Below are 72,089 nucleotides of genomic sequence, written 5' to 3'. Positions count from 1 at the left end.
TCAGGAAACAGGAGGAGCATGATTGGCCATGAGGAGAAGCGATCATATTGGCTGTTACCGGCGGGCAGGGAGGATGTAAAGGGAGATCCGGTGTTCTAACGATTTGTGCCCTCTGCTGAAAAGTGCCCAGAACGGAAGGGCACCCCAGCTGAGTTGCCGATCAGCTGGAATGAAGTCGCCATAGGGCATGCGCACGTCGTAGGAGAGTTTTTTCGATGGGCGATACCATTTCACGGGCACAATTGAAAGCTATGCAAAGAGTGGAGGGACAATGTAGATGTCAGGTGGTGCCTCGCTGTAAACCCGCGGCGCAACTGCGAGACACAATATGACAAATACGGCGTCCCTCCGCTGTTTGCATCCCATTAAATAGTGCCCCAGAAATGGTATCTCCCATCGAAAAAAGGCTCCTGCAATGTGCGCATGCGCTATGGGACGCCACTCCATCTGATCGGCAACTCAGCTGGAGTGCCCATCCGTTCTGCGCATGCGCGGGCACTTTTCACCGGCAGGCACATATCGACAAAACAAAGAAAGCCAATCAGGAAGCGGGAGAAGTGCGATTGGCCGAGAGGAGAAGCAACCATATTGGCCGGTACCGGGGGGCAGGGAGGATATATCTGCCAAAAGGTTTCTGCTTCCTTCCATCCAGTTCTAAGATTTTTACAGCTTTGCGGCAGAACACAGCTATGTCTAGAAAAGGGCTGTGGAGGGCATTAAGGAGGTAGTTAAAATGTTAATTGTTTAAAGTCATTGGGTAAAGCCAACGCGTTTCGGAGGAAATATGCCTCCCCCTTTCTCTGGGCTGCAGCAATAGACGTCGTGAGGCTAGTGCTTTATACAGGAAACCTTGTCAGGGCTGGGCTCAGCCCTTCCTTCTTTTAACTGGCTGCTCAGCTGTCGGCTAATTGCCAGCTCCTATCTCTGCACAGTTATTCAGCTGTTGATGATATCCTGCTCGTCAGTCCTGCCTACTTAAGCCGTCCAGCCCAGAGGATCTCTGCCTTTGCCTCAACATCACAGAGACATTCTCCTGTGTTCCTGTTAAAAGACTTGCTTGGCTGACATCCCTTCTGGCTCCAGATCCTGCTTGCTGTTTTACTGCGCTCATCTCCGGCTCCCTGACGTTTGGCTTGTCTGACTATCCGTCCCGGTTACTGAACTTTGGCTATGTTTTGACTACATTTGTTCTATTTACTTTTATTATTAAACAAGTGTGATTTAACTGTACTTCTGTCTCGGTCTGATTTCATTGTTTCTGACAAACCTATGATGAGCATAGGCATGAACATGGGGTATGCCGGATGTGCCTGGGCACACCCTAATCACCCTGTGCGCATTGGTGTAGCCTAGTGCTGACTCTCTCCCTTGATCTCCCGCCCCCCACCCACCGTGGGGAAAAGCAGCTGTGCTGTGGGCTGTCTTCTACCTCCAGCCGCTGGCACGGCTGTGCTTACGCTTTCTCTACACATCCCGCCACCCGATACAGAGAGAGTGCAGCAGCAAGGGGCAATGTGTCTGTGTGAGCCTCCCTCGAGCAGCCACCACTCAGCCAATCAGCAGCGGGAGGAGGACACAAGACTGCTGCAAGGGACACTAGGAGGTGTAGTTCATGCATAGGACCGAGAACCAGCATTGACCGTTCCCCCTCCCTCCACGGATGGAAGAGGAGAGAGAGCTGGTCCTGCTCCTTCTCCTTCCGCCCTCTCCTCCTGTCTCTAAAAATACAGGTCTTGTCCCTCCCCCAGCCTGTGATTGGATAGCGAAAAGAAGACTTATAGGCTTCCTTCTGTCACTCTGCTGTCTCCCCTTATCAGCATAATCCTTGTTAGCATTGCAGCACAACTGTTTGGCTTAGTGTGCTGTTTCTCCCTCTCCCAGTTTGAGCTCAGCTGTACAGTAGACTGCAAGAAGCTGATACAAATTCAAATTCAGATACTTACATCACTTGCATTTAAAAAAGAATACCATTACCGATTTAATAAAGTGATAATAAACCCTCAATTTTAAGTACGTTTAGCACCTACTGAGTAGGCAGCTTCTGTATCTTTTAATCCTTGTCTATATTCCAGTTTAGGCTGGTGCCATGATCACTGCCCCAGGTTTTCTGGTTCAGGGTGGCTCTTTTCTCTTGAAACATCTTATGGAGCCACCCTTGCACTCAGGAGTAGAGTTGTGTCTTCCTACACTGTGCGCATCAATAGAAACACACAGCCCCATAGCATAGGATGGCAAGGCATTCCCCCTGTTTCCATACCAAGGTCTCCCCCCCTCAGTTGTTGCTGGGAGTTGTGTTCTAACTATATAGGTCCTTTATAAGCACCCCATATATACATTGCCATGTGTTGCCATTACTGGCCTTTGTTTCTACTGGAAATGATTTGTAGAGTGCAGTACAGGCGCAGTGCCTAGCAGGACATAACTGGAGTAACAAACAATACAACCATTGTAATACATGTCGCTCTAATCTTCTCTAAGCCTCCTTGGCGTAGCGCTGTGAATGAGCCACTTGTAGAATGTAGACAATAGCGCTGCCGGGGAGCGGACACAACGACAGATACATGGGAGGGTCGTCCAGTGTGGGGAATCTACAAGATCCGAACATCTTCGCAGGTTTTCTAACTGCAGCCACCCGCTAAATTTTAGGGAGTCGTTTCCAACCCCGACCCAAGAGACCCCCAACACCGAGCAATACAGATTTGTTTTTCCTCAATTTCTGGTTGCAGGTTGCGGAGCTACTCATTTTATTTTTGGCTAGTGTGACCAGTGACGGTGCGTCCATAAGGGCGCACGTGCGCCGCCCCCTCTCTCCAGCCACCCCCTCTAGCATGCATTGCATGAATCTATCCATGGCCGCCGCTGCCACCCCTTATTCAGGCACCCGGCCCCTTTTCGGGTGATGGGCGCCTGAATTACAGCGGCAGGTTTTTTATTTCAAGCACCTGATTAGGACCATAGGCTCTAATAGGCGTCAGAAAAGGTGACCTGCGAACGCCATGCCGGGTGCTCGCAGGTCACTCAGCTGTGTTAGAAAAGAGAATGAATATTCACTTTCCTAACACTAAACCGCCTCTCTGCCAATCAGATGCTCGGATCTGTTACCCGTCACCTGATTGGCTGAAAAGACAGGCGCTGCGATTGGACGCCTATCAGGTGCCCAATCATAGCAGAGGACAGGGAGAGAGGACCGGAGAAGACATCAAGGAGTTGTCCCACCGAGACAGGGCAAATACAGACGGCAGGCAGGGGGCACACTGGCAGCATTTGATATTGCACAGTGAGGCTGTATTTGATGGGGCACAGTGGCTGCATAAGATGGGCACAGTGGCTGCATTTGATAGGCACACTGGCTGCATTTGATGGGGCACAGTGGCTGTATTTGATAGGCACACTGGCTGCATTTGATGGGGCACAGTGGCTGCATTTGATGGGCACAGTGGCTGCATTTGATGGGCACAGTGGCTGCATTTGATGGGCACAGTGGCTGCATTTGATGGGCACAGTGGCTGCATTTGATGGGGCACCGTGGCTGTATTTGATGGGGCACAGTGGCAGCATTTGATGGGCACAGTGGCTGCATTTGATAGGCACAGTGGCTGCATTTGATGGGGCACCGTGGCTGTATTTGATGGAGCACAGTGGCAGCATTTGATGTCACAGTGGGAGCATTTGATATGGCACAGCGGCTGCGTTTGATGGGTTTTTTTCAGAATTTTTTTGTTTGCGCCCCCCAAACATTTTGAGCACCAGCCACCACTACTAGTGACTATAGCTGCTGGCAGTGATGGCCCCTAATGCAGGGTGCACGGGTGCCGCCCCCCCATCCATGCGTCCAGCCCCCTAATCTACATGTGGGGCGCCGGACGCATGGATTCCAATCAGGTTTTTTTTTAACTACTTAAGGACCGGAAAATTTGCCCCCTCAATGACCAGGCCATTAACCCCTTCCCAACCAGCCGCCGCAGATCGGCTCCCATGCGTGAGCCGTCGTAGCTGTACGTCGGCTCTTCAAGACACTGTACCAGGCACGCGTGCCTGCAGTGTGTCTCCAGAGCCGATGTGCGTGCCCAGCGGGCATGATGACCACCGTGCACCTACGATCGCTCGTGACAGAGCGAGAATCAGGATTTGTGCGTGTAAACACACAAATCCCAGTTCTGTCAGGGGAGAGGAGACAGATCGTGTGTTCCTACCAAGCAGTCAGCCACATTCCCCCCACAGTTAGAACACACCTAGGGAACACATTTAACCCCTTGATCGTCCCCTAGTGTTAACCCCTTCCCTGCCAGTGACATTTATACAATAATCAGTGGCTATTTTTAGCTCTGATCGCTGTATAATTGTCACTGGTCTCACAAAAGTGTCAAAAGTGTCCGATTTGTCTGCCGCAATGTCTCAGTCCCGATAAAAATCGCAGATCGCCCCCATTACTAGTAAAAAATAAATAATAAAAATGCCATAAATCTATCCCCTATTTTGTAGACGCTATAACTTTTGCACAATCCAATCAATATACGTTTATTGTGATTTTTTTTTTTACCAAAAATATTTAAAGGAATATATATATATCGGCCTAAACTGATGAAGAAATTTGTTTTGTTTTTTTTTTTTAAATTGGGGGATATTTATTATAGCAAAAAGTACCGAATATTCTGTTTTTTTTCAAAATTGACCCTCTTTTTTTGTTTATAGCGCAAAAAATAAAAAACACAGGGGTGATCAAATACCACCAAAAGAAAGTTCTATTTTCGCAGAAAAAAGGACATACATTTTGTTTGGGTACAACATCGCACAACTGCGCAATTGTCAGTCAAAGCGACGCAGTGCTGTATTGCAAAAAATGGCCCGGTCATTAAGGGAGAAATCTTTCAGGGCTGAAATGGTTAAAATTCAAAAAATAATAAAAATAAAAATTTTTTTAAAAATGTATCATTCAAAAAATGTACGTCCTTTTTTTATTTAATTTTATTTAATTTTAATTTTTTTTTATTTGATCACCTATGCGTTTTTTATTTTTTGCACTATAAACAAAAAAAGACCAACAATTTTGAAAAAAAAAAAAAAAAAAAAGTTAGTTTGCTATAATGAATATCCAAAAAATATATATATTTTAGAAATTTCTTCATCAGTTTAGGCCAATATTTATTTTATTATTTTATTATTACTTATTATTACTTATATAGTACTGTCAATTTACGCAGCACTTTACATATACATTGTACATTCACATCAGTCCCTATCCTCAAGGAGCTTACAATCTAAGGACCCTAACTCACATTCATACATACTAGGGCCAATTTAGACAGGATCCAATTAACTACCAGCATGTCTGAAAAAGTTATAGCATCTACAAAATAGGGGACAGATTTATGGCATTTTTATTATTATTATTTTTTTACTGGTAATGGCAGTGATCTGCGATTTTTAGTGGGGACTGCGACATTGCGGCGGACAGATCGCACACTTTTGACACTTTTTTTGGGACCAGTGACATTTATACAGCGATCGGAGCTAAAAATAGCCACTGATTACTGTATAAATGTCGCTGGCAGGTAAGGGGTTAACACTAGGGGGCACTCAAGGGGTTAAATGTGTTCCCTATGTGTGCTCTAACTGTGGGGGGAATGTGGCTGACTAGAGGAGGAGACCGATCGTTGTTCCTACTTGGTAGGAACACACGATCGGTCTCCTCTCCCCTGAGAGAACCAGGATTTGTGGCGCTCAAAGGGCCGTTTTTAAGGCAGGGCAAAAAGGGCAGCTACCCTGGGCCCTGTCATTGTTGTGGGGCCCAAAGCAGCTGCCTCATACTTACCAACTATCCTGGATTAAATTCCCTCGTCCCTTGAGGTTTTAGTCCTGTGCTGTGTCCCAATATCTCAGTGTGAAGTGCTGTTACTAATGCCGCCCAGCTCTGCCCTATTGTTGTGTACAGATGACTCACCTGCAGACCCTGTGTTTACATGTAAATTATCGGCATTCATATGTAAATAGCGGCGGTCGGCGGCATTGATATGTATATCATGCCCCCCTGAGGTCATATCCACAGTAATCTCTAGCAACCAATTAATAAGCAGAAATCATGTGCTGTAACCTCTAGCAACTAATCAGTGAGCCGTAATGTGTGCTGTAACCTCAAGCAACCAGTCAGTGAGCGGTAATGATACACTGCAACCTCTGGCAACCAATCGCAATAGCTGCCTGATCTGATTCAGTAAACTAATTTTGAGTCTAGCTGCTATTTATTGTATGTCTCAGAGCAGGTGGAGAGCAAAACTGCATGGGGGGGGGGCCCAAGAAAAGTTTTGCCCAGGGTCCAATCAATATTAAAGACGGCCCTAGGGTTAAGTGTTCCCTGGAGGGGGTTTCTAACTGTGGGGGGAAGGGGACTGACTGGAAGTAGAGAGAGATCGCTGTTTCTGATCACTAGGAATAGCACATCTCTCTCTACTCCCCTGAGAGAACAGGGATCTGTCTGACAGATCCCCAATATGTCTCTTTCAGGAGCGATCGTGGGTCACCTGCTGACATCGCGGCCGCGGCCACACGCATCAGCTCAGACCTCAAGCGGCAGGCACGCACACGTCCCCTATACCCCTAAAAGCGGGTGCCGTACAGCTACGGCGATTCACGCAGGGGAGCTAACCTCCTGCTGTATAACGTCGGCGGCTGGTTGGCAAGTAGTTAAGCACGTGATTAGAGCCTGAGGCTCTAATCGGCTTCAAAAAAAGGGTGGGCTCAGGGCGCAGAGCACTGTGCCCCGGGCCCACCCAGTTGTGTGACAATAGCGAATTAATATTCGCTATTTTCTTCCTTATTCTCCTCCCGGCCAATCAGGGAGCGGGTCCTTAAGGGGGGGGGGGGGTTGGGGGTTTGTAATGTTGACTCAACCGACCGGGGGACTAGCTGTTTGCCACCCCCCCTAAAAAATGTACCAACAGCCGCCACTGGCTGCTCACAATAATCACGTGCTAGAAATCATGCAGGTTGTTCTCAAGATCAACTTGGGTACAATCAGCCTGCCCATACATGGATAAGCAAAAATAAAAAACCACGCTAAGTCAAAACGTAAACTAAGAAGTTACTTAACTGCCGGGACGCCGTCATATGATGTCCTCCCGTGCTCGAGCGGCCTGCGTGCCCCCTGTAGGGGGCGCACGGCGTGCTCTGTGATCAGCGGGTCTATGAGACTCGGGTGATCACAGATCAGTGAAAGGGGTCGATCCCGACCCCTTACCACATAATCAGCTGTCAGCCAATGACAGCTGGTTATGTGATGTAAACAGAGCCGGTATTCAGCTATTCTTTCTCCTCACGCTATCAGAAAACAAAGCCGATCACCGGCGGCTGTCAGGGGAACATCGGTCCCGATCGCAGAGAGCCGCCGCAGAGTCATCTGTGCCCACCTGTGCCACCTGCCAGTGCCACCTAACAGTGCACAACAGTGTTGCCTACCAGTGCCCACCAGTGCCACCTACCAGTGCCCACCAGCACCACCCATTATTGCCACCAATCAGTGCCTCATCACCAGTACTGCCTATCTGTGTTACCTATCAGTGCCACCTATCAGTGGCATTTATCAGTGCTACCTATCAGTGCCCTTCAGTGCTGCCCATCAGGGCCCATTAGTGCCGGCTTATCAGTGCCCAACATTTTTCATAGTTTGTTTTAAAATTTTGCAAACAGGTTATTTTTCTCCTTCATTGAAATGCGCTGATGAGGCTGCTCTGATTGGCACTGATAAGGTGGCACTGATGAGGCTGCACTGATAGGCTACTCTGATTGGCACTGATAAGATGGCACTGATGAGGCTGCACTGATTGGCAGTGATAAGCTACACTGATGGGCACTCAATGCAGCTTATCAGTGCCCATCAGTGCAGCTTATCAGTGCTAATCAGTGCAGCCTCATCAGTGCCATCTTATCAGTGCCAATCAGAGAAGCCTATCAGTGCAGCCTCATCAGTGCAGCCTCATCAGCGCATTTCAATGAAGGAGAAAAATTACCTGTTTGCTAAATTTTATAACAAACTATGAAAAACGTTTGTTTTATTTTTTCAAAATTTTCAATTTTTTTTGTTTGTTTAGCAAAAAATAAAAACCTCGGTAGTGATTAAATACCACCTAAAGAAAGCTCTATTTGTGTGAAAAAAAATATAAAAATTTAATTTGAGTACAGTGTAGCATGACCGCGCAATTGTCATTCAAAGTGTGAGAGTGTGAGAAAATTGGTCTGGGCAGGAGGGGGGTTTAAGTGCCCGGTAAGCATGTGGTTAAACAAGCATGATATCAGTTCAGATGACATATATACAAGATAAGCAGCGCTAAAGAATAAAATAAAATAAAGTGCCGTGTGCAATAAGAAATACATTTATGTTCACTAACTCTAGTGTTATAAAATAACAGATAATACTGTATATAATCAAAAAGTGTATAAGTGAAAATGTGAAATCAATCCATATAAAGTGCTATCAGTCCATTACATATAAATCACATCCAATATCCAAAAGTGCAGTGTGTAGCAAGTCCACCACCGTACAAAAACAACACTCGGCACACACCTCTTACCGAATATGTTGGACCATAAGTTATAATGGTCACATAGGCATATATATAGCGGAGAACAGGGAACCAGCATCAACATGGAGACAGGGGCGGATCCAGGGGGGGGGGGCAACGGGGCAATTGCCCCCTCCGAGAATGTGGAAGAGTGAGTGGGCGGGCAGGTGTCGCTGCGGATGAGAGAGCCGGCGGGCGGCTCCGTGGCTGAGAGCACAGGCGGCTCTGGTGGTGAGCAGCTGTGCGGCTCGGTGACAGTGTGAGAGCGGCTGCTGGCCAATCAGGGAGCCGGCGGGTGGGGTAGCAGAGAGATAACATCATCTCTCACCGCCCAGCGCCCGTCCTGCATCCCTGCAGTTCCCCCCTCACTGTGCAGTGTGCAGGCAGCTGCGGCAGCAGAGAGATTACATCATCTCTCTGCTGCTTGACTGGTAATGTGCTGCCTGACTCTGGGACACAGCAAGAGACAATTATAGCAGGCAAGTAACCATCTGCAACGTGTGGCATGGGATGTGGCAAGTGACAATCTGCAACGTGTGGCATGGGACGTGGCAAGTGACAATCTGCAACGTGTGGCATCGGACGTGGCAAGTGACAATCTGCAACGTGTGGCATGGGAGGTGGAAAGTGACAATCTGCAACGTGTGGCATGGGACGTGGCAAGTGACAATCTGCAACATTTGGCATCGGACGTGACAAGTGACAATCTGCAACGTGTGGCATCGGACGTGGCAAGTGACAATCTGCAACGTGTGGCATGGGAGGTGGAAAGTGACAATCTGCAACGTGTGGCATGGGATGTGGCAAGTGACAATCTGCATCTGGTGACAGGCGACTTGGCAAGTGACAATCCGCAACGTCTGCCATGGGACGTGGCAAGTGATGTGGCAAGTGACAATCTGCAACATGTGGCAAGTGACGTGGCAAGTGACAATCTGCATCTAGTGACAGGGGACGTGGCAAGTGACAATCCGCAATGTGTGGCAGGTGACAGTGGCAAGTGACACGCTCAGGGCTCCCAATGATTCTGCATTATGGTGAGTTGAACTATTTTATTTTTTACAACAATGTAATAATAGTAATAATGCGCTTCAATCATCCTGACACCATAACAACCATGGTGCCGTGATGATTGAAGCGCTAACACCAGCCATTTCCCCGTTAAATTTACTAAAAAGAAACGTATTTTCTGGCAGTGCCTCTCCCGAGACTAGGCTCTGGATCCGCCCCTGCATGGACATGGATGGCACTCAGCAGCGGGAGCAAATGAATGTCAGAGAGATGGAAGAGACTGACATAGTGTCACTTATATCGTAACAGAGTAAGGGATCCAGCAAACTGAAGGCTCATAAGAGATCAGAACAACGGAAAACAGGCATGCGTGATGTAGTTTTGGCCCATCCACAGAAGACATCATTGATGACAAAACACGTCGGGAGTGGCCTGTGGTGACGGGCCCGCTGGAACTGCGTTCCCCCGTGCTCCTGCTGAAAAAAGCCCTGATTATTATACAGGATTTATATAGGACCAACAGTTTGCGCTGTGCTTTACAACATGAGAACCATGTAGGCATTAAAGTGTAAGTTCAGAAAAAATGTAAATATGAACTAACACCATACACCCCCTCCTCACTGTACTTACCTCTGTGGGTGATGAGCTGTGAGTGCCCATACAGCTGCTGCAGTGGTCTGGGGATTTGAAGTCCCCGCTATTCTCCTCCTTCTTTCTACAGGGCTTTTGTGACGGATTAGAATAGAGTGATGCTCTATACTGGCACTGACCAATCAGAATCACCCTGATCCATCCTGGAAATCCTGCAGGAGGTAAGTACAGCGGAGACTGGTGGGGGGGGGGTGTTTAGGCTGTACAGTGTTAGCTCACCTTTTCATTTTCGATCCAATGCGGCCGTTAGTTGAGCATGGAGACAAGTGAGGCCAAGATGGCCGCCACTCATCTCTATGCCCTTGGAGGACTGGAGCGACGTCTGATGTCACTTCCGGCTCCCTGGCCATAGTAAACAATTCTTTTTTTTTTTTAAAGTAAAAGCCATAAAAAAATCTTTCTTTCTTTTGTTTTTAAAGGTAAATGTGAGATCTGAGGTCTTTTTGACCCCAGATTTCTCAATAAAGAGGACCTGTCATCCTTATTTCTATTACAAGGGAGTGTTTACATTCCTTGTAATAGGAATAAAAGTGATCAAGATAAATAAAAAAGGGACAGTGTAAAAAAAAAAAAAAAATGTAAAAAAAAATAAGTAAAGCGCCCACGTAAGTGGCACAAGCATATGTAAACGGTGTTCAAACCACACATGTAAGGTGTCTTCACGATCGTTAGAGCGAATAGAATAATTCTAGTGCTAGATCTCCTCTGTAACTCTAAACATGTAACCCATACCTCCCAACTTTTTGAGATGGGAATGAGGGACACCTATCAGCAAAAGTATGCAGGCATAGGACACACCCCTTGCCACACCCCCTTATAGGAGAATTGTACAAAAAAAAACAAGATTGATTAAACCCACAAGTGCTTTTTTTACCACGACTATTCCTTTATTTTGGACTTTTAAATTCACAAATGCAGGAATTTAGAAATCAGATGAAAGGTTTAGCACTGGAAAACACTTTTTGATAGATAAAAAGTGCATTTTACATACAGCTATATAGATCAGACCAAAATGAGGGACAATTGAGGAGCAATGGGGGCAGAGGGACATTATTCCAAATCAGGGACAGTCCCTCAAAATCAGGGACAGTTGGGAGCTATGTGTAACCTGTAAAAATGTTTAAAGCATTGCCTATGGAGATTTTTAGGTACCGTAGTGTGTCGCCATTCCACCAGCGTGCGCAATTTTAAAGCATGGCTAGATATCTATTTACTTGGCGTAACATCATCTTTCACATTATACAAAAAAATTGGGGTAAATATTGTGTTTTTGTTTTTTTTTTTAATTAAAGTGTATTTTTTTTTTTAAATGTGTTTAACCACTTGCCGCACGCCCACCATCAAATGATGGAGGGACTGGCAAAGTGTGTGGCGAGGAGAGCCGATCAGTGGCATCTCCTCGCAGGGGACAACAAGAGATGTAATCAGTGCCCTGGTTACAATTAAGTGCCAGAAGTGCCAGCAATCAGTGCCCACCAGTGCCAGCTCACTGTGATGCCAGTCAGTGCTGCCCATCAATGCCCATCAGTGCTGCCCATCAATGCCCATCAGTGCCACCCACCAGTGCCCATCAGTGCCACTTGTCAGTCCCCACCAATGACCGCTATCAGTGCCCATCAGTGCCCACCAGTGCCACCTATCATTGCCCACCAGTGCCACCCATCAGTGCTCATCAGTGCCACATATCATTGCCACCTATCAGTGCCCATAAGTGTGGCAAATTAGTGCCTCCTCATCAGTGCCACCTGATCAGTACCCATCAGTGCAGCCTATTGGTGCCCATCCATGCCACCTCATCAGTGCCCATCAGTGAAGGAGAATAATTACTTATTTACAAAATTTACTAACAGAATAAGGCCTGGTCTTCAAGTGGTTAAAGCCCACCTCTTTGCAACTGCATATATGCGTTTCCTGGGCGGCAGAAAGTTAAAGCACGTTCCACATTCCAAATTTTTTTTATTTATTCCTCAGCTAAGTTAAACCATGCTCTTGGGGGGCATTATAGGACCCCACAACCACTCCCCTTAAGCTGCAATGGCAGTAGAAGGGGGCGTTTAAATGTCGCAGCTGCAACTCTTTGTGCCTATCCAACTACCCAACATGCTGGATCCCTGCTGAACCCAACCATGCCGCCATGTGCATCCAGCCTTACATGTACAATTTACTGCTGAGCTGTAGATATATTCTTTTTTAGCAGGTATTCCCTGAGACAGGAAAGTTACTTTGAGGGTTCATCCATGTTGAGAAGGTTGAGAAGGTCTGCTCTAAATAAAGAAAAAAGGAAAGAGAGAATAAAAATACTATAGAGATCTTTATTTTATTTTTCTCAAAAAAGAAGATCAATGAGCAAAACTGAGTTTCTGCAAGTTTGGCTGACTGTGCGATCGACAATCATTTCCACCAAAATCCCTCCACTCATCCTTCCGCTCATCGTCTATCAAATCCTGGAAGCTCCACACTAGAAATGATTGCTGCAGATCGGGGGCGGGGCTCATTCCACTTCAAGGGTTCCTCCATCTTTACAACTTCTGAAGACGAGGGCTGCTGACCGCGCCTTTCCTGTTCTCACCAGAATATACTTCCACCTTTTCTATTGCAGAAACTCTCCGCTGCAGAAACTTGGAGGCCAGCCACCGCAACTCCCAAGGCCTGTGCTCGGCACCCAAGAATGTAAATATTTCATTACACCAGCAAGAGAAGGAAGCTCTACGTGAAATAGAAATACAGTCAGGGTTCTCTGTGATAAAAAAAAGTAAGTAACACTGCAAAGAATAAAACACAGAGAACACTTCAAAGCAATGTACAGATCCTTTTTATTTTCTACATTAGTCTCACCGCTCAACAGTGGAAAAGCAGTGGTTTTGTTTCCTTTCCGACTTGCTCTCTACAATCTCCCCGCTCTCTACAATCTCCGCGCTCTCTACAATCTCCCCGCTCTCTACAATCTCCCCGCTCTCTACAATCTCCCCGCTCTCTACAATCTCCGCGCTCTCTACAATCTCCCCGCTCTCTACAATCTCCCCGCTCTCTACAATCTCCCCACTCTCTACAACTTCCCCGCTCTCTACAACTTTCCCGCTCTTGACAACTTCCTCGCTCTTTACAATTTCCCCACTCTCTACAACTTCCCCGCTTCCAACAACTTCCCCATGCTCTGCAGTTTCTTCACTCTCTGCAACTTCTCACCAACTCCCCCAGTCTCTATAACTCCCCTGCTCTCTTCAACTTACCCGCACTTTACATCTTCCCCACTCTTTACAACTTCCGTACTCTCTACAACTTTCCCACTCTCTACAACTTCCCTGCTTCCAACAACTTTCCCATTCTATGCAGTTTCTTCACTCTCTGAAACCCCCCCCCCTCTACAATTTCCCCACTCTAGACAACTTCCCCGCTCTCTACACCTTCCCTGCTCTCTACAATTTCCCCACTCCCTGCAACCTCCCCACTCTCTTCAACATCCCCGCTCTTTGCAACTTCTCCACTCTCTACACTTTCCCCATTCTCTACAATTTCTCTCTGCAACTTCCCTACTTTTTACACCTTCCCCGCTCTGTACATTTTCCCCGCTCTCTATAATTTCCCCGCTCTGCAACTTCCCTTCTCTGTTCAACTTCCCTTCTCTGTTCAACTTCCCCAAGCTCAACAACTTCCCCGCTTCCAACAACTTCCCCATGCTCTGCAGTTTCTTCACTCTCTGCAACTTCCCACCAACTCCCCCAGTCTCTATAACTTACCTGCTCTATTCAACTCCCCTGCTGTCTTCAACTTCCCCGCACTTACATCTTCTGCACTCTTTGCAGCTTTCATACTCTCTTCAACTTCCCTGCTCTTGACAGCTTCCCCACTCTCTGCAATTTCCCCATTCCCTACAACTTTCCCACTCTCTGCAATTTCTTCACTCTCTGCAACTTCCTGCCAACTCCCTCGCTTTCTATAACTTACCTGCTCTCTTTAACTCACCCACTCTCTACAAATTCCCCGCTGTCTTCTACTCTCTTCAACTTTCCGACTCTCTACAACTTCCCTGCTCTCTACACTTTCCCCGCTCTCTACAACTTCCCCGCATTCTACAACTTCCCCACTCTTTATACCTTTCTCACTCTCTACACTTTCCACACTCTCTACACTTTGCCTGGTCTCTACAACTTCCCCACTCTTTATACCTTCCCCACTCTCTACACTTTCCACGCTCTCTACACTTTCCCCGCTCTCTACAACTTCCCTACTCTTTATACCTTCCTCACTCTACACTTTCCCCGCTCTCTACAACTTCCCTACTCTTTATACCTTCCTCACTATCTACACTTTCCACGCTCTCTACAACTTCCCCACTCTTTATACCTTCCACACTCTACACTTTCCCCGCTCTCTACAACTTCCCCGCATTCTACAACTTCCCCACTCTTTATACCTTCCCCACTCTCTACACTTTCCCCGCTCTGTACAACTTCCCCACTCTTTATACCTTCCTCACTCTCTACACTTTTCCCGCTCTCTACAACTTCCCCGCTCTCTACAACTTCCCCACTCTTTATACCTTCCCCACTCTCTACACTTTCCACGCTCTCTACAACGTCCCCACTCTCTACAATTTCCCAACTCTCTACAATTTCCCCACTCTCTACAACTTCCCCACTCTTTATACATCTCCTGCTCTCTATACTTTCCCTGCTCTCTACAACTTCCCCACTGTTCTCTTTAGCTTCCCCACTCTCTACAACTTCCCCACTCTCTACAACTTCCCCACTGTTCTCTTCAGCTTCCCTACTCTCTACAACTTCCCCACTCTGTGCAACTTCCCCGCTCCCTACAACTTCCCCGCTCTCTGCAATTTCCCCATCCCTACAACTTCCCCACTCTCTGCAATTTCTTCACTGTCTCTGCAACTTCCTGCCAACTCCTTCGCTTTCTATAACTTACCTGCTCTCTTTAACTCACCCACTCTCTACAAATTCCAAGCTGTCTTCAACTTCCCCGTACTTTCCACATTCTCCACTCTCTACAACTCCCCAAATCTCTACAACGTCTCTGCTCTCTGCAACTTCCTCATCTTTGTAACTTCCCCACTCTTTACAACTTCCCTGCTCTCTTCAACTCCCCTGCTCCCTATAACTTCCCTACTCTCTACATCTTCCTTGCTCTCTACAATTTCTCCACTTTCTGCAACTTCCCAACTTTCTGCAACTTCTTCGCTCTTTGCAACTTCCCCACCGATTTACCTCGCTCTCTTAAACGTACCTACTGTCTACATCTTGCCCGCTCTCCACAACTTCCACACTCTCTGCAATTTCCCAGCACTCTACAACTCCTCCGCTCTCTAGAACCTCTCTAGAACCTTCCCTGTTCTCTGCAGGATGTGTTACCATAACCAATTACACCAAAGCATTTCATTATGGAGTCTACACGTACATGAGAAGTGCATTTCATTATGGCCACCATTTCATTATAACTTGACTGCCAGTATACAACAACGGATGAAAAGACATCCTTTTAAAACCCAGGGCACCATAACACACGCTATATTTTGTGGTGTGCTGCAATGCACTGAGCATTGGGATCTACTGAATGGCAGTAAAGCACACCGCACTTGTGTTGAGGTTCCTGGAACAATTTTTAAGACTATCTATGTAGCACCCCCTAGTGTGCTACTAGTGGTAGTACAGGTAAATTATTGTCTGGCTCAGGGCTAAGTCTGAGCCATGGAATCTGGGTCAGGGTTCATTAGAGTTCAGGGCTGGATGATTCAGCCAGGAAGCTCTCCAGGTTCTAGAATATTGGAAAATGTTCTAGAAATTAGTGGGTGGAAGCTAGGCGGGTTGTCTTACATATTTAGGGGCCCTTAGCTGTCCTACTACTCACAAATTGGACTTTTTCTATGTTCCTGTTAAGAGGGCTTTCCTTTAGGGGGGGGGGGGTGCTCCTTTGCACATGTACATATGTTGGTAATGATAAACTTTGCTAGCTACAGGGACCTGTATTCAGGAATGTACATATATGATGTGTATGGTTTTGTTTTGAAAAAATGTATATTTTTGATACAGCTAAATTATTTGAAAAAAGTCCTTTCCAAGTTTGTTCCCTTTTCCACGTCCGCTTACTTTTCTTATGGGATGCTCTTTGCTCCTGGGCAAAGGAACCATTTTTTAAATGTTTTCCAGCCAATGGGGACATGGCTATTTTAGAGGGAGGTGAGTGTAGCGCCGTCTAGTGTGCTACTAGTAGTACAGGTAAGTTATAGTCTGGCTCAGGGCCAGGGGCGGACTGACAACTCATGGGGCCCCCGGGCAATAGAAGATCATGGGGCCCCCTGTGTCTCCGCCCACATGCAAGCCGCACCTACACAAAGCCCCACTTACATGGGGCACACAGTAAGGCACATCACATGGCACACTGCAGAGCACGGGGCACATCATGGGGCACAGGGCATGGGGCACACAGTAGGGCACATCACAGGACACATAATGGGGCACCCAGCAGGGTTTATTATGCTGTACACATCAGGGCACATTATTGAGCACAGCATGGTGCATCACAGAGGGTACAGGGCACATCAGTGGGTACACAGCGGGGCACATCACAGAGCACATCAGGAGATACACAGCAGGGAACGTGCTGCACATCACAGGGCATGTGGCAAATAGTAGGGCACACAGCAGGGCACACAGTAGGGCACATCCTTGGGAACAGGACACAGGCGGTACACATCAGGGCACACATCCCAGGGCATGGGGCACACAGAGCACATTACAGGGCACACAGTAGAGCACAACAGGCGGTACACAGCAGGGCACATCACAAGGCACATCACAGGGCAAGGGGCACAGAGTAGGGCACATAAGGGGGTACACTAGCAGGGCACATCACAGGCCATGGGGCACGCAGTAGGGCAAATAGCAGGGCACAAACCAAAACACAGGGCACACAGTAGAGCACTGGGATCCTCCAGACTTAACACAGTGTCTTTCAGGGTAGCCATCAGGGCGGAAGGCGACACAGTGGGGGTGGAGGACACAGGGAGACACCATGGGGGGGGGTTGGAGGGCACAGGGGGACACTGTAGGTGGGTGGAGGGCACAGGGGGACACTGTGTGTGAGTGGCACAGGGAGACACCATGGGGGGGGGGATGGAAAACACAGGGGGACACTGTGGGGGGTGAAGGGCACAGGGAGATACTGTGGGGAGGTGGAGGGCACAGGGGGACACTGTGGGGAGGTGGGGGGCACAGGGGGACACTGTGGGGAGGTGGAGGGCACTGTGGGGGGGGACACTGTGGGGGGGTGGAGGGCACAGGGGGGCACTGTGGGGGGGTGGAGTGCACAGGGGGACACTGTGGGGAGGTGGAGGGCACAGGGGGACACTGTGGGAAGGTGGGGGGGCACAGGGGGACACTGTGGGGAGGTGGAGGGCACAGGGGGGCACTGTGGGGAGGGGGGAGGTGGGGGGCACAAGGGGGCACTGTGGGGGGCACATGGGGACACTGTGGGGGGGGGGGGGTTGGAGGGCACAGGGGGACACTGTAGGTGGGTGGAGGGCACAGGGGGACACTGTGTGTGAGTGGCACAGGGAGACACCATGGGGGGGGGATAGAAAACACAGGGGGACACTGTGGGGGGTGAAGGGCACAGGGAGATACTGTGGGGAGGTGGAGGGCACAGGGGGACACTGTGGGGAGGTGGGGGGCACAGGGGGACACTGTGGGGAGGTGGAGGGCACTGTGGGGGGGGAGGTGGAGGGCACAGGGGGGCACTGTGGGGAGGTGGGGGGCACAGGGGGACACTGTGGGGAGGTGGGGGCACAGGGGGACACTGTGGGGAGGTGGAGGGCACAGGGGGACACTGGGGGGGTGGAGGGCACAGGGGGGCACTGTGGGGAGGTGAGGGCACAGGGGGGCACTGTGGGGGGGGGTGGAGGGCACAGGGGGGCACTGTGGGGAGGGGGGAGGTGGAGGGCACAGGGGGGCACTGTGGGGGGCACAGGGGGACACTGTGGGGAGGTGGGGGCACAGGGGGACACTGTGGGGAGGTGGAGGGCACAGGGGGACACTGTGGGGGGGTGGAGGGCACAGGGGGGCACTGTGGGGAGGTGGAGTGCACAGGGGGACACTGTGGGGAGGTGGAGGGCACAGGGGGACACTGTGGGAAGGTGGGGGGGCACAGGGGGACACTGTGGGGAGGTGGAGGGCACAGGGGGGCACTGTGGGGAGGGGGGAGGTGGGGGGCACAAGGGGGCACTGTGGGGGGCACATGGGGACACTGTGGGGAGGTGGGGGGGCACAGGGGGGCACTGTGGGGAGGTGAGGGCACAGGGGGGCACTGTGGGGAGGTGGGGGGGCACAGGGGGACACTGTGGGGAGGTGGGGGGCACAGGGGGGCACTGTGGGGAGGGGGGAGGTGGGGGGCACAAGGGGGCACTGTGGGGAGGTGGGGGGCACATGGGGACACTGTGGGGAGGCACAGGGGATCACTGTGGGGAGGTGGGGGGCACAGGGGGTCACTGTGGGGAGGTGGGGGGCACTGTGGGGAGGTGGGGGGCACAGGGGGACACTGTGGGGAGGTGGGGGTCACTGTGGGGAGGTGGGGGGCACAGGGGGACACTGTGGGGAGGTGGGGGTCACTGTGGGGAGGTGGGGGGCACAGGGGGTCACTGTGGGGGTGGAGGGCACACAGGGGGGCACTGTGGGGAGGTGGGGGGCACAGGAGGACACTGTGGGGAGGTGGGGGGTACAGGGGGACACTGTGGGGAGGTGGAGGGCACTGTGGGGAGCACAGGGGGCACTGTGGGGAGGTGGGGGCACAGGGGGTCACTGTGGGGAGGTGGGGGGCACAGGGGGACACTGTGTGGAGGTGGGGGTCACTGTGGGGCACAGGGGGACACTGTGGGGAGGTGGGGGTCACTGTGGGGAGGTGGGGGGCACAGGGGGGTCACTGTGGGGGGTGGAGGGCACAGGGGGCACTGTGGGGAGGTGGGGGGCACAGGAGGACACTGTGGGGAGGTGGGGGGCACAGGGGGACACTGTGGGGAGGTGGGGGTCACTGTGGGGAGGTGGGGGGCACAGGGGGACACTGTGGGGAGGTGGGGGTCACTGTGGGGAGGTGGGGGGCACAGGGGGTCACTGTGGGGGTGGAGGGCACACAGGGGGGCACTGTGGGGAGGTGGGGGGCACAGGAGGACACTGTGGGGAGGTGGGGGGCACAGGAGGACACTGTGGGGAGGTGGGGGGGCACAGGGGGACACTGTGGGGAGGTGGGGGGCACAGGGGGACACTGTGGGGAGGTGGGGGGCACAGGAGGACACTGTGGGGAGGTGGGGGGCACAGGGGGACACTGTGGGGAGGTGGGGGACACTGTGGGGAGGTGGGGGGCACAGAGGGACACTGTGGGGAGGTGGGGGACACTGTGGGGAGGTGGGGGGCACAGGGGGACACTGTGGGTGGGAAGCTGTGCAGCAACTTTCTAATAGCAGCACGTGGTACAAGCTGCTGCACTTTCCTTCCTACATGCAGAGTAGCGCGGGAAGCGGCTGTATACAGACCTCTCGTGATGCGCTCCTCCTCCTCCTCGCCGGCCCCTCCTCTTTTCTGTCCGTCCGAGGTGATGACAGATACAAGCACCTGGGGTGGACGGGGAAGGAGGGGCCGGCGGGGAGGAGGAGGAGCGCATCACGAGGTGTGTGTATACACTGCAGTCTCTTAGCAGTGAGCAGAGACCCGATCAGCCCGTCAATCACAGCTAGCTGACGGGTAGATCGGGTCCCGAAGTGGAAGCTGCCATGGGGCCCCCTACTGGCCACGGGCCCTCGGTCAGCGTCCGAACTGCCCGATGGTCAGTCCGCCCCTGCTCAGGGCTAACCCTGAGCCATGTTATCTTTGTCAGGGTTCATTAGAGTTCAGAGCTGGATGACTCATACATGAAAGCTCTCTGGGGCCTCCTCCTGGTTCTAGAATATTGAAGAATGTTCTAGAAATTAGTGGGTGGAAGCTAGGAGGGTTCTCTTGCATATTTAGGGGCCCTTAGCTGTCCTCCTGCTCACAAATTGGACTTTGGGACTTTTTCTATGTTGCTGTTAAGAGGGCTTCCCTTTAGGGGGAGGTGCTCTGTTGCACATGTACATATGTTGGTAATGACAAACTTTGCCAGCTACAGGGACCTGTAGTAAGGATGTACATATATGATGTGTATGGTTTTCTTTTGAAAAAGATTTAAATTTTTGATACTTCTAAATTATATGAAAAAAGCCCTTTCTAAGTTTGTTCCCTTTTCCCCGTCCCCTTATTTTTCTTATGGGATGCCCTTTTCTCCTGGGCAAAGGAGCCATTTTTAAAATGTTTTTCAGCCAATGGGGACATGGCTAATTTTAGTGGGAGTTGAGTGTAGCACCTTCTAGTGTGCTATCAGTGGTAGCAAAGGTAAATTATAGTCTGACTCAAGGCTAAACCTGAGCCATGAAATCTGGGTCAGGGTTCATTAGAGTTCAGGGCTGGATGACTCATCCAGGCAGCTCTCTGGTGCCTCCCCCTGGTTCTAGAATATTGGAGAATGTTCTAGAAATTAGTGGGCAGAAGTTAGGAGGGTTGTCTTGCATATTTAGGGACCCTTAGCCAATCCCCAGGAAGTGGGCCTGGCAGGGAACTAAGTGAGCCCTTAAATAGAGATGAGCCTTGCCAGCAGTTGAGTTGGGTAGAAGATGGAGATGCAGTGCTGAGGGAGTCAGTCAGTGACCTTTGAGGGACTCCTGCCGGGGAGGGGCTCTACCTCGAACTGGGGCTCGGGTGGCTGGTCTGGAAGGATCCCACCTCAAAAGAAGTTGGAGGAGGCTTTCCAGAGAGGCAGAAGGAGCAAGGAAAGACAGAGTGAGTAGCTCAGCATGGTGCTGGGACAGACAAGGACAGACATGTAGCAGGTCTCTCTTGAAGACAGCGGTGTGCCTACATCTTCATCCTTGCCCTGGGAGATCTCCAGAGTGGCAGCCAGGTGGGCTGGTGGCAGCCCGGTGGGCTAGCATCTCTGTGAGAAGTAGAGATGGGACCAATGTCTACAGGAAAGTAGAAGGTGTTGCAGGATGCAGTTTACTCCACATGTGTCACTTTACTAAGGGACTGAGAGTTCCTGCCTGTAAGGGGCTGCTGCTAAGCTAACAAAAGACTTTTAGTTCCTAAAGGAGTGAACCCAACAGAGCTGTGCAAGGATCAAGTATTGTGCAGGAGGATTAAGTGGAAGCTGTAAATAGGGAGGGAGTTGTCCCTGGTTATGTTGTTATTGCCAAGTTGGGCATCCCATAATTCCCACCCGCATCCAAGTTATTATCCCCTAATAAAAAAAAAAAAACAAGCTCAAGGACTGTTTTCTGTGTCTGGATGCCAGAAGGAAATGCTATGTGACTGGCTGTGCAGCAATGGGGAACCCTTTCGGGGGTAGTGCTACATCTATATATAGAAGGAGCCTGCAGTGGGCATGTTTGGGAACACCCCTCTTGCATTACAAACAGGCGAGCAAAGGGAGTTCCCAGATCCCCGGGCCAACAACAGACTGTGGGGGGGGGGATGGATGACTGCCGCAATGCCTGGCTATGGTTCAAGCCTTGTAAGTTGAGTTCCCGGGATACGTCTCTACGCTCCGGTTTTCATTTTCAGCAGAGCGCGCAACAGACTCCTTCTAACAATAAATAGGAGTGTTTTATCTGGATATGTATTAGAAACTCAGCTGAGCGTGTCTGAACCGGTTTTTCTCCATGCAGTAAAACTACAGGGGTCTAATATTACAGATTACTGAGTCAGCAGGGAAGGTGGGGGAATGGGGGTAGGGGGCTGTGCTGTGATGGGGGAGGGGCAGATGTGGAGCCGAGAAAATATCATTGTTTTGTGTTCTTTTGGAGTCGGACCCTTAAAAATTGCTGACCAAACATTCACGTGTCTTCAGGAGGAACAGAAAACTATTCTCCTGTGTTCTCCAGATGATAGAGGCCGTGAGACAGTCTATAGTCTATAGAATATTAAATCCGAGCCCCGGCCTTCCTTTCAGTCTTGCACAGTTGTACCGGCTCCTCTCCTGTGCTGGATTACTCTGGGTTCACTGCACACTGTGAAGCTGTAGCAAGTAAGGTAGAGCCCCGCCTCATCTCCTGGTGGGAGTACACCCAGGTCGGTCGGTCACCAGCCCCGCACTTACCCTAGGTCGCGGGCAGCGCTTCCTCCGGGCGACGTCTACTCCTCCTGGTGCTTCACGGCGGCTTCCCCTGCGTCTCCTCCTCCTTGGCAGCCAAGAGGATCGCTTCTCCTCTAGGCCAATCAGGTGACGGGTCTCAGGACCCGTCTTCCTGATTGGCCGGAAGGAGAATCAGGAAGACAGTAGCTAATATTAATGTGCTATTGTCACGCAAGTGGGTGGGCTTAGGGCACAGTGCTCTGCGCCCCAAGTCCACTGTTTTTTAAGCCAATTAGAGCTTCAGGCTCTAATCATGTGCCGCTAAAAAAAAAAAACATTGGAATTCATGCGTCCAGTCGGACTCATGGATGGGGGGGGGGCGCCCCTGCACCCTGCATTACGGGCCGCCACTGGTGTGCTCCCCAAAGCTCAAACACATATGTGTGTGTATATATATATATATATATATATATATACTGACAGTGTCAGTAGAGCAATGGACGGTGTCAGTAGGGTAGAGATTGGTGTCAGTAGAGCAGTGGACGGTGTCAGTAGGGTGGAGATTGGTGTCAGTAGGGTAGAGGACGGTGTCAGTAGAGCAGAGGACGGTGTCAGTAGGGTAGAGATTGGTGTCAGTAGGGTAGAGATTGGTGTCAGTAGGGTAGAGATTGGTGTCAGTGGGGTAGAGATTGGTGTCAGTAGAGCAGTGGACGGTGTCAGTAGGGTAGAGATTGGTGTCAGTAGGGTAGTGGACGGTGTCAGTAGGGTGTAGATTGGTGTCAGTAGGGTAGAGGACGGTGTCAGTAGGGTAGAGATTGGTGTCAGTAGGGTAGAGGACGGTGTCAGTAGGGTAGAGATTGGTGTCAGTAGGGTAGAGGACGGTGTCAGTAGGGTAGAGATTGGTGTCAGTAGGGTAGAGGACGGTGTCAGTAGGGTAGAGATTGGTGTCAGTAGGGTAGTGGACGGTGTCAGTAGAGCAGAGGATGGTGTCAGTAGGGTAGAGATTGGTGTCAGTAGGGTAGTGGACGGTGTCAGTATTGTAGAGATTGGTGTCAGTAGGGTAGAGATTGGTGTCAGTAGGGTAGTGGACGGTGTCAGTAGGGTAGAGATTGGTGTCAGTAGGGTAGAGATTGGTGTCAGTAGGGTAGAGATTGGTGTCAGTAGGGTAGTGGACGGTGTCAGTAGTTTTTATCTCTATTATTAAATTTTTTATTGTTTTAAAAAAAAATTTGGAGCTCTGTTAGGGGGCTTTGGTGAAATATCAGGGGTCTAAAAAGGGGGAATCTGCACCACACAGGGTGATTAGGGTGTGCCCAGGCACCCCTGGCACACCCTATGCGCATGCCTATGCATTCCTTTCATTTATTGGATTTCAGTTCTTTCAATCATGAAAATCTTTATCCCAAAAACAAAAACAAAACAAAAAACCCAGTTTGCTGTACCTGATTGTTGCGTGTGAGCTGGAGTTTGGCTTCAATTTGTTAGTGTATTTAATGCACTTAACACCCCCCCTCCCCCGACTGACAATGCTGCTGTCCGCTGTGCCTCCTGTGCTCCTTCATCCAGAGTGGGGGGAGGGGGGGCTCTAATATAGAAGGTGTGTTACTGGCCAGATCACCAGGTGAAAACAGAGGGGAAAATAACTAAAAAAAGAAAACTAATGCAACCACCACATCTAAAGATTGGTAAGCAGCAATATAGTACATTTTTTGGTTTAACCGCTTAAGGTCACCCCTATAGCAGTTTTATTAGTTTTAGTGAACACACACAGCGGGTTCCCAGCCCAGGTACCACGGACTCGATGTCCGCCAGCACCCGCCGATCATCGATCGGAGAGGCAGTCTGCCTATGTAAACAAGGCAGACTGGTTCCCTCTGTACAGAGCTCTGTGTTGATTACAACACAGGGCTTTGGGCTGTGATTGGACACAGCCGATCAGCAGGTTCTAGCCGCGAATCATTGGCCGGAACCTGCTGGCAGACTCCCGCTGTGTACAATTACAGGGATGTCGGCGGGGGGTGGTGTGTGGATGCGCGTGCTCTAAACCTGGAAACAGGCAGTGATGTACCAGTATGCCGCTGTGCCTGTACGCCCGTCTGCAGTACATTGCGAGTGGACGGTCTGCGAGTGGTTAATCATATAAAGTGCTTTATGAAAGTAAATGTCGTTCAGTTGGGATTTCCATTCCCTTGAGATAAATAGAGACCACGAGGCCAAAGAAAGAGTGAGAAATGTTGGAAATTCTTGTAATTCCAGCCTTCCGGCTGCATCCACACCTGGGCGTGTCCTAAACAAATCACCAAAAAAAATATCTAATGGTATCCCAAGCACGGGTAGCATATGCTTGTTTTGCCGTGCGACAAAAAGCGCTACAAACACGCCAAAAACACTCACTGGAAAAACGTTCGGCGCTCCATGGCTGTAGAGCTTCTGAGGCTACTTTGGGGTGTTTGTTACACATTTAAGTGAATGGGAAGCCCTAGGCGTGACACGTGTTAACGATTGAAAAACACGCCAAAAAAAAAGTGTGTGTGAATGCACAATCCCGCTCCGCTCAGTGTGAGTGGGGCCTTAAGACGGATATAAATCCATTGGTAGGAGTTCAGTAAAATATCGCAATCTAGAATTTGCTGTTATAAGAATGTCCTGTACACAGTAGTGTATTTTGGTTTTGTGCTGCCCTAAAATCGGACGCCCCCCATCTAAATGTGTCCCACCCCTTCCTTCTCAAGTGACTATTCAGGGTCTTTGGTGGCTATGTGGGGTCTCTGGATGCTATGTGGGGGTCTCCGGGGGCTATGTGGGGTCTCTGGTGGTTATGTGGGGTCTCTGGTGGTTATGTGGGGTCCCTGGTGGCTGTGTGGGGTCCCTGGTGGCTTTGCGGGGTCCCTGGTGGCTATGTGGGGTCTCTGGGGGCTATGTGGGGTCTCTGGGGGGCATATGGGGTCCCTAGTGGCTATGTGGGGTCTCTAGGGGCTATGCGGGGTCTCTGGTGGCTATGTGGGGTCTCTGGTGGCTATGCAGGGTCCCTGGGGTCTATGTGGGGTCTCTGGAGGCTATGCGGGGTCCCTGGAGGCCATGTGGGGTCCCTGGTGGCTATGCAGGCTCCCTGGTGGCTATGTGGGGTCTCTAGGGGCTATGTGGGGTCTCTGGAGGCTATGTGGGGTCTCTGGAGGCTATGTGGGGTCTCTGGAGGCTATGTGGGGTCTCTGGTGGATATGCAGGGTCCCTGGTGGACATGTGGGGTCTCTGGGGGCTATGTCTCTGGAGGCTATACGGGGTCTCTGGGGGCTATGCGGGGTCTCTGGGGGCTATGTGGGGTCTCTGGGGGCTATGTGGGGTCTCTGGAGGCTATGCGGGGTCTCTGGTGGCTGTGTGGGGTCTCTGGTGGCTGTGTGGGGTCTCTGGTGGCTGTGTGGGGTCTCTGGTGGCTGTGTGGGGTCTCTTGAGAGAGAGAGAGAAAGAGAGGTGGGTGAGAGAAAGAGGTAGGGTTAGAGAGAGAGGGGGTGACAGAGAGAAGGGGGGTGTGAGAGAGAGGGGAGGTAAGAGAGGGAGGGGGAAACAGGTGTGGTGGGAGAGAGAGGGAGGGGGTGAGAGAGGGGGTGGGAGAGGGAGGGGGGTAAGAGAGAAGGGAGGGGTTGAGAGAGAGAGAGGGTGGGTGAAAGAGAGGGGGTGAATGATAAAGGGGGGTGAGAGAGAGAGAGAGAGAGAGAGAGAGGGGGGATAAACAGGTGTCGTGAAAGAGAGAGGGGGAAGGTGAAAGAGAAGGGAGGGGGGTATAGAGAAAGAGGGGTGAGAGAGAGAGGGGGTGAGAGAGGGAGGAAGGCAGAAACAGGTGTGGTGGGAGAGAGGGGTCTCTGGTGGCTGTGTGGGGTCTCTGGAGAGAGGGGGGGTTGAGAGAGAGAGAGAGAGGTGGGGTTAGAGATAGAGGGGGCTTGGAGAGAGAGAGGATTAGAGAGAGGGGGGGGTGAGAAAGAGAGGAAGGGGGAAGCAGGTGTGGTGGGAGAGAGAGAGGGGGGAGGTGAGAGAGAAGGGAGGGGTTGAGAGAGAGGGAGAGCTGGGGGGGTGAAAGTGTCTCATCCTCCCCCCCAAAACACTACACCGGACTCTCACCTTCCCGCAACCCACCAGCTCCTTTTTACCAGCTTTGTGTAGCGAGGCTGCGGCGGAATGATCACAGCCCGGTGTTCTGCCGAGAAAGTTCCGCTCGGCGGATAAGGACCCCCCTCTACTGCGCAGGCACTGCGCCTGCGCAGTAGGATCCGGCGGAGATGGGCGAAGGTGAAAAAGGGAAAATCAGCTGTACACAGCGCCTGTAGGAGGGCCCCTTGCTTCGCTCGGCTCTTTTTTATTCCCCCTCTAGGTCCACTTGGAGGCGCCGTGTACAGCTGATTGAACATTTTGAGCTTCGGCTATCTCCCGCGGCTGTAATTCGTACTGCGCAGGCGCTGCGCCTGCGCAATACAGGGGGGACCTTATCCGCCGAGGGAACCTTCTCGGCAAGACAGCGGGACTCCGACCTGCTCTGCCAAGTGAGCTACCTCCGGGATGGGAAGCTGCAGCCACTGCCGCCTCCTGCTTCACTCCCCTGTCTTGGAACAGTCAGTCTGCAGGCGCCCCCTCTGGTAGGTGTCACCCGGGTGCTGACTGCAACCCCCCCCACGTCCCCCCGTAGCAATGCCATTGCTTCTCTGCAGTCCTCATAGTGTCCCTTCTGCCTGGGGGCGTTGCCGCCCCCCTGAAAAATGCCACCCAAGGCAAATGCCTTGTCTGCCTTGCCGTAGATAAGCCCTGCCTGTACCTGTAAAAATCAGCAGAGAATGTATATGAAAAAATCTGACCTCTGATCTTCCCTTCAGTCTCTTACAGTTGTAGCGGCTCCTCTCCTAGACTGAGATGACTTCCTCTGATTTCACCGCACACTGTGAGCTTCACACCATGGGGGCTGAGAAAGAGGGGGGGTGAGAGAGAAGGGAGGGGGGGCATAGAGAGAGGAGGGGTGAGAGAGAGAAGGGGGCTCCCCTATCCCCCTATACTCCCCTTGCTTCTGTTACAAGGCTGACAAGAGTAGTGACAGCGGCAGTGATTTTGACAAGTGAGTGACTGCTGGGCGTAGGACCCCCTAAGCTTGCACATCATAAGTGGGGAGGGGGGGAGGGTATGTCATCTTTGCCCTGGGTGCTGGATGACCTTGTCCCAGCACACCCTGCCAGCCCCTCCCACCAGCCACCCAGCCATGATCTGTCTACATTGCATAGAGAAGTAAAGAGACCCAGTGATGGCATCATTGGGTCTAAAATAAGACATGTAATATAAAATGGAAAGGTTGTATTTAAATGATCGCATTGATGAGGTAAAAATGGAACCAGGGAAGAAGTATAAGCTGAATAAACTTCCAGCGCTATTAAACCCAAAATGTAATATATTCCATCTTACCAATCATTAGATATGTCAGCTGCATTCGTTTTCTTTTCTTTGGCTCCCCCCCCCCCCCCCCCTCTGTTATCACCTGGTGATCTGGCCAGTAACACACCTCCTGTATTAGAGAGCCCCCCCCCTCTGGATGAAGGAGCACAGGGGGCACAATCGGATAGCAGCATTGCCAGTCTGGGGGGAGAGGATAGTGTTAGATGTACTAGCAGATTTAAATACACTAACAAATTAAAGACAAACTCAGTGGCAGCCCGTAATGCAGGGCGCAGGGGCACCCCCCACCAATCCATGCGCCCGGGCCCCTAATCCACATGCGGGGCACCGGACGCATGAATTCCAATTTTTTTTTTTTTTTTGAAGCATGTGATTAGAGCCTGAGGCTCCAATAGGCTTAAAAAAGGGGTGGGCTTGGGGCGCACAGGACTGCATCCTGAGCCCATCCAGTTGTGTGACAATAGAGAATGAGTATTCGCTATTATCGTCCTAAATCTCTTCCCAGCCAATCAGGTAACGGGTCCTGAGACCCGTCACCCAATCGGCCAAAAGGAGAAGCGATCCTATTGGGCTAGGAAGAGGAGGGTGGAGGAGGGAGGACACGCACAGAGGAGGCCGCCGCGATGCTGAGGAGGAGGAGGAGACGCAGGGGAAGCCCGGAGGAAGCGCTGGCTGCGACCTAGATGGGGTAAATGGGGGGGCTGGTGCGGACCCCCCCAAAAAACATACCACCAGCCGCCACGGGCCCTAAACTCCAGATCACACTTTATAATCGGTTACAGCATCCTTTTGGGATAAAGGAAGCACTCCTGAGTCCTGCCAGTATTAAATGGTTTGTCTCATCCCTGTAACTGCAGGAGAGCTTGTGCTTTTGAAAGGAACAGACTTGCTGGCTGGATCACCAGATGAAAATAGAAGAAAGAAAGCCTAAAAAAAGAAAACGAATGCAGCCGTCGCATCTATAAAATTGATAAGCTGAAATATAATAAAGGTTTTCTTTTGGGTTTTCTACTGCTTTCAGCGTTAAGGCTGGGTTCTCACTGGCGTGATGCGGGAAGCCCTGCGATTCCTGTGCTGGTTCCCGCATCGCACCTGAATCGCAGGCGGTTCACACTGATATCTGTGAACCGCCGCGGGTGTCAATGTAAAGTTAATAACACCCCCAGATCGGTTCACAAATCGCAGTGTGAATTGTCGAATGGGGAGGAATTGAACACATTTCAGTGCGGACCAAAAGAAGGGTCCTGCACCATTTTGGTGCGATTGCGATGCTTTTTCAACCATACAGCTTGTATGGCTGAATTTGCATCGCACAGACATCGCATGTGATCTGCACAGCAATGCAATGAATCACATGCGATGTCTGGCATCGTTCTAGTTTGCCCCCAGCCTAATTGGGAGGGGGGGGGGACAGGGAGAGTCAGGCTGGGGAGTAAAGGGCTAGATGATGCTGGACATGTATGGAAAATAGGTAAGTACATATCTTTTACACAGGTTAGCTAGCATAGGTGTTAGGAGGGGGGAGGGGACAGTTAGGTCATCGCTAGGTCTAAAGCTGGCCATACACTATACAATGTACAATCTCACCAATAAGGCTCACTTGTGTGACTTGTCCTGCGACTTGGGACTGTAAAGTCGCATGGCAAGTCTTACCCCATGATTTCCAATGAGTACCGTTCATATAGGTGCCACTTCAAATCGCAGCGACTTCAAAGTAGTCCCTGCACTACTTTGGTGCGACTTTGATGTGACTTGAGGTCCATAGACCTCAAGAATACACAGGCATTGCTTCAAGTCGCATCAAAATGGTGGCAAAAGAACGCACGACTTTCAGGTCGCAATAGTAGAAACCTAGCCTAATGGTGAATTAATATTTTTTTCTAAACAATCTCTCTCAACAGGATTATCAATCTACAGTTGACAACGCAATCTATTGATGTGCCAAACATGGGTAAGGCTCCATTCACACTTGTGCGACTCGTCATGTGACAAGTCACACCCCGCATTTTCCAGTTCACGGCGTCTATACGACTTAAAGTCGCAGTGACTGCAAAGCAGTTCGTGCCCTACTTTGGTCTGACTTTCATGCGACTTGAGGGCCATAGACTTCGATGTTTATCCTCAAAAGTCGCATGAAACCCGCACCTGAATGTTTTTCATGCGACGGTTGTGCAACAGTTGTCCATTATCACTGGCCAAAGCCAAAGTCGCACCCAAGTCGTACCCATCCACAAGTTGCGTCAAAGTTGCATTCCAAAGCAACGTTGGAGACGTGCAAGTGTGAAACGACTTGTCATGCGACTTTGCAGTCCTAAGTCGCAGGAAAAGTCGCACAAGTGGGATAGGGGCCTAAGTCGCACAGATATGAACAGTTAAGATTGGAAAACATGGCGGTACGACTTGTAATGCGACTGTGAAGTCCAAAGTCGCATGACAAGTCGCACAAGTGTGAACGAGGACTGGAGCGCGGTGCAGGAAAACGCACGCGAAATGCGCCTTTCCTTTCCGGTGTGCGCCGCTCCTTCGGGTTTAAAAAAAAGAAGGAATCATGTTGTCTCCCCACTGCTTGTCAAACGCCCTCTGAAAAGCGATCCACCGCAGAGTGTAAACGAGCCCAAAGAGAGAGAGAGAGATGGATTTTTCTTATTCTTATAAAGGAAATCCCCACCACTGGGGAAGGAAGAGTTAAAGAAAGACAAAATATCGCTCTTAACCCTCGCCCTCCCGGCACGCCTCGCCAGGGGCACTACAAGTCCCAGCTGGGCAGAGGCCGGCTCAGGTGTGGCCACACAATATATGGAGGGACAAAAACCTGGAAAGGAAACCCAGAATTCCACATTCTTCACAGCAAGATTCAATTTCCTCTGGCAGTGAAGGGGTAAAGGGAAACTGGAGGGGGCGGGTCTGGCTGCTGCTGGCCAATAGGAGGAGAGCAGTGATCATGCTGAAGCTGGATGGGGTTCTCCATAAATAGAGCTGTCATCAGGGAGGCTGCAGCAGCCGGTGGGCGGGGCTAAGCACAAGTGCCAAGTTTTTAAAGAAAGAGCCTTGTAGTTTTTCTGTGAGATCTGCTGGGAGAAGACAGAGGAAGGATGCAAGTCTGATGGTAAATCCATACAAGTGTCATATTGGGGGGGGGGGGGAATCACATTCCATGCACTGGTTATAAACCTTTCATCCTAGAAGAATCTTTGTATCCATCATTCATGAGATCTCCAGTGCAGGGGGAAGTTGTGTTGGGTGTGTCAGTGATGTGGGTTACTTTGTTGCAGTTTTAATTGTGTTTAACTTACAAAGAGACAACTAGATAATGTTTGCAAACAAAGCTTCTAAAGTGTCCTTTCTAGAAACGTTTGGCTGTTTTTTAAAAGAGATATAATAATAATATATATATATATATATATATATATATATATATATATATATATATATATATATATATATATATAGTTTTGTTTTTTGTTTTTTTTGATTGAGCAATAAGCCTTAACTTGCAGATCCACATTAGTGTGGCAAAGAATGTCTTTTCTGGCAATGGTGTGGCAAGGGCTACTAGCCACAATGTTGTGTGGGGTGTGGTGTTTTTTTATTTTATTTTATCTAGAAACACTTAGCTTTGTATTTTTAATTTTTATTTAGCTGTAAGCCTGATCTTCCAGGTCAACATCAGTGGCAAAGCCATAGCAAGGGCTGGGCTGTGATGGCAATGGTGTAACAAGAGCCTGTCACATTGACTATGTTGTGTGTGTGTGTGTGCGCGTGGTGTTTGGGGGTTTGGTTTTTTTTTTTTTTTTTTGTTTTTTTATTGAGCAGTAGGACTGATCGTCCAAGTCAACATCAGTGGCAATTGCGTCGTAGTGAATGGCTGTGATGGCAATGTTGTAGCAAGGAACCGGCTTTGCTGGCAATGGTGTCTATTTGGTGATTAAAAAAAAGGGTGTACCCCGCGCTGTCTAAACTGGTATAGCATCTCACACAACAAACAGATGATTTGTTCCAATAGCAAAGATGTATAAGTGTAGCGCTAAACTGATTAGGTTGGTAAATACCAACTAATAACCTTGAAAGGTGAATCATGAAATATCAGTGGATCAATTAGAATGTACAAACCATAATAACATAAACAAAAAAAATCACAAAAATATCGCATATATGTGCCTGGTAAACAAAAGAGATGAAAAATTAAAAAAAAAAAAAAAAAAATCCATGAAAACTTTAAAGTCCACAGTATATAGTGAAGGAAGAGAAGGGTCCAATTCACCACAATGGTATCAAAGTGTAATGGATAAAGCCAGAAGCATCAGTGCAGTAAAGCCCCCATCAAGGCAGACATAAGCTTACCAGATGGTTTGAACTCAAAAGAACATATGTTCTATGAGTCTAACAAACAGGCTTGTATATTAAAATGGCAACCAGGATGGAATCTTGGGGATCCTCTGCGGTTAAAAACCCAGGGCGTCCCGACACTTTATAGGAACTTGATCTCCATGCAGGGGTAGTTGCACATCAGATATGTGTTGGTTAATTGGATGAGGAACATGAAAAGAAAGGGCCACATAGCATAATTGTGTATAATCTGTTAAAATTTTAATAGGTAAAACACTCACATTTGGAAAGTGATATTCAAGTGCTTGAAAAGAGGTATTGGCAGCAGTGGAGTCCTTCCCAACACGTTTCGTCTCATTAGACTTCGTCTGGGGTCTCCCTCCACTGCAGCCAGACTTGCTTATAAAGACAATGTGACCCCAATGATGAGAATCCAGCTCGCGCTGTGACACTGTCAATTTGGATGTGCACTTCTGGTTTGCTCAAAATGGCGGACCGGCATGCGTTCCACGACTCAGTATGGTAGCGAGGCGTGCGTTCCAAAAGAAAAAATGTAAATGCACCTAACGTTCGTAGTGAGCGACGTACAAGTGTCCGTTCAGGTGACCCAAGATGGCGGAAGGGCTTGCGTGCCCACGACTCAATATCGCAGCGGAACGTGCGTTCCAAAATCTAAACGACATTGCCTAGGCCAGGGATGGCGAACCTTGGCACCCCAGATGTTTTGGAACTACATTTTCCATGATGCTCATGCAATCAGAAGTGTAGCTAAGCATCATGGGAAATGTCGTTCCAAAACATCTGGAGTGCCAAGGTTCGCCATCCCTGACCTAGAGCAACACGCATTAGGTCAGATGATGTCCACCTAGAGTGACGTACAAGAATACGCTCAAATAAACGTAGTGACGAACATGTGGGCGTGGCGCCTCGTCAAATCGTAAACCCACCGAAGTCCACATTTTACAGCATCGAGTATTTCCAATAAATGTAGATGTAACACCTAATCATCACGTATCTCATAAACTGGATGAAATGGGTGGAGAAAGGGAACGTATCAGGCTTCACAGTACAATCACATGTAGGTGAATCCCCCCCAAAGAAAAATCTTAATGTATTGGAAAAATAACTGGAATATAACCTAAATCTGATGAACAAGAAATATACTATTAAGATTATGATGTAATACCTCTGCCCAATAAAAAGACTCAAAACCTAAATAAAGGACAATGTCCAAAAATAACTAATACTCTTCTGTAAAACCAGTGATGGTAAGTGGTACATCTTAAAAAGATCGCCCCCATTACAAATGTAGATATTATTATAGCTTTATCTCTATCCGAGATGGATTCTCCTAAAGGGACCACAATAACGATCATAAATAAACACGATATATGTACATAATGTTATCTGTGTTAAGTACACTTCAAAATTATAAACAGTGTTGGGATTATAAAACTAGACAGGATACTAGCATCTGATACAACTAGGATTCATTAATAAACTCATTGATGTCCCACTCAACGTTCGTTCCGAATGGAGAGTGGGACTGCAGCTCATAGATCCAGAATGTCTCTAGACGGGAGACGCCTCTGGTCCTGGCACCTCCCCTCCAAGGTGGGACATATTTATCAATAGCAATAAATTGTGATGCCATAGGGTCGCTGTTATGGAACTCCTTATAGTGTCTAGGTACATTATGCTTACAATCAATGGTGTCTATTTCTAGAGCACTTGGCTTTGTGTGTGTGTGTGTGTGTGTGTGTGTGTGTGTGTGTGTGTGTGTGTGTGTGTGTGTGTTATTATAAATTTTTTTTTTTTGTGTCTCAGATATAGGCGGTCTGCTTACACCTGCCGGTGCATGGACCTTCTGGTCAAGTCCACCTGTCAGAGTGTGGTGGGGTTTTTTTTTTATTGCCCATGTGAAGGGGCCTCAAGCCTAATGGCATCACAAGGGTTGATGTCGCCTCCTCCCTTTCACTTGCATCAGGGCTCTTTCCTGTCTAGCCTGCCACAGCGCCCTGCAGGGCAGGTTAGCTTCAGGCCAGCAGCGCACAGGCACGGTGCATGCCGATAAGACCCCTTTCCCACTGAGTCAGTTTTCAGGTGTTTTAGCGCTAGAAATGGCACCTGTAAAGTGCCAGAAAACTGCCTCCCATGCTGCCCGAGTGCTTTCAAAAGGGGCGGTGGCTTGCAGGATGTTAGAAAAAGTCCTGCAAGCAGCATCTTTGGGGTGGTTTTGGAGCGGTGTATGCACCGCTCCCAAACCGCCCCCTGCCCATTGCAATGAATAGGCAGCGATTTCAAAGCGCCTGAAAAGTGCTTTTGATCTGCCGCAACACGTGCATCTTGTAACCCCTTCGGCTGCTAGCAGGGGTTAAAAGCGCCCTGCTAGCAGCTGAAAAGCACCGCTTAAACAGCAATAAAGCGCAACTAAAATGAGCGTCGCTTTAGTGCTAAAGCACGGGCGGCCCCAATGTGAAAGGGGGTCTATATGATTCAGTGGCTGCCGTAGCGCTGTTCCGTGCGCTGTCTTGGATGGCGTTGACACCATCGAGATATCACTTCTTACTTGATGGTGTCACCTGGGTGCGGTCCGCACCCTCATAGTGATGCCACAGCTTGAGCTTGATCTTCCAGGTCCAGATCGGTGGTAATGGTGTAGCAAGGGGCCGGCTGCACCAGCAATGGCGTCTATTTCTAGAACTACTTGGCTTTATTCATTTTGTTTTATTTGAACAGTAAGTGTGATCTTCCGGGCCCATACCACACTAGCAATTGTGTAGCAAGACTCGGCCACACCAGTAACTGTGTAGCAAGGGTTGGTAACTATTACAGAAATGTTCTTCAAAGTTTTTTTTTTTTTTTTGGCCAAGAAAAAATGGAATGATCTGTGTTGCAAAATTTTCTAGTGGGTTGTACTTTTCTGAGCCCTTTTTGCAGCATTTGTTGCTAGTAAGGCCTCATTCACATGGCTGGCTGGGGGGGTGCAGTAAAAAAGGTAGCTGAGCTACAGTTTTATCACCCACCCAAACGAGCATGCAGCCATCCCAGGGTTGTAGCTTTTGCAGAAATGATACCCCTTTTGTGGTCCATTAGCAGTACCCATGCCAAATGTGACCCTGGCCCATTGTAGTGAATGGGGCAGTGCTGCAACCATGAGCCAAGTGCTTGGTTCACAATGGCTGTGCAGTGTTGCATACACAACTCCTATTTGGCTGTCAAAAAAAAAAAAAGGCATTGGGGACGTGATGTCATCTTTGCCTGTTTGCCACTGGTCTACTCCCCTCTGGAAAGCAATCCACCACAAACTGCTTTTTAGAGGAGGCAAGCACTGCCACCTGTGAATGAGCCCTTCCAGAATCACTGGCTTTATTAGCTACGCATGTTATCCAACAGTGGCTGCTCGTCCATACAGGGCGCCACCCCCTAATCCATGCACCTGGTCCATAATCTACATGCAGGGCTCTGGACGCATGGATTCGTGTGTGTGTGGTTTTTTATTTTTTTATTTTTTTGTTTGCACATGATTAGATCCGATGGCTCTAATTGGCTTAAAAAAAGGGTGGGCCCGGGGCACAGAGCACTGTGCCCTGAGCCCACCCAGTTGTGACAATAGAAAATTAATGTTTTCTATTGTCCTCCTGATTCTCCTCCTGGCCAATCAGGAACCCGGCCAATCAGGAGAAGCCCCGGCTATTCCCTCGGCAAGCTTCTCATCAGATCCCATCTGCCTCCTCATGGCAATGCCTCCGATCGCTGCCTTCCCAGTCCGTCTCCCATGGGGAAACATCGCCTTTCTGGTTTGTCTTCTGTGAGGGGGGCAGGTTTGTTTGCTTGAGACACACACACACTATTGAGCACTTTGTTTTTTTTGTTTGTTTTTTTTGTTTGGTTTTTTTGTTTGGTTTTTTTTTGTTTGGTTTTTTTTTGTTTGGTTTTTTTGTTTGGTTTTTTTGTTTGGTTTTTTTGTTGTAACTCTAATGTTGATTCACATATATGATGACCCTTAAGCCCCATACACATGGGCAGAATGTCGAGACATTTTCAGGTACAAAAATACTGGCCAACATTCTGCCCATGTGTATGTTGGTCTATTTGACAGAAGCCAGCCGTTCTGCTGGCTTCTGTTGAATGTGCATGCTGGGACATGCCAGCACCATACCGCCCAACTTTTTGAGATGGGAACGAGGGACACCTCTTAGCAAGTATGTAGGCATAGGACACACCCCTGCCACACCCCCTTAAAGGAGAAGTATACAAAAAACAATTATTAGTTAAACTCACAAGTGCTTTTTTACCACTAATATTCCTTTTATACTGGCTTTTGACATTTACAAATGTAGAAATTGGATGAAAGGTTTAGCACTGGGGAACACTTTGAATGAAAGTGCATTTTATATAAAACTATATAGATTGGACAAATGAGGAGGAAAGGGTGACAGAGGGACATTGTTCCAAATCAGGGACAGTCCCTAAAAATTTGGGACAGTTGGGAGCTATGCAGCAGCAGAGAGCGCTGATTGGTGTGTTCTGGCAGGGGGGCCGTCTCACTGTCAGAACAGCTGGGGGGGGGGAGGATTGCTGCACTAATCTTGCATGGTTAGTACAGCGGCTCCAACCAGAGCTGTCAAAAAAATATATATATATATTTTTTTTTTTTTCCGTGCAACGCATGGGGTTGCACAAAAACTAGTGTGTCCGGCTTTAGGCAATGCCACCCCAGTGATCTGTAGATCTGTGCATTGTAGTCGGCCACATCAATAACTTTGGCTGCAAATGTATCTGGCTGAGAAGTAAGCGGATATCTGGAGCTGCTACATGATTTTGCTTATAGGCGTGTGCCTGGGCTCACCCTGTGTGATGCAGATTCCCCCTGTTTAGACCCATGATATTTCACCAAAGCCTAAAACTGTAAAAGTTATAAAAATAAAAACTGACATGGTGTACTGACTCAACCTCTTACAGTATATACGCATGCAAATATGTTTGCGTTTTGGGGTGCACACCCTAATGCAATAGGCTGTGCACACCTATGAGTTTGCTGCAGAGTTGCTGTGACATGGCTCTAAGGGGTCCCCATACACGTTACTATCTGGCCATATAATCTTTATACAAATAACCAAACTTTGCCAAAACTAATGCACCTCCTGTTATGAAGTCAAATAACGCGTGCTGGGAAAGGGGCGGCTACAGTGTGGTTCCTATTGGCTAAGTATGCAGAGATGTGGAGCAACTGTAGCAAGTTTTTAGACCCTGCATGGTTGACAGCCTTGGTGATGAGGGTGTGCCCAGGCACGCCCCCTGCGCATTCCTTTCCTTCCCCACTTGCTTTCATTGTGGGTCACATTTGCGGAGCCATTCATTTTTGCCAGACAAATGTGCCAAAATGCGCACCAAAGTTACGCCCATTGCTCCAAGACTGAAAAGGTCCTTTAGCTACTTTGGGGCATTTGTTGTGCGTAGGGCAGCTCATTCAAGTGCACATTAATGTGTAAAGTGCGGTCCCACTGAGCTCAGGTGGGAATGGGGTAGGGTGACCAGACATCCCCGATTTCTGGGGACAGTCCCCGGATTGAGGACACTGTCCCGGACCAAGTCTGTCCCCAGTTTTGTCCCAGGATTGAATTTGAACAGGGGCTGGGGCAATTTCAAAGACAGCCTGTGCAGAATAAAAAAAAAAATCTGAATTGCCCCCCCCCCCCCCTCCTCCTCCTCTGCCGCTCCTACTAGCTTATGGCTTATTTTTTCCATTATCTGTGCCCCTTGCTGATGATCATGTGCTGGTCAGAGTGGAGGGACTAATTCTTCGGTTTCGGGCGCATGCCCATTCAGCTCCACTCGCATGTTCTTCTGCCTTGGCTCAAGTCCTGGCCAGCCGCCTCCCTGCTTATCTCCTTGCCACCCAGTAGTTGCCGAGGCCCTAAGAGTAAAGCCCCATACACACTATCAGATTTTCTGCTGATTTTTGTCTTCAGATTTACCTAAACCATGTAGTGCAAGGGCCTGCCTGATTGCATGTATGGCACTTCCTCATGTAAAAAAGGCAGCACGTTTTGAGGGTGCAGGAACTGCAGGAAAATCGCATAATCAAAATGACAATGCGCCTTCTCTGTAGGCCACGTTTTGAAAAAAGGTGCATGCAACTTTTTCTGCAGGAAATGCAGGCTGGGCAGCTGGGTCATTTGGCTGCCGTGCCCGAGGAAAACGCAGTTCGTACACGTGCGCATAGAAGTGAACCGAGGGTTAGAAGTCTACGGAGAAGCACGTCATTGGGAGGACAATGTGGGAGGTATGTGGGGATCTCCATTTTCTGAGAGTATTGTGAATGTAAAATGTAGTCTGCGAGGTGCGGTCTGCAGTCCTGAGTCATGATGGTGGGAAAGTCACTGACTCATATCGGTCTCCCTGGAAATGACAAACTCTGAAACACTAGAGCAAGAGAAGAGCAATTTCCCACCGCAACTTACTACTAAAGCTTCCCATAGATGGATTGAAATTCATCTGGTGTACAGGGACTGACGGAATAGAATCTGTGGGCTGGTCCCTACGCAACACAAGTCGGCCCAATGATTTTTTTTTTTTTGTCGTCAAATGGGATATTCAGAAATGTTAGTTTGAACAGAGGTCTGCAGTGCTGATCAGCGTATTCTGACAGCGGTGGAGCCCAATAGGAAAGCGGGAAGGATTCCTCCGTCCATCTTGCTTGTGTGGATTCGGGAATCCCCAGTTCTTGGTTACCAAATAGGCAGAGAAGACACTGGCCTCTGGGCCCTGCACCGTTTAACCACTTAAGGACCAGCCTCGTCTTGAGATTTTGGTGTTTACATGTTTAAAACTGTTTTTTTTGCTAGAAAGTTACTTAGAACCCCCAAACATATATATTTTTTTTCTAACACACTAGAGAATAAAATGGCGGTCATTGCAATACTTTTTTTTCACACCGTATTTGCACAGCGGTCTTACAAGCACACTTTTTTTGGCAAAAAATTCACTTTTTTGAATAAAAAAAATAAGACAACAGTAAAGTCAGCCCATATTCTTTTTATTCTTTTTTTATATTGTGAAAGATAATGTTACACCAAGTAAATTGATACCCAACATGTCACGCTTCAAAATTGCGCCCACTCATGGAATGGCGTCAAACTTTTACCCTTAAATCTCCATAGGCGACGTTTAAAAAATTCTACAGGTTGCATGTTTTGAGTTACCGAGGAGGTCTAGGGCTAGAATGATTGCTCTCGCTCCAAAGATTGTGGCGATACCTCACATGTGTGGTTTGACCACCGTTTTCATATGCAGCCACTACTCATATGCATTTGCTTCTGCGCGCGAGCTCGGCGGGATGTGGCGTTAAAAAGAAAAAATTTTTTTTTTTTTTTTTTTAATTTATTTTTACACTTTTATTTTTTTTTTTTATTTTTTTTTTTAATTTGGGTCACTTTTATTCCTTTTCCAAGGAATGTAAACATCCCTTGTAATAGAAAAAAAGCATGACAGGACCTCTTCAATATGAGATCTGGGGTCAAAAAGTCCTCAGATCTCATATTTGGACTTGAATGCAAAAAAAAAAATTGTCATTTGAAAAAATGTGCTTTTAAGACGTGTGGGCGGAAGTGACGTTTTGACGTCGCTTCCTCCCTGCAGTGTCATGGAGATGGGTGGGGGCCATCTTCCCCTCACTCGTCTCCATGCACAGCAAGTGAGAGGACGCGATCGCCTCCACTGCTGCCGACAGCTCCGGTAAGTGGCGGCGGGAGGGGGGGGCCCTCTCCTGCCACCGATTAAAAGTGATCTCGCAGGGAATCCGCCGCAGAGACCACTTTTATCTTGTAGCCGGCTGAACAAGGGGATACCGGGGTTATGGCAGCTAGCTGCTGCCATAACTATATCCGTCCCCCAAGTAGGGATGTACATCGGCATGCGGCGGTCGGCAAGTGGTTAAAGAGCCCAGTAACGATGGATGAAAAAAATATTGACTTGATCTTGAAAAAGTTACTTTGAAGCTTTCTTAACCGCTTTCCGACCAGCCGCCGTCATTATACTGCAGCAGGTTGGTGCTCCTGCGCAAACCGCCATAGGTGTACATCGTCTTTGCGTAAAAGATGGCGCCTGCCGCGGGAGTGTGCTTGTGGGTCCGGCAGACTGGATGATTAGAACAGTTAACCCCTTGATCATCCCCCAGTGTTAACACCCTTCACCGCCAGTATCATTTTTACATTGATCAGTGCATTTGTATAGCACTGATCACTGTAATGTCACTGGTCCCCCAAAGTGTCATTTGGGGTCAGATTTGTCTGCCGCAATGTCGAAGTGCTGCTAATTGTTGCCATTACCAGTAAAAACAATTAAAAAAAAAAGTCCCTAAATATATCTCATAGTTTGTAGACATGATAACTTTTGCGCAAACCAATCAATATACACCTATTGCGTTATTTTTTGTAAAACAGAGTATATATTGGCCTAAACTGATGAATACCCTTTTGGGGGGGGGGGATTGTTTAAATTTTGTTTGCACAACCGCGCAATTGTCAAAGCGACGCAGTGCCGTATCGCAAAAAAAATAAAATGGCTTGGTCATTAAGGGGGCAAATCCTTCCGGGGCTGAAGTGGTTAATCCACTTGCATATTGGGCACTTTCACCCCCTTCCTGACCAGTTTTCAGGTTTCAGTGTGAACGCACTTTGACAATTGCGCAGTCTTCCAACACCGTACCCATATGGATTTTTTTTTTTTCAGAGCTTTCTTTTGGTATTCACTTTTTTTTTTTTTTTTGTTATTTTTAATTTTTTTTGCAAAACAAATTTTGGAGGGCCGGGGGGATTCTTTATAGAATTTTGAAGAATCCTTTTTTTGGGGCTGCACTGATCAGTAAAGATGTTGGGGTAGTTGATCGGCTTTCCTTTCCTCAGTGGCACTGCTTAGGAAAAGAAATGGCTGATTATTGGAATTCACGTGAGATCAGCTGTGATTACACAGCTGATCACATGGTAAAGGGCTGCTGTGATTGGCCCTTTACCTCGATCAGCTCTGTGTGTCCAAAGGAAGAAACTACAGCTCATCCACCTGGTTTTCTTATCACGCCACCCATGTGAAAGAGCCCCAATGGTTTTGTTTTTTTTTTTTTTTTGTTTTTTTTTGTTTTTTTTTAAACTGGCAAACATTTTAGTTCAATTAAATATTTGCTGTGGCTTTCAGTTATCTGCTAATTGCATTAAATAAGACCCCATTCACATCTGTACGGTGAGCATTTGGTGTGCCTTGCCACTGAACTCTCTATCATGCGTTTTGATGAAAGTAAATCTAAGATTCAGCAAGCAGAATTTTTTTTTTTTTTTTTTTTCATGCACAGGGCTTAATGGGTGATCATTTTTGGCACACAAGGGTAGGTTTTTGACTGTTTTGGGATCACTTTATTTATTTTTATTCTTTTTACATTGTGACGTAGACCATGCTGAGACATGTTCTCAAATATGTGCGTTGGCTGACATTTCATGCAGGAACACTTTTTAAAAAAATATATATTTTCTTTATAGTTGCAGGAAGAGTGTGTTTCCTAATAGTAGCCATTTCAGGCTGAAGCCGGCTGACCATTGGTTGCTGATTAGGATTTTTGGGCAGGATGTTGGTGTAGAGGGATTACCAGACAGGAAGCCGATGGTGTGATGGAAAATGTTGTTTCATCACGGTGATGGGTTTCTTAGTTTGTAGTTATGAGCTCCTCACTCTTTATCTGTATGTCATAACCCAACGTTGGTCTTGGATGTGCTGCATTCTCGTATCTTATAGTGGTTTTGTATCCATACCCGGGAACATGCTCTAATATTGCACTTTATCAATTCTATATGGGGGCTACATTAGGTGGGTTTCTTTTTTCCTTCTTCCCTGGTGACAGCAGTTTTAAGGTGACAACACTCACTATACTGTATCTATGGGAAAGCAGTGTTGTCACCAGTGCCTAACACTTCTGTCATTGGTTGCCCAAGGACTGTATATCCATTACTGGCAGGATCAACTGATCAAAATAGAGACTAAATGCCCAGGACTGGTCCTACCATGGGTCCCAGTGGGTCCATATAATACCCTAGCCCACCCCTTGGAATTGAACATAGTGGTATGTCATATGATTTTTCATATAGACAAGGTGCTGTTGCATGTAAATCTTCTTTTTTTTTTTTTTCTTTTTATGATGGATGTGGGGGCGCCTTTTTTTTTTTTTCTCTTGAAATGTACCTCATGGCAGTTAAAGGAAGGTAAGATGCCAGAATATTTTTCAGAGGTCTCTATTCTATTCTGGGGTCTCCAAACTTCCTTAACTGCTTCATGACTGCCCACCACAGATGTATTGCAGCAGGGCGGCCGCTCTGCACCAGCTCACGTACCTAGTATGTGATCTGATGCTTCCGGGTCTGCACATGCGTTGTCGGCGGCCTGCTCCCGCTGTGATCCCATAAAATGGGAGCCAAGTGGCGATACCACAGATTGTCATTCTGCCTGTGCAATGGACAATCTGCCTATGTAAACAAGACAGATCGTCCTATCAGAGTGAAGGCTTTGATCCAGTGTTCCTGCAAAGCAGGGACATGGATCCCCTTTTTTTTTTTTTTTTCCCTTGGTAAAGTCCCTCCACACAGTGCACAGGCTAGGAACACATTTACCCTTTGATTGCACCTGATGTTAACCCCTTCCCAGCCATTAGTACAGTGACTGTGTGTGTGTGTGTGTGTGTGTTTAGCACTGATCACTATTGGTGTTACTGGTCCCCAAAAAGTGTCAGTGTCTTTTATTTTGTCCGCCGCAAGATCTCAGTCTTGCTAGAAGCCGCTGATTGCCACCATTACTACTCAGTAAATTTTGTAACTAAGTAATTTTTCGCCTGCACTGATAGGCAGCACTGGTGGGCACGGTTAGGTGGTACAGATGGGCAGCACTGATTGGCATGGCTAATGGGCACTTGCGGGCACGAATTGCTGCCACTGGTGGGCACTGTATTGTGACACTATATTTCTTGAAATCAGGGCACTGTTCAGTGCCCTGATTACATTCCTAGATGTTCCCCTGTGAGGCGAGGAGAGCCGATTACTGGCATCCCCCTGTTTACGTGTGACCGGCTGTGATTGGACACAGCCGATCACATGGTTAAAGAGCCACAGACATGGCTCTTTACACAAATCGAGATCGCACTGTATCCTAGCAACATGGCGCAGGCGTGCGAGAGCGGTCGCTCTAGAACGCTGTCATATGACGCCATCCCAGAACAAGAGCCGCACTGCTCTATCATCATTTGGCAGTGGGCGGGTGGCAACCAGTTAAAGTGGTTGTGTACACTTTTTTGTATTTTTACCTACAGGTAAGTCTGAGGCTTACCTGTAGGTAAAGTGAATATCTCCTTAACCTGTACGGTTTAGAAGATATTCACTTTGCATGCAGCCGCTGACGTCTGCCTCTCATGTGGTGTGAAGGTCCGGCAGACTTGCTTTTCAACACAAGTACAAGTATTGAACCAATTATCTCACCGCCGCAAAGTACGTTTTCAGGATTTGAGACCCACCTTAAGCAAGAGTTGCAGGAGGCCAAGTTCTCCTTAAAACTGGCTCAAATTTCAACAGATTTCCTGCTGGCTTGGCCAAAATGTAGGAAGTGTGTGCAACGCTGGGACAAGGTCATCCAGTGCTCAGGGTGAAGGTGCTTGTTGGTGACTGGCCAGGAGGATGGGGCCAATATGGTGCACACTGAATTGAAATGTATGTAATGTTGGTGGCAGGTGCTAAAATGGTACCAATAGTTGTGGTAGACAAAAGAAAATGGGCGAAGTGGCAAAGGACATGTTCCTGTGTCAGTGGTCCTTGACATGGTGGTGTTTCTAAGAGGGGGGGGAAAATGGTGCAGTTAGTGGAGGGTATTTGATACCTGAGTCAATCTGGAGACTCTTGACTTTTTTACATCAGTGGGGCGCATGGAACTAAAGGGATCTGGAGGACTCTTGAAGGAGAGCTGAAGGGTGCTAAAGGTTTTTTTTTTTTCGAAACTGGGTAGGTCTAGGATTACGTTGTCCCACCCTCTCTGTACTCCGTTTTAGAGATTTCACTCTAACCTGCCAAGAATGAAGGTGGCTTCTCCTGATCTGGGGTCATATATAATACAGGGCTCAAGCAATCGCCAGGTCACCATGACAAGAAAGAAATAGCGTCCTTGTGCCTTGGCTGCCGCCAGAATGTTTCCACACCCCACGTGCACCACCCTGCGTGTAGGTGGTTTATTTTATTTTTTTCTATTTTTTTTTTTTTTTTCTTTCTGAAATTTTGTATCTTAAACCTTTTGTGGTAATATCGTGTGACATAAAAACTTGGAGCTATCACTATTTTGTTCTCTAGGGCAGTGTTTCTCAATTCCAGTCCTCAAGGCGCCCCAACAGGTCATGTTTTCAGGATTTCCCTCAGATGAAACAGCTGTGGTAATTACTAAGGCAGTGAAACTGATCAAATCACCTGTGCAAAATAATGGAGAGCCTGAAAACATGACCTGTTGGGGCGCCTTGAGGACTGGAGTTGAGAAACAATGCTCTAGGGTGTCTGCTTTCAGAAAATGTATAAGGATTGGGGTTTTTATGTAATCTTCAGGCCTAAAATGATTTTTTTTTTTTTTGTAACGTGTGCAAAAAATGCCTCTGGCAGCAAAAGGGTTAAAGGGTAAGTACAAATTCGGGAACATGTTCCACCCCTAAGATTTGTTTACAAAAAAATGTATTTATTATATTTAAAAAAAAAAAAAAAAAAAAATTTCTGGCTCCTAGATTCAAAGTAAATTTTGTCAAGCCCTGATATAAGTGACATGACAAAGGGAGATGGTAAGGTCAGGCTGCCCTCACTAGCCAGCGGCACCTCACTGAGACTGAGGCTGCTATTGGAGGAAGTTGAGAAAAGAATCCTCTTCAGCTATCGAGGCTTCTGATGGACGGGAGAAATTCTGTGGTGCAGAAGAAGCTCCCAGTGTATCATGCCTACTACACCCCCCTCACATATAAAACTACACTTGGGTATAGGGTTGCCACCTGTCCAGGATTAATCCAGAAAGTTCGGGTTTGGAATCATGCGTCCAGGTTTCAGACTGCTTGAAACTCAGACACTTTATTTAGACTGGACTATGGCCTCCCCAGCAGGGTTGCTTGCTGCAGTTGTCTAAGCTGAGTGTCTGTTACACTCTTTAACAGTGCCCAAACCAACATGAACAACCCCCCCCCCCCAACCACATACATACGAGAGAGGGTGCGATCTGCTCCCCCACCCCTCTGTCTGCCCACACTCCAATCCCCGGCGCTGTGCCTCCAGAATAGGAAAGTAGGTTGGGGCCGGAAATTTGAAGTTCAGCAGCCTCAGATACATCTGGATTAGAGGTGCTGATTGCCAAGGGGTGAGTGAGCTCACCATCCATCCCTGTCTGTGACTGAAGTATCCCCCCCCTTCTCTCTCCTGCCTCTGAGTACACTAAGGTAAATCAGGGTTCTCGGAGCACCCCTTACATCAGATTTCCCCTTTTTCACCAGAGGCCACAGTGTTCCCCTTACACCAGAGTCCTCTCCATACATCGGAGTTCTCAGTGTTCCCCCTTAAATAGGGTTTCCCAGAGCATCCGTTATGTTGGAGTACTCTCTCTTAAATCAGTCTGGAGTCCCCTCTTACAGTGAAAGGGAACTCTGATGTAAAGGGGGACTCTTGAGTAAAATATACATATGTATTCAGACCCCCTTACATTTTTTTTCACTCTTTGTTATATTGCAGCAATTTGATAAAATTATTTAAGTTCATTTTTTTTCCTCAATGTACACACAGCACCCCATATTGACAGAAAAACACAGAATTGTTGACATTTTTTGCAGATTTATTAAATAAAAACTGAAATATCACATGGTCCTAAGTATTCAGACCCTTTGCTCAGTATTTAGTAGAAGCCCCCTTTTGATCTAATACAGCCATGAGTCTTTTTGGGAAAGATGCAACAAGTTTTTCACACCTGGATTTGGGGATCCTCTGCCATTCCTCCTTGCAGATCCTCTCCAGTTCTGTCAGGTTGGATGGTAAACGTTGGTGGACAGACATTTTTAGGTCTCTCCAGAGATGCTCAATTGGGTTTAGGTCAGGGCTCTGGCTGGGCCATTCAAGAACAGTCACGGAGTTGTTGTGAAGTCACTCCTTAGTTATTTTTGCTGTGTGCTTAGGGTCATTATCTTATTGGAAGGTAAACCTTCGGTCCAGTCTGAGGTCCTGAGCACTCTGGAGAAGGTTTTCATCCAGGATATCCCTGTACTTGGCCGCATTCAACTTTCCCTCGATTGCGAACAAGTCGTCCTGTCCCTGCAGCTGAAAAACACCCCCACAGCATGATGCTGCCACCACCATGCTTCACTGTTGGGACTGTATTGGACAGGTGATGAGCAGTGCCTGGTTTTCTCCACACATACCGCTTAGAATTAAGGCCAAAAAGTTCTATCTTGGTCTCATCAGACCAAAGAATCTTATTTCTCACCATCTTGGAGTCCTTCAGGTGGTTTTTTTTTTTTTTTTTGTTTTTTTTTTTTAGCAAACTCCATGCGGGCTTTCATGTGTCTTGCACTGAGGAGAGGCTTCCGTCGGACCACTCTACAAAAAGCCCTGACTGGTGGAGGGCTGCAGTGATGGTTGACTTTCTACAACTTTCTCCCATCTCCCGACTGCATCTCTGGAGCTCAGCCACAGTGATCTTTGGGTTCTTTACCTCTCACCAAGGCTCTTCTCCCCTGATGGCTCAGTTTCGCTGGACGGCCAGCTCTAGGAAGGGTTCTGGTCGTCCCAAACGTCTTCCATTTAAGGATTATGGAGGCCATTGTGCTGTTAGGAACCTTAAGTGCAGCAGAATTTTTTATTTTTTTTTGTAACCTTGGCCAGATCTGTGCCTTGCCACAATTCTGTCTCTGAGCTCTTCAGGCAGTTCCTTTGACCTCATGATTCTCATTTGCTCTGACATGCACTGTGATCTGTAAGGTCTTATATAGACAGGTGTGTGGCTTTCCTAATCAAGTCCAATCAGTATAATCAAACACACCTGGACTCAAATCGGGGGCGGACTGACCATTCAGGCATTTGGACGCAGACCGAGGGTCCGTGGCCAGTAGGGGGCCTGTGAGAAGCTCCTAAGAGATGCTGGTCGGATCTAGGGGTATGATGCTGGCAGTGCTGCAGCGGAGCCACTCTGCTGCTGTGGGGGGGCCCAAGACGCAACATTCCCCCCCCCCCCCCCCACGCACCTCTGGTTTTCAGTTTGGGATGCAGTGGGGGGAGTGGGAGGCGGCGATCGGCAGCTCTATGGTGCTCACGGCATTTCCCTGGGGCTTGTATTTCTCCTTTAGAGTGTATACAGTGTAGAGGGGAGGGGCCTCTGACCCGGGCAGCTACAAGTTTCACTCTTCAGTGTACAAGTGAGTTGCTCTGCTTGTACACTGTTGCTGACTGCTGCCTGGGTCAGAGGCCCCTCCCCTCTCCACTGTACAGAATCAGGAAGAGAACTACAAGCCCCAGTGAGATCAGTGCACAGCGGGGGTAAGTATGACATGAGGGGTTTTTTTTTTTTTTTTTGTTTTTTTTTATATAAACTGAACTTTTACAACCACGTTAATGTGCTGGTGGACAGTGGTGGCTTACTTTTTTTTTTTACAGCTTGAATTTCAGACACTTCATCGGCAATCGGCTGCAATTCAAACCATGTTGGGCAGAATAAAACTGACCCAAAACCTCGTACTTGGAGGAAGAGCTAATTGTGTATTCCTTTTTAATGTTTAGAATATTTTGGATGGATTAAAAACCTTAAATGTTTTGAAGTTAAAAATTGACTTGCACCGGTGTTTTGCTTAACCACATCAATACCGGGCACTTTCACCCCCTCCCTTCCCAGACCACTTTTCAGCTTTCAGCGCTGTCACACTTTCAATGACATTTGCGCGGTCCTACAACGCTGTACCCAAATGAAGTTTTTATCACTTTGTTCACACACAGCTTTTTTTTTTCTTTATTTCTTGCGATATAAGTGAAAAAGAGTGCAAATTTGGAAAAAAACACTATTTTTTCTATTTTAAAAGAAATCCAATAAAATCGAATTTTATCATAAATTTAAGCCAAAATGTATTCTGAATCTTTTTGGTAAAAAAAATCCCGTTAAGTGTATAATTCGTGTGATCACGGACAGATGTACGCAAATGATCATGGACAGATGTGCGCAGGTGATCACGGACATGTGTGCAGATAATCATTGGGACATGTGATTTTTACTGTTATGTTTTTTTGGGGGGGCGGGCGCTAGTGTTTTGGACTTTGTGTGTTTACACTTTGGGGACACTAGACTGATCAGTGAGTAAAAAGCAGCTCCTAGTCACTGATCACCAGCCAGCTGCAGCGATCCGCTCTCCTCTCCTCACTGACAACTTCTGTGTGAGGAGAGCCGATTGCCTAGCAACCAGCTCTGTATTTACATCACATGACGGCTGTAAATGGACACGGCCGTCATGTGATCAGGAGGGCCAATCAGAGCCCTCCTGCTGATCGGAGATGTGCCGTGTGTGGGTGACACGAGCTGCATGGGCGCAAGCGATCCTGCCCCCTCTTCTGAGGGACGTTCCTGAACATCCACTCAGGAGAGAGTGCCCACCTGGCCGTTTATGTACAGTGGCCGGGTGGGAAGTAGTTAAAGAGGAACTTCAGTCTGCTCACATTTTAATGAAAACATCTTTTCCATTCTGAAGCTTCCCTCCAACCACTTTACATATTTTATATATACTGTGATTCTTTACTTGCCAAATATGCTGCAGAAATCTCCCTCCACTAAATCTGACTGCATCCATTTAACTGTGGGCAGCTGAAGCTGCTGCCTGTTCACTTCCTGGATTTACAGAGGCACACCTGCAGCTCTCATTGGCCTTCTTATGACTCATCGACTCATCCCCCCCTCCCCCCCCTCCCCCCCTTCCTGGCAAACTCTCACAGGAGAGCTGTGCATGTCATAAGCCTAGGCTTTTTTCCAGACGAACAGGAAGTGGGCTCTATAAGGTATTTACTTGCAGGAAAAAAAAAATGTATTCCTATCCAAAGTTTAAAACAAGGGCAGAAGACTTAATAGATGGAAACATGAGAAAATTACTAAAGTTCCGTTTTAATGACCCTGCCCAAAGGCAGTCAACCAATCGGCACATCTGTCCAAAACTTTGGCTTATGTGCAGCCCCAGAACAAAAGATGTATTGTGTTCATGCCTGCTGTGATGAGACGTGATGGCTAGTGTAGGACAGGAAAAACATGAATAGAGACTTTAGCCAGGGGTGTGCTACATACATACAGGGTGCACTTTGCCTTCTTCCACAGCTGCTTACCTCTGCATCCCCAATCCACATCTCACTTTCACCCCTCTTCAGCTCTGGCCTCCCCAGTCAAACCCTTTAGTGGTGCACAGCAAACATAGTTGCCAACATTGAAAAAAAAATATGTGGGACACTTTTTTTTGCTGTAGGCGGAGCCAATCAATAATTAGGAGGCGGGGCATTCGTTTGTAGGCGTGGCCTAGTAAAAAATAATAGTTGCGGCGCGCGAAGCGCGCCGCGGCGAAAAATGGGCGTGGCTTACGCGGAAAGTGGGCGTGGCTTACGCGGAAAGTGGGCGTGGCTTACGCGGAAAGTGGGCGTGGCTCAAGAGGGTATGGTTAGAGTCTGAGATGAATGGGGGAGAGGGAAAGGGGGAGAGGGAAAGGGGGAGAGAGGAATGACGGGACAGCAGCCCCAGGTCCTACACAACAATAGAAATATGTGTATTCTAGAAAGTTTAACAATCAGCAGATAAAGATACTCCAAACACCTGGTGTTAACGCTTCAATCATCCCGGCACCATGGTTGTTATGGTGTCAGGATGATTGAAGCGCATTATTTCTATTATTACATTGTAATATAAAATTAAATCATTCAACTCACCATAATGCAGAATCAGTGGGATCCCTGAGCGTGTCACTAGCCACGTCGCCTGCCACCAGCAGAGTCTGTCCTTGCATCAGGTGCCCCCGCCAGAGTCTGTCCTTGCATCAGGTGCCCCCGCCAGTGCAGCCCCCCCTCAGTTAGTGCAGCCCCCCCTCAGTGCAGCCCCCCCTCAGTGAAGCCCCCCCTCAGTTAATGCAGCCCCCCCTCAGTGCAGCCCCCCTTCAGTTAGTGCAGCCCACCCTCAGTGCAGCCCCCCTTCAGTTAGTGCAGCCCACCCTCAGTGCAGCCCCACTCAGTTAGTGCAGCCTCCCCCCCTTAGTGCAGCCCCCCCAGTTAGTGCAGCCTCCCCTCAGTGCAGCCCCCCCCAGTTAGTACAGCCTCCCCCCTCAGTGCAGCCCCCCTCAGTGCAGCCTCCCCTCAGTGCAGCCCCCCCCTCAGTTAGTGCAGCCCCCCCTCAGTTAGTGCAGCCCCACTCACTGCAGCCCTCCCTCAGTTAGTGCAGCCCCCCTCACTGCAGCCCCCCCTCAGTTAGTGCAGCCCCCCCTCATAGTTGCCAACAGTCCCGATTTTCCCGGGACAATCCCGATTTTGGGACCCTCGTCCCGATTGGAGAGTGTCCCGAATCGGGATTTTCCATAAGGAAAATCGGGAATGTTGGTTTTTTTTTTTTTTTTTTTTTTTTTTTTTTTTTTTGGAGCAGCGGGCTCCAGCAAAATGGCGGCCGGCGCTGCCGCTCTAGCTGCCTCTAGTGGAGAGGGGAAGGGGGCTCGATCCGTGCAGCCAATGAAGCGGCTTCTTTGGCTGCACGGCCCCTCCCCTCTCCACTGAAGCGAGCAGAAGACACGGCGCCGGTGTTCTGCCATATAGTGTCCTTGTATCAAATAGTGTCCGCCTCGTACTGCGCAGGCGCTGCGCCTGCGCAGTACGGAGGAGCAGGAGATGCCGAAAATGTCCGAAGGTGATCAGCTGACCATCAGCTGTACACGGCGCTCGGGCACCTGTTAGCGATGGCAGTGTAAGAGGGCCCCTCGCGGGCTCGCTTCGCTCGCCACGCTTCGGGCACGGCCTCGCTGCGCTCGGCAAATATTTATTCTAACTCTATGTCCACTTGGATAGTGGGGAATGATCCTGGACATAGGGTAAGAATAAATGCGCAGGCGCCGTGTACAGCTGACGATCAGCTGTTGAACTTCGGAGACTTTCGGCGTCTCCTTTGTCCTCCGTACTGCGCCTGCGCAGTACAGGGAGGACACTATATGATAGGGGACTGAATTCGACAAGACACCGGCGCCGTGTCTTCCTGAAAGTTCCCCAGCCCCGTACTGCGCAAGCGCTGCGCCTGCGCAGTACAGGGGGTCCGCCATTGCCGAGGGGAACTTTCTCGGCAGAACACCGGCCGCTCCTCCACTGAGCGGGGGCCGGGCTGCATTGAGGGGGGGAGGCTGCACTAACTGAGGGGGGGCTGCACTAACTGAGGGGGGGCTGCACTAACTGAGGGGGGGCTGCACTAACTGAGGGGGGGCTGCACTAACTGAGGGAGGGCTGCAGTGAGTGGGGCTGCACTAACTGAGGGGGGGCTGCAGTGAGGGGGGCTGCACTAACTGAGGGGGGGCTGCAGTGAGGGGGGCTGCACTAACTGAGGGAGGGCTGCAGTGAGTGGGGCTGCACTAACTGAGGGGGGGCTGCACTAACTGAGGGGGGGCTGCAGTGAGGGGGGCTGCACTAACTGAGGGAGGGCTGCAGTGAGTGGGGCTGCACTAACTGAGGGGGGGCTGCACTAACTGAGGGGGGGGCTGCACTGAGGGGAGGCTGCACTGAGGGGGGCTGCACTGAGGGGGGAGGCTGTACTAACTGGGGGGGGCTGCACTGAGGGGAGGCTGCACTAACTGGGGGGGCTGCACTAAGGGGGGGAGGCTGCACTAACTGAGTGGGGCTGCACTGAGGGTGGGCTGCACTAACTGAAGGGGGGCTGCACTGAGGGTGGGCTGCACTAACTGAAGGGGGGCTGCACTGAGGGGGGGCTGCATTAACTGAGGGGGGGCTTCACTGAGGGGGGGCTGCACTGAGGGGGGGCTGCACTAACTGAGGGGGGGCTGCACTGGCGGGGGCACCTGATGCAAGGACAGACTCTGGCGGGGGCACCTGATGCAAGGACAGACTCTGCTGGTGGCAGGCGACGTGGCTAGTGACACGCTCAGGGATCCCACTGATTCTGCATTATGGTGAGTTGAATGATTTAATTTTATATTACAATGTAATAATAGAAATAATGCGCTTCAATCATCCTGACACCATAACAACCATGGTGCCGGGATGATTGAAGCGTTAACACCAGGTGTTTGGAGTATCTTTATCTGCTGATTGTTAAACTTTCTAGAATACACATATTTCTATTGTTGTGTAGGACCTGGGGCTGCTGTCCCGTCATTCCTCTCTCCCCCTTTCCCTCTCCCCCTTTCCCTCTCCCCCATTCATCTCAGACTCTAACCATACCCTCTTGAGCCACGCCCACTTTCCGCGTAAGCCACGCCCACTTTCCGCGTAAGCCACGCCCACTTTCCGCGTAAGCCACGCCCATTTTTCGCCGCGGCGCGCTTCGCGCGCCGCAACTATTATTTTTACTAGGCCACGCCTACAAACGAATGCCCCGCCTCCTAATTATTGATTGGCTCCGCCTACAGCAAAAAAAAGTGTCCCCACATATTTTTTTTTCAATGTTGGCAACTATGCCCCCTCAGTTAGTGCAGCCCCCCCTCAGTTAGTGCAGCCCCACTCACTGCAGCCCTCCCTCAGTTAGTGCAGCCCCCCTCACTGCAGCCCCCCCTCAGTTAGTGCAGCCCCACTCACTGCAGCCCCCCCTCAGTTAGTGCAGCCCCCCCTCAGTTAGTGCAGCCCCCCCTCAGTTAGTGCAGCCCCCCCTCAGTTAGTGCAGCCTCCCCCCCTCAATGCAGCCCGGCCCCCGCTCAGTGGAGGAGCGGCCGGTGTTCTGCCGAGAAAGTTCCCCTCGGCAATGGCGGACCCCCTGTACTGCGCAGGCGCAGCGCTTGCGCAGTACGGGGCTGGGGAACTTTCAGGAAGACACGGCGCCGGCGCCGTGTCTTCTGCTCGCTTCAGTGGAGAGGGGAGGGGCCGTGCAGCCAAAGAAGCCGCTTCATTGGCTGCACGGATCGAGCCCCCTTCCCCTCTCCACTAGAGGCAGCTAGAGCGGCAGCGCCGGCCGCCATTTTGCTGGAGCCCGCTGCTCCAAAAAAAAAAAAAAAAAAAAAAAAAAAAAACCAACATTCCCGATTTTCCTTATGGAAAATCCCGATTCGGGACACTCTCCAATCGGGACGAGGGTCCCAAAATCGGGATTGTCCCGGGAAAATCGGGACTGTTGGCAACTATGAGCAAAGAATTTTTTTTTTTTTTTTTTTTTTTTTTTTTTTTAGCATACTCTTTAGGATTGTAAAAGACCTGGGACACCTTTGGACTCACCAAAGAATAGTAATGTGGCGTGCATAGTGCCCCCTCACCCTCCTATCAGGCACTGTTCTGAGCTACATTCCTCTCTGAATATTGTGCCTGGGTTACAGGTGGACTGAAACCCGGACACATGATTCAAACCCCGAACTGTCTGGGTGAATTCCCAGACAGGTGGCAACCCTACTCTGCATGCAAACCCCCTTTCACTGCTCCAATTTTCTCCCTTCTTAGAAGCTCTACAATCTTCCACATGTCTTACTTGTGTTGCTGTATTAAGCTGAAGCACCCAGATAGCTCTATTACCTCCCCACACACTGTAAATGGCTCTGCCTCTATCACTAACGGGGGGATCATCCAGTAGGCATTTTAGAAGCTGCACTGCACCCTGGGCACTTTCATGTCCCTTGTCCCCATCCTGCACTCTGTGGGAGCCGATCAGATCTGTAGGATATGTTAGGAGATAAGCTGTCACTGATAAACACAGAAGCTGGACTTCTGAGTTTACAAGTGATAGTAGTAAGACGGGAGCAGAAGGCCTGAGTCAGAGGTGGTGGAACAGAGTTCCACCAAATTCCAGCTGAAAAAAAGCCCTGATTGTGACACTGAATTGTAGACCCTTCAATGTGACAATGGCCATATGAAATTCACCTACAATTATAAGTAGGTCCTTGTAGCATAAGGGAGGATTCTAATCCTTTTCAGTTTTATTTTTCTGCTGTCTCCGTCTCACTGGGGATATTGCCGTATAGGACTTGGCACCTAATTTTACCACAAACTGGGAAAACTTATTGACTCGCATATAAGCCTAGGGTTGGAAGTGCAGCAGCTACTGGATAAACCGTGCCCATTTGCAGCTGTACCTTTTTGATCACTAAGACAGCGGGTGTCTCATGCAGTCTGTTCGGTGGCCGTCCATTGTAACAAAGCCCCGCCTCCTCCTCGTCTGTGATAGACGGAACACTGACAGTTTCCCAGCATTGTATCAGTGTTCCGTCCTATCACGGATGAGGAGGAGGCGGGGCTTTGTTACAATGGGCGGTCGCCGAACAGACTGCATGACACAGCGGGAGACACCCACTGTCTTAGTTATCAAAGATACAGCTGCAGATGGGCACAGTCACTCGAGACCCTCACTCGAGACCAAAAATGTGCTGAAAAACTCAGCTTATACTCGAGTATATACAGTACTTTGACTTCCTGTCCTATAGCTAAAATGGGAAGTGGGGAAATCCTTGCGAATTAAGAGAATCCATTGGGCCCAACAAATCTTCCTAATGGGGGCACAGATGGCAATAAAATCCCCTAATCCCCCTTGGACAGAGTCAATGTTTTTGCCTTTAGTTGTACTTTAATGCTAGCAATGCATGCATGGATTTCTCTTGTTTAGGCCATAGACTTAGTGAGAAATCTAACAAGACTCATAGAATAGATGAAGGAATTTCCATGGCTGGCTATTGTAGTAGTCATCCAGCCACTCGTGACCGATGGGATGCTATCACTTTTTGGTCGATATCTTTCCATCTAGCTTTTGTTTTTTTGTTTTTTTCTACTCCAAGTTTGTTGTGCTGGGTGGTACCAACAATGATGCCACCCATGGCTTGGGTTTTGCATAATTGGGTGAGAATTGGCCATGTATGGCCATTTACCCAGGAGCTCATAGGACTTTTACTTTGTGTTTCTGAAATCGTGTGCTACTCCAAAGCTTTTAAAGACACCTGTCGTCAGATCATTCAATTCAACAAAATTGAATATTATGATAAATGTTAATTTAATATATCTTGTGCATTGGGGGGGGGTTGTGTTTTGTAAAAGCCTCCCTTGTGCATCTAAAAGTTCTGATCCTGCGTGTGTGTCCCGCCATCTTGGATGAGATGTTAGCAGTCCCATCTATAGTATTTCCCTTTGCTTCCTCCCCAAGCTATTTAAAGGTTATGTAGGGATGGAGAAACAGGGCCAGCACAAACAAGACAATGTAATGTCAAAGGGGCATGGACAATTCCAATATGCGATTTAGTGGGTTGGTTATTCAATCCACCAGTCTGTGTGGATGGTGGAAACCAGCCCACTGGTGGATCAAAAAAACAAACCTGGCCATGGTTTGAATCTTGGATGGTTTAGCAGGGACAAGACCATATTTGATTCATCTATGGTCAGGCTGATTGTACCCAGGGGGACGTACCTGACCATACCAGTACAAGTGGTGTGAACTTTGTCACCCAAGAGAACATTCTAATGGTAACATTTCACCCCTCCTGCTAAAGTGTTCATGATGTCCAGTCTCCACTGGTTGGGATGTCAACTCTTCAGACTGATTCTCATAAATGACCTACGAATCATGAACCAGATGACAGATTTGCATAGGCATTCAATTCACCAAATGTCTAAACAAGCTTCTACATTCCCTAACGGCATTATTTTAGAACTGTACAGATTCTCTTTAAAGATAAAATTGATCGCCAGTTTATTTTCTTACTGTAAAGAACCAAGACGCTTGGCGTAAACAATGTCTACAGTATGATCATTATCTTAACTGCATGGTAGGAATGCCAAAAAAGGTTACACCCAAACAAGCTGTCTTTCATGATAAACAAGTCAAGCCAGACATTTTAGACCAAAGACCTTTAGTAGTTAACTCCAAGAATTTAGGTATATTCTAGGCTTCTAAAGTTCAGATGCAGTTGTCAGTCTTGCACATCTTCAGATTAAAATCTGTCATATTAAAGTCGGGTGGGAAAAAATGGGCTACAAGTTTTGAAAAATCTGACCTACCAATATGCCCCCCCCAACTTGCAGTGTGAACCTATCTTCACCAAAATCCTGACTAGCATTGTCAGCCCTGCCTGCTGGGATACAGAACTCCACCTACGCCATCTTTGTTCCCCTCCTACATGCGTTCCCAGTGAACCAGTGCTGCTTGCCCACTGTGTAGGGAAAAGGGCTCTTGGGAGATATAGTTCTGGGGATGTGCCTGCACAAATATCCTGACCAGTGATGTTAAGCTGGGTATACATGTATTGAAATTTTGTCTGGTTTAGCAAGAACCGACTGAATTTTGATCTGTGCAGCCCTTGTCTGTTCAACCTAAGCCAATTGTTAGACTGGCTCCTGTTGACTGGTCCTGCTGGAAAACCATCAATCGATCAGCCATTGGAACTCTGATTTGTGTATTCTGACAGAATACAATAGCGCAGTAGGGGATTTTTTTTTTTTTTTTTTTTTTTGTTTAGCCAGCAGTGTATACCCAATGTCAGCTTTGCCTGTTGGGCTACAGAACACCTGTTGGGCTACAGATCTCCTGCTTGGAATACAGGACTACTACCCCCCCACGCCACTCCACTTTGTCACATTTCACATATATACATTGGTACATTGGTTTTTGCCATTCAATCAGTGCTGCTTGCCTTGAATCTCCTATAGCAGTGGTCCTGAAATGGACTGCAGCCTGGACATGAACCAAGCTATGCTGCTCTCTGTAACGTCAGCCCACCGGTCTCCAGCATTGTAAGCCTGCTGCTTAGAAATCATTGGTTGCTAGGACCACTGACATCCTAGCAGCCAATGATGTCATGTGTGCCCTGCCACCTGCAACAAATGTCTCCATGCAGCACACTTTTCCAGCGCCTGCCTGACTACAGGGGCATATCCATCAGGCACACAGTTCACTTTCATGGGTTCTACCATGCACTATGATGGATCACAACAGATCTAGAAGGGCGCTCTGATGGGGGAATCCTGATCTATGGGGAAACCTGCTATATTTTTGATGCATACAATAACTACGATCTTTGAGTCATAGCACAAACTTTAAAATGTAGACCTTGGCTGGCAGAAAATTTTAGCGACCAGACCTCCTTTAAAATTTATTACCCCTGCTCTAGAGCCTGCCCAGTGTTTTAGGGAAAGGGCTCTTGGGAAATGTAGTTCGGGGGGGGTGCCTTCAATAGAAAATTACCATCTGCCCCTGTAGAATTTTAACAAATTTGGTAATCTCATGGAGTAACAACTTTATTTTTTTATTTTTTTTTTTTTTCCCACTACGGGAATAAGGGCACTTTTTGAAGGCATCATGTAAAGACTGTGTGGTTCTTAACCTTTTTATAGAATACTGATGGGTCATTTTTTGCTTTGCATGCAGCAACAAAGCTCAGATGTGCAGATGCCAAAAATTTAAAGTACGTTTTTGATCTGTAGACAACTTAACTTTTTTTTTTTTTTTTTTCTTTCCCAGAGTTCTAATCTGAGCGAGGAAAAGGCTACACAATGGAGGTGTCGGAGTACAGTCCCCAGCGCCACTCCCTGCTGGATGCCATCCACCGGTTCAACACTGCCACGACCATCATGGATGAAACCATTATGGTTCCCAGCATGCTCCAAGACATAACCCCTGCCAAGGAGGAAAATGGAGACAACATGAATTCCAAAGAAGTCGTAGAAAACAGAAACCTGTACGACTCCTACCTTCTCCTGAAATCTCTAAGGCATGACATGAAGTGGGGTGCTCACTCAGAAAATCAAATTGTGAAAAAACTCTGCCCTGACACAGAGGACGCTCCAGAGGAAGAGACTGGAGACCTGGTGGACCAATTTCAGCACCATTTAAGGGGACTCCTGACTGTCCTGACAAAGCTGACCAAAAAGGCCAATCTTCTGACCAACTGCTATAAGAAGGAAGTGGAAATTGGAAACTCGACCAATGGACCTTACTCAAAGAGCATCTACTATTAAAGAACAAAATGGCCATATGGGTTTTTTTTTTTTCTTTTTATAGTGAGGCTGTGTGTGTAATTAGTTGACATGGAATCCACTTTAGACTGTATGCACAGCTGCTACTTCAGCACAACCGGTCCAAAAAAATTTCCCAACACAAATGTCTTCAGGGCAAGGCCTAGAGCATATGGCTTCACTGGACGGCATCCATTGGGATTCAGCAGACTGTTGTAGCTTTGTAGATGTACAAGTCAGACTTGAATGGGTTTCTGGTAAACCTGTTTTCTTGCTTGGGTTTTTCTTTTATACAGCCCGCAAGAAGGGCTCTGGCAGTATTTAGTTCAGCTACTTTGTACAATGTCTTCCCACGTTGGGGTGTGTCCTAGCTGTGTGTATTCTCTCTCCTGTCCTTTCTTCGTACAGATTGGCAAGTGGAAACCCTGCCAGTTGGTAAACATGAGATATGTCGTGTGTATTTTGCTACAAGACTGAAAGCGATAAAAACTGTAAAGTTTAAGCTTTGTTGTGGTTTTTTATTTAATTTTTTTTTTTACACTCCATTTTTACACAACTTAAAACAAACTTCTGGGTATAAAATGTCATTTTAGATGTAAAACCAAATACCCCAACACTCTATATGCTTATTACTGCTCCAAAAAAAACTTTATGTATAGTCCAAACTAGGGAAGGGTTAAATCCAAGGTCAAGAGATGTCAGAACTACCCTTGCGGTGGGGCTGCAATATGCTTGTGGGATATTTGTCCTTGGAGGGAAAATTTGAGATTCGGGAGGGAAAGATTTGTGCCAGGAGGCTTGATTTTGAGGGGGGGGGGTTCATGCAGCGGGATGGATTTAGAATGGGGGAGGGGCTATGTACTCCAAGTTGAAATTTGAGGGGTAGAGTACTTGTGCTTAAAGGGGTGACTTTTTTGGGGGGGGGGGTACATTTGTGCTGGGGGATTTGGGGGTGAAAAATTTGTGCTTGGAGGGGGGGTTCAGCAGGGGTGGATTTATACCAGGAGGAGGAATTTTATGCTTGGGGCGCAACAAGCATGCAAATTAGCCCAATTTTGTTAAGGGGGGGTGCTGACCCGTAATGCTGATACATCTTGGGAGAGGCACAGTTTGGCATGTTCTTCGTGGACTCTAGATGACCTTTTCCTAGCACTGGTCCCTATATCCCCCCTTACAATACTCTAGGGACCAGTACTGGGAGGTGGAACCAAGAGATGATGCTTGGAGGTGGGTAGGGGGTGAAGAGGGGCGACTCGCAAAGGAAGAGTACCTGCGCCTACTGGGGGGGGGGGGGGTTGGGTGGTGGAGGGTCGGAATCCCAGCTTTTAAAGTATATGTAAACTGCTAGCACAACAATTAAATACCCAGAAGCCATTGTGTATATATTGATACAGTGCAGCATTAGAATTGTCCTGCTCCAAATGAGTGCTGCTGTGCACAAGATGAAATGGACTGATTTAAGAATTGTTACACCTTTTTTAAATGGAGGGGAACAATTTGAGGAAATATATTTCTGTATTGTTACAGCTGGCTAACATGTTAGCGCTCATGTAATGTAAACTCTCCATGGTGCTCAGTTTTGCAGGTTTAAGCAGTGTTCAGGGGGTGTACTGTGATTGCAATGAAAGGTAATGCATACAGTGGGAATAGAAAAGAATCCCCCTTAAAATCACATTTTGTTGCTTTGTAGCCTGAAATGAAGACAGGTTTTTAACCAGCTCTATTTATTCAGTGCAGCTTCTAATGTCCAAGTGAAATTAAAAAAATAGAGAATATATATGTGTATGTATGTTGTGTGGAGTTCCGCTTAAAAAAAAAAAAAAAAAATTAAGTAGGCAGCTGCTGACTTTTTATAATCGAACACTTACCTGTCCCAGGATCCAGCGATGTGGGAGATCAAGGCCCCGCTCGTCTCCCCCTCCGCTTGGCAGCGCTGCCATTGTAACTGTGGGTGCCCAGCTGTGGCTTCACAGCCGGGCGCCCACTGCGCATGCACGAGCCGCGCCACACGCCATGATTGGCCACGCAATCATCTGTAACCTGTGATGTGTCCCAGATTGACAAAAGGGAGGGGGCAGCTCTGATCTCCCCTCTTCCAAGGGAAGTGACGTCAAGAGCCCTGGTGCTGAAGGAGACAGACTACGAGGGACCCCCTAGCAATAGGCGTTTAGAGGTGAGTGTAAAAAAAAAAAAAAAAAAAAAAAAAAAAAAATCTGACTTTCTGGATGGATCACCAGGTGACAATAGAAGAAAGATAAATGCAGCCATCACATCTAAGAATTGGTAAACTCCAATATAATGTTTGCTTTTAAGGGTAATCAAATTGCAACAGAATGCACTAAGGGATCTGGCCAAAGTTGGATTAGCAGGGACCCTTTGAATTTCAATCCAGCTATGGCCAATCCTGATTGCCTTCTGTCCAACAGGACTGTTGGGAAAACTTTCCTTCGATCAGCAGCTTTAGTGCCATCCAGAGATGTTAGTCTGCATTAAACCTGGGTCCCTGCTAATAGTGCATTCTGTTGTGTTTCTATTAACTGCTTCAGCCTTGACGGTTTTACCCCCTTCCTGACCAGGCCATTTTTTTTTTTTTTTTTTTGAGATACAGCACTGCATTACTTTACCTGATGACAATTGCGCGGTCATGCGACGTTGTACCCAAATACAATTTTATGTCCTTTTCTCCCCACAAATGGAGCTTTTTTTTTTTTTTTTTTTTTTTTTTTTTTTTTTTTTTTTTGGTGGTATTTGATCACCTCTTCGGTTTTTATTTTTTTGTGCTATAAACAAAAAAGACCACTTTTGAAGAAAAAAAAATTTAATTTCTGCTATAAAACATATCAAATAAAAAACTAATTTATTCATCAATTTAGGCCACTATATATTTTTGGTAAAAAAAAAATCACAATAAGCATATATTGTTGGTTTGTGCAAAAGTTATAGTGCCTACAAAATAGGGGATAGCTTAATGGACTTAATAAATTATTTATTGTTTTTACTAGCAATGGCGGCAATTTATAGTGGGATTGCGGTGGACAAAGCTGACCCCAAGTGTCACTCTTTGGTGACCAGTGACATCAATACAGTGATCAGTGCTATAAAAATGAACTGCTAAATGTCACTGACAAGTAAGGGGTTAACCCTAGGCAGTGGTCAAGGGGTTAGCTGAGTTCCCTGTGTGTGTTCTAACTGTAGAGGGGCTCACTGGGACAACACAGATTGCTGTTCCTAATCACTAGAAACAGCAGCTCTCCATGTTCTCCCCTGTCAGAATGGGGATTTGTCTTGTTTACATTGAGTCCGCCGGACCTGCGTATCGGGCCCACATTATTTCATGAAACAACGTGTGTGGTGGGCGGTCTTAAAGTGGTTAAAGAGAAAGTTTACAGCTGTGACCAGAAGTTTTGAGAATGACACCAATATTAATTTTCACAAAGTCTGCTGCCTCACTTTTTATAATGGTAATTTGCATATACTTCAGAATGTTATGAAGAGTGATCAGATTAATTGCAATGTCCCTCTTTCCCATGAAAATAAACTTAATCCCATACAAAAAAAAAAAAAAAATTTTCAGAATAGTCTCCTACATTTTTCAGATTCAGCTATGGGATTGGGACACCACCAGTACAGAGCTTCCAGGAATGGCAGCAGGCAGGTATGAGTACATCGGCACGCAGTAAGAAGACTTTTGGAGTATGGCCTGGTGTCAAGAAGGGCAACAAAGAAGCCACTTCTCTTCAGGAAAAGTTTGATATTTGGAAAAAAAAAAAAATACAGGGACTGGACTGCTGAGGACTGAGGAATTAATGTTCCCTGATAAAATTCCCTTCCAGATTGGGGCATCTGGGGAAAAAAAACCTTGTCCGGAGAAGGAAAGGTGAGTGCTACCATCAGTCCAGTGTAATGCAAACAGTAAAGCATCCTGAGACCCTTCATGTGTGGGGTTGCTTCTCAGTCAAGGATGTGGGCTCACCCACAATTCTGTCTAAGAACAGAGAATGTTTCAAGAACATCCTCCGAGAGCAACTTCTCCCAACCATCCAAGAACAGTTTGGTGAGGAACAATGCCTTTTCCAGCATGATGGAGCACCTTGTCATAGGGCAAAAGTGATTAACTTGAGTGGCTTGGGGAACAAAACATGGAAATGTTGGGTCCATGGGCAGGAAACTCCCCAGACCTTAATCCCATTGAGAACTTGTGATCAATCCTCAAGAGGCGGGTGAACGAAAAAACCCTGCACATTCTGACAAACCCCAAGCAAGGATTATGCAAGAATGGGCTTCCATCAGTCAGGATGTGGCCCAGAAGTTGATTGACAACATGCCAGGGCAAGGCCTTGAAAAAGAAGGGTCACCGCTGCAAATATTGACTCTTTGCATAAACTTCATGTCATTGTCAATAAAAGCCTTTCAGACTTATGAAATGCTTGTAATTATACTTCAGTATACCATAGTAACATCTGAAAAAAAAGACCTAAAAATACTGAAGCAGCAGACTTGTGAAAATGTAATATTTGTGTCATTCTCAAAACTTTTGGCCACGGCTGTACTTTAACAACATGTTACACAAGCGTGTAACATGAAACATGTTGCGATTGTAGCAAGGTCTCTGGCCTCCTTCAGTCTAATGGGAACCTCCAGGGCCAGAGATAGCCGACATCCTTCTGTATATGGTGGGTTGTGAGGCATGGTGGGTGCAAGGTGGATGAAGTTATTGGGTGCCAGACCATTCTTCAATGCAAAAGAAATGTTTATTTCTCTTACAAACTTTTTTTTTGGGGGAAAGAGGGTTAGGGCCAGGAAACCCTTAAGTAGTTGCAAGTTCAATTAGCAGACTCCAATAGGAAGACAGCTGTGCAGGGAAAGGCCTCCAGCACGATTCCGCATCTGCATGTGCAGGAATGCTGTCTCCTATGACAACAGTCTTTAACAGTTCCTAACGCAAAGCATAACAGTTCCTTCACTTTTGCTACAACTTCTCCTTGTAGTTTCATCAGCACACTGAGCTCCCGGTCTCTCACTAGACCCGCTGATTCACTGCCACTGAATCCCTTGAGCTCCTGCAATCTTCACAGTGGTATCTTCCTCAAGCGTCACCCCCGCCTCGCTGGGTCCCTAGCTTGGCACTCCAGATACTTCTCAAGCTTCACCCCACTGGCCTGCTCGGTCCCTGGCTTGGCACCCAAGGCTGCCCTGCAAGCGTCGCCTCCACTGGCTGGGTTCCTGACTTGATCACCACCTGAAGTTTCCTGATTCTCCACCGTGCCCGTTCGGTGAGAATGTGTTTCCGGTACTTGCTTCAGTTACTCACTGTGGTCCCTGGTAATAAGGCAGATGGTCCAACAGGATAACTACTCCTGGCAAGCAAATTTGTGAGGAGCAACCCTGCCTAAACTCCAGGGTGCTACACAAAGGAACAAACACCCCCCCCCCTCCCCCAGAGAAATCAAGAGCACAATATGAAAAGAGGACAAGCTGTTGAAACTTACTGTCTACTGTATTAGTGTATAAACAATCTTTGTTTTAGAGAAGCAATGATATTTCCATTAAAAAAAAAAAAAGTGGAGAATGCGGGCATCAATCCCGCTACCTCTCACATGCTAAGCGAACGCTCTACCATTTGAGCTAATTCCCCTGGTGGATGTGGGCCAACACATAACAAGACACCAGCAGAGGGCAGTATGCTGGTCTTACCCCTTTTAGACCTGAACAGAATCTTGGTGAAAATGCCATATGCATAGGGGATACTGGGTTTGGCTAAAGAACGTCAAGGAGTGTAGCTTTACATCAGTAGAGAAATCAACAGCGCATGAAAGGAAGACGAAAACAGAGAATTTGCTTTGACCCCTGCAGTCGCCATCACATTTAAAATTGGCACGGCTGTGTACTTGCTCACAGTTGCTTCATTCATTCACTATCAATCATTGGGGGGGGGGGAGATTTACTAAGACTGGGGCACACAGAATCTGGTGCAGCTGTGCATAGTAACCAATCAGCTTCTAGTTTACTGGGTTTAGTAACACTTTAATATGCCGGTGACGGGGACTGAAGTCCGGTGAAGAAACTGGCTGGGTGAGGACGGTGCTGGATCCTGGGACAGGTCAGCGTCTGTTTATTAAAATTCAGCAGCTGCAGGTTTTATTGCTGCTGAATTTAAATGTTTCAATAGATGATGGAAAAAACGCTTTAATATTAGAGAAATTTCCCCTGAAATACAATGATACACTTTTGCAAGGTACAGTGAAGTAAAAGCTTCCCGTCCCTGGGTGGGCTTGAACCACCAACCTTTCGGTTAACAGCCGAACGCGCTAACCGATTGCGCCACAGAGACTTGTGCTGTGCTGGGCTGGGCGATCTAACAAGGTAAACCTTACTCTCCAAAGGGAATTGAAGTTGGATCTGGAATAGTTGTAAAAGTAATTTATTTGGACTTTGTAAATAAAAAGAGCAGTCAATAAAAATAAAATTGGGGTTTCAAAAACTTACTGGTTCCACTGGGGCTCGAACCCAGGACCTTCTGCGTGTAAAGCAGACGTGATAACCGCTACACTATGGAACCTTCCTGTGTGTGCTCTAGCATGACTTTCAAAAAGGGATGGGTGAACCATCATAAAGATAATTATATATTTTCATCACAAAAGTATTGTAGAAAAGCATTTTCTTTTTACTTGACAAACCAAGTGAGATACATAACTTCAGACCTAAAAGAAAAACAGATTGCTCTACAAATGATAAAAAAAATAATTATTATTGAGATTACAGTGCGTGTAATAAGGCTGTCTCTGTTTTTGTCTTCTTTTTATGCTGGGCGGTTGATTTCTCTATTCATGTAGAGCTATGTTCTCCATTATTCTTAGCTGAACACAATACCTTCTATGACATTTTTACCCAGACCCTTGTGTGCTCAGGCCTAAAACCTTCTCAGGTTGAACACACTGCCCCCTGTTGGTTCCCTGTAAAGTTTTCAAGCTTGCTGTTCGGGGGAATTAGCTCAAATGGTAGAGCGCTCGCTTAGCATGCGCTCGCTTAGCATGCGAGAGGTAGCGGGATCGATGCCCGCATTCTCCAAGTTTTTTTTTTTTTTTGTAAATAATTTTTTATTGCATTTCAAAAGGTATAGTTATAAAAAACAAAGCCTATTGGCCATACCCAGGCTTAAGCAAACACAATATAACCTAACAAAACAACTTAAAGTGAAAGTAAACCCATCCATAAAACAGTTACGTTCCAACACGTTCCGGAAATGTAACACTCCCATTGGTTGTGCTCTCAACCAAACTGTTAAACCATCCAATGGATGGTGTCATAACTGATCACATGTGCAGCATCAAGGCAGTTTTAGATTAAACAGAGGCAAAGATGGCAGCTTCCTTGGCTGAAAACGATAGGGGGGTTTACTTACACTTGAACACACGTGAAATAGCAACCAATGCCCTAGGGCAAATTAATTTACTCCACTGAATGCATCATAAATAACATACAAAGAGGATTGATCCTACAATGCTCTGAAATGAGCCATAAACACTCCCAAGGAGATACTACAAGAAGTGCTAGGGGGACATGGCTATGGAAGCCATCGTCACCATGGATTCAGTCCAACCATCCCAGACCTTGAAATACGTATTAGGGCATCCTCTAGACTCATATGTATATTTATACAGTGGTACCATTTTATTGTTTATGGACTTCCAGAAATCAGATGTAGGAGCCTGAGGGGATTTCCATTCAAGGAGAATAGACTTACGAGCGTAGAACTGTAACAGTCCCAGTTGATTTATTTCTGTACTCATGTAGAACTATATTCTTCAGCATTCTTAACCAAGCACAGTTGCCGCTATGGGATTTTCCTCAAGACCCCTGAGTGTTTAGATCTGAAAAGGGTAAGATGATGTAGAAATGTCCCTGATTCAGCACACTGCCCTCTGCAGGTTTCTTAGTGGGGCACCTTTCCGTCCAGAGATGCGGAGATTTCCACACTAACCAGCGTAGACTGCGGAAGTGACATCACCGGAAAGGGGCGGCAGTCGGGACAGAGGCTGTCAAAGTAATAGGCTACACGCTCGGAGCTCACAGCTCCTTCTACTGGCTTTACAAAAGTATTGTAAAACATCTGCTGAGCCCAACAGCAGTTATAATATCTTCAGATGGTACGTTGAGTGGACCTTCTGGCTTTAGGACAGTTTCATGTGATAATAGAAGTGGTACTTCTGGAAGTTTATCTCGCATTACTGAGTTGAAGCATTTTCTTTTTACTTGACAAACCAAGTGAGATACATAACTTCTTCATTATTCTTAGCTAAACACAATATCTTCTATGGCATTTTCACCCAGACCCTTGTGTGCTCAGACCTAAAACCTGCTCAGATTTAGCACACTGCCCCCTGATGGTTCCCTACAAACTTTTCACCACTAACATGTGAGGGGAATTAGCTCAAATGGTAGAGCGCTCGCTTAGCATGTGAGAGGTAGCGGGATCGATGCCCGCATTCTCCAAGTGTTTTTTTGTAAATTATTTTTTATTGGATTTCAAAAGGTATTGTTATAAAAAACAAAGCCTATTGACCATACCAGGCTTAAACAAACACAATATGACCCAACAAAACAACTTAACACACTTAAAATGGCAACCAATGACCTAGGGCAAATTAATTTACTCCACTGAAGGCACCATAAATAACATGCAAAGAGGATTGATCCTACAGTGCTCTGAAAATTAGCCATAACCACTCCCAACAAAATACTACCAGAAGTGCAAGGGAGACATGGGAATGGAAGCCACAGAGACTTCTGCTGGGTTGTGTGATATAACAAGGTAAACCTTACTCTCCAAAGGGAGCCCAAACATCCCAGACCTTGGAGAATGTATTAGGGCAGCCTCTTGATTCATATGTATAGTTATACAGCGGTACAATTTTATTAACTATGGACTTCCAGAAATCAGATGTAGGAGCCTGAGGGGATTTCCATTCAAGGAGAATACACTTACGAGCGTAGAACAATAACAGTCCCAACAGAGTTCTCATTGCTCTGGACATGGCCAGAAAATGAACAAGGCCCAGTATACAGAAATCAATTGATAAGGGCACTGAAACAGTTGTGACGGAACAAATACATTTAGAGACATGAGCCCAAAAGGGTCTAATAACTGGGCATTTCCAAAAAATATGTATAAATGTGGCTGGTTCCTCTGGGCAAGGCCAACATTTGGATGGGCGTGAAGGGAAAATCCTGTGCAGTTTTTTGGGGGTAAAATATACTCTATGGAAAACGGTAGAGCATTTGCTTGGCATACATCACAGACCACCACAAGCTTCTCTCTGTTTTTATCCTCTTTTCATGCTGGATTGTTAATTTCTCTACTAGAGCTATAGTCTTCAGTATTTTTAAAATACTAGGTTACTTACTTAGCATACGTGACAGCACATAGCAAGCCTGTTTCTGCTTTTGTCTTTTTTCTATGATGGGCTGTTGATTTCTGTACTCGTGTAGAACTATATTCTTCAGAATTCTTAACCAAACACAGCTGCCCCTATGGAATTTTCCTCAAGACCCTTGAGTGTTTAGATCTGAAAAGGGTAAGATGATGTAGAAATTTCTCAGATTCAGCCCACTGCCCTCTGCAGGCTTCAGACTGAGACTTCAACATCTCAAGCAGGGGAATTAGCTCAAATGGTAGAGCGCTTGCTTAGCATGTGAGAGGTAGAGGTATTGATGCCCGCATTCTCCACGTCCTGTTATTGTTGCTTCTCTCTCAGGGTGCAAGGCAGTGGACTGTTTTGCATTAGGCTGCGCCAAAAAAACAAATTGAACATGCACGTCAGGTAGGAGACAAGGCATTCTTCTACATCTTGCATTGGGACTGTGCTGGAATAGCCTTTGCTGTTTTTCATCCTACCTATCCCACCGCACCTTCAGTGTCACTTACAATTCTAATTCCTCCTCTCCCTTTCCCTTTTTTCTGTCAGGGTCTCCCAAGGTTATGTTCTTGGACCTCTCCTTCGATCTACAACTCCTCCTTGGGTCAGCTAATAGCCTCCCATGGCTTTCAATACCATTTCTACGCCGATGACACCCAAATCTCTCTACCCCTCAACTCACTCCATCAGTCTCCTCACACATCACCAATTTACTAACAGGCAGGGGCGTTGCTAGGTCTACAAATGATCTGGGGCTATAGCACATAGCGTAGTAAAGAAAGTCATACGCTTGGGTGGGCATCCTCTTCCTTACATCAGAGTCCTCAGAGAGCCTCCCCCATCCATCAGGGTACCCAGAGGGCCCCCCCCACTTACATCAGGGTTCCCAGAGAGGCCCCCTTACATTAGGGTCCCCAGAGAGCCTCCCCCTTAAATCTGGGTCCCTAGAGAGCCTAGGTCTTAAAATCAGGGTCCCCAGTGAGCCTCTCCCTTACATCAGGGTCCCCAGAGAGCCCCCCACTTACATAAGGGTCCCCAGAGAGCCTCCCCTCCCCTTGGGGACCCCTGCAGAGTCTCGGGGCTATTGGCCTCAGATTCGAGGCTATAGCCCCAAAAACCACCCCCTAGCAACGCCCCTGCTAACAGGCATTTAAGCATGGATGTCACACCACTTCTCTAAACCAAATCTATCCAAAACCAAGCTCATAAAAAATGTTTCCCCATGTGCCCCTTTCCTTGACTTCTCTTGCAAGAACGTTGGCGCAGCTATTAACCCATCCCACCAATGCGAGGGTTCTAGGTGTAATCCTGAACTCCAAACTCTCCTTTTGGCATCACATCCAATCACTGCCCAAATCTTGACACCTCAACCTCCGCAACATCTGCAAAATATGCCCCTTCCTAACCAATGACACCACAAAGCTCTTAATCTCGCGCCTTGACTACTGCAACTCCCTCTTCATCGGTTTACCTTTACATAGGCTTTTCCCCCTTCAGTCCTTCATGATTGCTGCTGCCAGACTCATCAAGCTTACAACCGTTCAGTGTCCTTCAACCCTCTCTGCCAATCCCTCCATTGGCTTCCGCTCACCCAACTAATTCAATTCAAAATACTAACAACAACTTACAAAGCCATCCAAAACTCGACCTTGAGCTACATCACTAACATAGTCTAAAAATACCAACCAAATTGCTCTCTTTGTTCCTCCCAAGACTTCCTGCTCTTTACCACCCTTGTCACCTCCTGGACCTCATTTCCAGGACTTCTCCTGCGCCTCTCCCATCCTCTGGAACTCCCTACCCCAATCTGTTAGGTCATCTCCCACTCTGTCCACTTTTAGACGATCCCTGAAAACCCATCTCTTCAGAGAAGCCTATCCTGCCCTCAACCTAACTGTAATTTTATTTTCTCCACCATCTCATCTCCCACAGTCATTACCTTTTTGTATCACTTGATCCCCTCTTCCAAATTGTAAGCTCTAACAAGCAGGACCCTCTGATTTCTCCTGTATTGAATTGTATCGTAACTGTACTGTCTGTCCTCAAGTTTTAAACCGCTGCCTAAACTGTTGGCACTATGTAAACCTTATATTATAATAATAATAATATGTGCCCAACGCAGTCCTACCACACCTGATGGGAATGGGCCCGTGAGCAAAGTTAATTGTGATACTGATAGGCAAAACTTTTCAGCAGGTGAAAGAAGACCCCTCTCATCCTGGGTGGTAACAAAAATATCAATTACCGTATATACTCGAGTATAAGTCGACCCGAATATAAGCCGAGGCACCTAATTTTACCACAAAAAACTGGGAAAACTTATTGACTTGAGTATAAGCCTAGGGTGAGAAATGCACAGCTACTGTAAGTGGAAAAGAGGGTCAACAATGCCCATTTGCAGCCTCACTGTGCCCATTTGCAGCCATAGGTCCCCCAAACTTCAAACTCGGTAGTTAAGGGTTCCTAGATGCCCCCTAGCTGCAGCCAAAATTTGGGGTCTCTGGACCCAAAGGGTCCCAAAATGACATTGCTGCAGATGGACACAGTTGACCGACTTTTGGGCCCCGTATCTCAGAGCCACCTAGTGCTAGAAACCACAAATTTGGTGTACCAACCCAGTGGAACTAGCACCATAATATATCCAAAGCTGGGGTTCCTAGCACCAAGTGGCCCCGAGATACAGGGCCCCAAAAATCTGTTCAGAAAATGTCAAGCACTTTTCTGCAGCAAAGAATGACATTTTCTGAACCGATTTTGGGGCCCTGTATCTCGGGGCCACTTGGTGTTAGGAACCCCAGCTTTGGATAGGTTGTGGTGCCAGTTCCACTGGGTTTGCACACCAAAGCACCAAGTGGCCCCCGAGATACGGGGCCCCAAAGTCAGTTCAGAAAATGACATTTTTTGCTGCAGAAAAGTGCTTGACTCGAGTATAAGCCGAGGGGGGCATTTTCAGCACAAAAAAATGTGCTGAAAAACTCGACTTATACTCGAGTATATACGGTAGCTCTCAAATACAGGATCTAGAAAAATGAAAAAAATGATGTCTGTTTTTATTTCACAGACAGACCTGCCAGACTAGTGATGTTAGGGTGTGTGAGGATCTCTTACACCTTCTTTATGACCCTTGGGCCGAATTTAAATGGAATGCAACTAGATCCCAGAACAAAAATGTAATATATTGCAGCTTACCAGTCCTTAGATATGGTAGCTGCATTAGTTTTCTTTTTTTTCATGTGAACATGGATAATAGAAGATTCCAAATCTGAAATAAAATCAGACCACTACTATACTGAATGGCGCTCACACATCGTTACATATCAAGGACCAGCCACCGCTGAAGAAGATCATCAAGGACCTGGGATGTCACCTCACCGGCCAGAAGATCATTGAAAAAAAAAAAACATATAAGACATCAATTTAATTTAACTTAAAGTAAACAAGTAAAATAATACTGGAATAGATATACTGGGCCCCCCAAAAAATTTGATACAAATCTGCAAACAAATTCAAAACGAACAGCAGAAAATATCCATACCATAACAACCTAGCCTAGCACCTAATATTAGGCTATTGTGGTATTCATAATTTCTACTAATATATTTTTTAAGTTTTGAATTATTTTGCAGACTTTTATCAATATATTCTGGGGCCCCAGTATATCTATTTCAGTACTTTGTTCATAATGGATTTTAAGTGACAAATGAAAATGATATTTTATATCCACCGGGGTAGTCGGGTTGAATCCCAACCACGGCACTACCTGCAAATACAAAATTGAAGCGCTAAAAGATTTAGTGGACGTTCATAAAGTTCATGAAAAGAAAGTCGATAAAGGTGTGATAAATCTGCAAGCTTTCCAAATAACCGGATGACTCACTCGCCAGAAATCCAGGCTGTTCAATTACGTGCAGCGATAACGCCTGTAACAATGGGGTCAATTCACTTCACTTCACTGCGATATTACTCATTTGGATACATTATATCATTATATCATATTATTTATTTACCCCCTGCCCCAAAGCACCCCCTCCACCATGTTGAGGGCATATGGCCTGGTATGGTTCAGTTCGCCCCCCCCCCTTTCCTGACCTGCCAGGGTGCATGCTCAGATAAGGGTCTGGTATAGATTTGGGGGGGGGCCCCACGCGTTTTTTTTTTTTTTCAATTTTGGCGTGGGGCTCCCTTTAAAATTCATACCAGACCCCAAGGGCCTGATATGCATTGGGGGGGGGGGGCTCTGTTTTTTTTCAACATTTTTAATTGTCTGCTTTTTTGTTTTTTACATTCACGAGTCATCTGTTGTGAAGGACGCGGTGGCTGGATCCCCAGCCCACTCCCACTCAATGCGGTAAATTACCGCTAAAATCGAACATTTTGTACCAAGTATTCAA

General features: G+C 47.6%; 1 protein-coding gene, 1 long non-coding RNA gene and 1 other non-coding gene across 3 annotated transcripts; 1 reads left to right on the top strand and 2 right to left on the bottom strand.

Moving 5' to 3' along the window:
* Nucleotides 1-12,515: 12,515 nt before the first annotated feature.
* Nucleotides 12,516-22,486, bottom strand: LOC141107434 (uncharacterized). The gene is made up of 2 exons (XR_012235907.1): nucleotides 22,386-22,486; nucleotides 12,516-12,923 (listed from the first exon to the last, which is right to left on the bottom strand). It is a non-coding gene; the product is annotated as an uncharacterized lncRNA (long non-coding RNA).
* An 8,278-nt stretch (nucleotides 22,487-30,764) lies between these two features.
* LOC141107432 (mid1-interacting protein 1-B-like) lies at nucleotides 30,765-58,784 on the top strand. Its single transcript, XM_073598147.1, has 2 exons — nucleotides 30,765-30,894; nucleotides 57,789-58,784. The coding sequence occupies exon 2, from the start codon at nucleotides 57,821-57,823 to the stop codon at nucleotides 58,283-58,285; it is 465 nt and encodes a 154-aa protein (XP_073454248.1). The 5' UTR covers nucleotides 30,765-30,894; nucleotides 57,789-57,820; the 3' UTR covers nucleotides 58,286-58,784.
* Nucleotides 58,785-64,768: 5,984 nt separating this feature from the next.
* On the bottom strand, nucleotides 64,769-64,841 carry TRNAV-UAC (transfer RNA valine (anticodon UAC)). Its single transcript has one exon. It is a non-coding gene; the product is annotated as a tRNA-Val (tRNA).
* Nucleotides 64,842-72,089: the final 7,248 nt, after the last annotated feature.

This window comes from Aquarana catesbeiana, linkage group LG09 (genome assembly GCF_042186555.1).
Source record: "Aquarana catesbeiana isolate 2022-GZ linkage group LG09, ASM4218655v1, whole genome shotgun sequence".
NCBI classification, from domain to species: domain Eukaryota; kingdom Metazoa; phylum Chordata; class Amphibia; order Anura; family Ranidae; genus Aquarana; species Aquarana catesbeiana.
This window is presented reverse-complemented; position numbering and strand designations above follow the sequence as displayed.

Bases quoted from the DNA above. Each gene is read 5' to 3' on its own strand.
- LOC141107432 (XM_073598147.1), top strand. From the start codon at position 57,821: ATGGAGGTGTCGGAGTACAGTCCCCAGCGCCACTCCCTGCTGGATGCC.